The 72,089-nt window shown below is 42.4% G+C and overlaps 3 protein-coding genes and 1 long non-coding RNA gene across 10 annotated transcripts in view; 2 read left to right on the forward strand and 2 right to left on the reverse strand.

Annotated features, from left to right (window-relative positions):
- Positions 1-2,463: 2,463 nt before the first annotated feature.
- Positions 2,464-4,635, reverse strand: LOC147752950 (uncharacterized). Its single transcript, XR_015312683.1, has 2 exons — positions 4,179-4,635; positions 2,464-3,374 (listed from the first exon to the last, which is right to left on the reverse strand). It is a non-coding gene; the product is annotated as an uncharacterized LOC147752950 (long non-coding RNA).
- Positions 4,636-19,097: 14,462 nt separating this feature from the next.
- On the forward strand, positions 19,098-47,235 carry LOC111264419 (uncharacterized). 2 transcript variants are annotated; one of them, XM_022840308.2, is made up of 3 exons: positions 19,098-20,951; positions 40,308-41,530; positions 43,624-47,235. In XM_022840308.2, the coding sequence occupies exons 2-3, from the start codon at positions 40,351-40,353 to the stop codon at positions 43,809-43,811; spliced, it is 1,368 nt and encodes a 455-aa protein (XP_022696043.1). In that variant the 5' UTR covers positions 19,098-20,951; positions 40,308-40,350; the 3' UTR covers positions 43,812-47,235. The 2 variants fall into 2 exon arrangements, with proteins under 2 accessions (XP_022696043.1, XP_022696044.1); XM_022840309.2 differs by lacking the exon at positions 19,098-20,951 and adding an exon at positions 20,995-21,780.
- Positions 47,236-50,388: 3,153 nt separating this feature from the next.
- On the reverse strand, positions 50,389-69,619 carry LOC111264421 (ninjurin-2). Of its 5 annotated transcripts, none has more exons than XM_022840313.2 (5): positions 66,380-67,237; positions 55,141-55,275; positions 54,856-54,921; positions 52,150-52,294; positions 50,389-51,159 (listed from the first exon to the last, which is right to left on the reverse strand). In XM_022840313.2, the coding sequence occupies exons 1-5, from the start codon at positions 66,404-66,406 to the stop codon at positions 51,146-51,148; spliced, it is 387 nt and encodes a 128-aa protein (XP_022696048.1). In that variant the 5' UTR covers positions 66,407-67,237; the 3' UTR covers positions 50,389-51,145. The 5 variants fall into 5 exon arrangements, with proteins under 5 accessions (XP_022696048.1, XP_022696050.1, XP_022696049.2 ...); XM_022840314.2 differs by lacking the exons at positions 50,389-51,159; positions 52,150-52,294; positions 66,380-67,237 and adding exons at positions 53,391-53,616; positions 69,036-69,122; positions 69,488-69,619; XM_022840315.2 differs by lacking the exon at positions 54,856-54,921 and having other exon boundaries at positions 66,380-67,245.
- A 1,753-nt stretch (positions 69,620-71,372) lies between these two features.
- Cog4 (conserved oligomeric Golgi complex subunit 4) overlaps positions 71,373-72,089 on the forward strand; it is a 7,426-nt gene continuing 6,709 nt past the window's right edge. Inside the window, exon 1 of one of the 2 annotated variants that reach the window (XM_022840307.2) lies at positions 71,373-71,640. In XM_022840307.2, the coding sequence (XP_022696042.1) occupies positions 71,578-71,640 (63 nt within the window). In that variant the 5' untranslated portion in view covers positions 71,373-71,577. The other variant, XM_022840306.1, reaches the window with a different exon arrangement.

Raw genomic sequence — 72,089 nt, forward strand, 5'->3', positions numbered from 1 at the left:
TCGGCTGTTCACCGGCTTACCTTTATGCGCCGGGGTGCTTCGTCTGATAATGGCTGACACAAGCAGCTTGATTCAGCGAAGTGCCGCATCATTTACGATCGAAATCGAGTGAGTGAACTAATTCGAACGATAATGACGACTTCAACCGATGGGGCGGCAAAATAGAAAAATCAGCACCGATATCTGACGACCCTCGGCGTCTCACCTAACGACGTCTCAAGAACACAGTTACTTTGGCTTGCCTTGCTTTGTACGCTCTACGAGGCTTTGTAACAAATGCAAAAACAACTTAAAAGATAGAAACATACCATCACGATTATTTTGACATTTCAATCCCCTCATGAATATTGTTAAGGAATCATTGCATGCAGTAGTGGCAGCCCAAGTGTTCGACTGGACAGAAGCAAATATCTGAGATTGACTCGTAAAATTTGAGAACAAGCTCTCAGCTGAAAAAGGTTTGTCTGTTCATCTGACCATAGCATCGGCGTTAGACCTTAACAGAATGAAGAACCGTAACGTGCGGCCGCTAACATCTCATCATGGTGTAATGAAGTCACCTATTTCCTATGAATTCCACTGTTCTTCTGATTTAGTCCCGTAAAAACAATAACTGATGGAAATGTTGAAATCGCCGCAGCATCACGGGTGCACTTTTTCGGGCTGTTATTCTATAGATAGCTTCGTTCCAATTATTTGCTATATTCCTCTTTTTTTTTTGCTGCCATTCAAGCGACACCAAATCTGTGGCTTTCTCTGTATACGGGCCGAAGCTTTCGCCAGTTAATCTATCTGTTTTCACGTATCCCAGCGCTGCTGGAAGCGCTCGTCAAGGAAGTCAACACGAATAAGACTCTACTTGAAAAAAAAAACTATTATATTTAAACTAAAATATAGCGGTATAATGAGCAAAAATAGATTTTGAATAACTAACGAGTGTTAGTTATACGGTCAAGTCCATATATATAGCGTAAAAGTGGATGAAGATGGGTTATTCTGATAGCGTTATTTATGTTGAAGATGGTACTGAAAGGTGTTTCAGTGCTTATTAGACAAACTCTCCCAGTGTGGATAATAAGAGAATTAGTCACACGTAGACGCACAAAAAATGGCCGGATAATAGATAATTAAGATAATTTTAATCTAGCCTATTTAAGGAAAGATTAGCTTGGCCAGTGATTTCGTTGGCCCCTAACTACTTTCGATATGCCTATACTAGATAAATAATAACCGCTTTGACTTCTACAAATGTTTAAGCAGATTTTAGAGGCCTAAGTATATTACGACTGTTTCCTTTGTAGTTCTATTTTAGATCCGAGTCATTTTTTGCAAAACAGAACTTCTGTGTTGAACAAGTCGCGACGCAATTATATCATTAGAAAGAAGGGTATTATAATTGAATCCACTTCACGCCTGGATATTTTTTTTTTCTCTATTAAGTTAAGACTGATAAACAATGTCTTAGTGTTACCGAAAACGAAACATTTTTTTCTAGCGTTTCTTCATTTTCCGGAAAATCAATATATATAGATATACAAACATATTTCCTAAGCGACAATTCCCGTCAAAATGTGAAACGTATTAGCCTCTACAGCTTCTTCAAATGAGCAAGCAGTTTAACTGCCTACGAGAGGTGCCATATGCAGGTCGAAACTCTGTAAAACGATAGACATTAGCAGACTGCTTTAATGTTGAAATATTCAGGGGGTTAGTAGAAGCGTTGTAGCAAATACTTCCTAACTATTTTCAGACCCTAATAGAATAAGGGTCTTATTATACAATCACCTCGAAACCACACGAGTGCCCCAAACTCGGTGATTTTGTATATCTGTCATTACATATCTTCTCGGTTGTTGACATTGAAGGTGATGGTACAGTTATCAAAAATAATAAACGGAGACTAAATAAGTTACTCGAAAATAAATCAATCTTACCATATTATGAATAGTGGGTAGAAATAAGCTAGCTCATTTGTTAAATAAATTTTAGTTATAGGATGGTAATGTGAATATTGTTTATCTGGCTTACTCTAGGCATGGGATGCTTCACGGTTTTCTGGTTTTGGAGTCCTTTGGACTTCGTTACTACGGCTTGTTCTACTACCTCAGGGGTTGTTAGCGTTTGTTTTGGCGATAGCAAAGGGGCTAGCAAGACTGGTATCATAAACTACTTTGACATAAGTCAATGATTCAAATGTAGATATCGGTGCGAAAGTTTGTTTGGAAGGGGCTTTCATGGATGAATGGAGGTAAAGAGTTATAGGTTATTTAGAGAGCTTTAGTTCGCCGCCTATAAGCAAGGATAGCGTGTCGACTCCTTAGAAGACCGCCTGAATGAACTACGTTGTTATGGAGAGGTTAGCTCATAGTCATATCCGCTCGAACTTGTCCTGAGCTCAGTTGGCATCCTAAAGCTCTGATTGTAGCATTCTAGGATTCTGTCGTACGCCTAATACACGCACCATAAATGAAGCTATCAATCGCGTGCTTTTTATTCATTTTTTTCTGTTATCGCTAACTTAGTTAAAAAAACATCTTTAAAAGAACTGGCAGCCTTGTGCACAAATTTACAATATATAACTGGTAACGTCCCACCGGCTGCAGAAACGTTGATCACGCCTGAAGAGACCACCGGCATGAAATGACGAGCCATCTGTGACTATTATAACACTCTACAATTAACTCTTTTTTAACAGAGAGACCAAGTGTTCGGTGCGATAGGTAGTGTGCCATCGTCAGTGCGTTGTTCGTAATATAAAACGAATCAATTTCTCAGTAATGAAATCGTATAGAACCGTGTTTAGTTAAAAATCCAGGTCGTTGATTGAATTGTAAGTTCTGTACTGGTGATTGCGGACTAAATCTATCAGCAGCTGTAGCGTGCCTATAGACTTGATTTTCGATCTATATGGCTATCTTGTTGTGACGGACCTGTGCTCGCAAAGTGTGCATGCAGCTCCGCGAGTTTGACAAAAAGAAATTTGTCTAGAGGTCGCCATGATTCGATTTCGCCGTAATGCGAGGACATGGCACACAAATGACCCAACCACAGAAACCTTCTCTGTGTCGGTTCAATGTCCGTTAGAAATGCTGACCCACTGCTATCTTGGCAGATCTTCCATAACCGATAGTGATTCAATTGTCGTCTTATTGAAGAGCAAAGAAAAAGTCCAATTGAAAAAAGATTCAGTCGCTCCTTCTGCCAGTTCACACCATCATCGTAGACGACTTCAGCGTTCCCATAAAAATCCGCTGTCTCTGATATGCGCGAACGGTTGCCTTTGAGGATGGATTGCAAGACGTAAAGATATGCAGATTTGTAGAAGTATTCGATCCTGCCGACAAGACCTTGTCGTAACGACCTAATGAAACATACTGGGCAACAACACAATAGCTTTTTTTAAAGCATTATAGAACTTGTATATGTTACATAACGCTTAACATACGTACACTTCTTTGGTGATACTGGAAAAGTTTTGGGAAAACCGTTTGGGATTAAAATAAGAAGACAAGAACGATCTGTATGGGTTGTTTTGAAATTTCACTGTATAAGCTTCACGATATAGTTAATGACAAGCATTCACATAACTAGGACCTGAAATATATATATATATATATATATGTTATATATATATATATCTCTTTTGTTTGTTTTACAGTGAGATTTTGCAATGGGTAAAAAAAGTATGTTCGCGTCAACGGGTGCTCGCGTAATACTAACTGCGTATTATAATCAGAAGGAGCAGGTCATCCTTATGATGTCTAAAGCTAACTTGCTTCATAATTATGCGATGCAATAAATGAAAGTAATAGCCTTAAGGCTGTCGCTGATAAGCCGTAGTTCCTTAATCTATAGTCTATATACGCACCGTAGCCCTAAGAATAACGGCTCGAAAATGAGCTCGTCTATTATACGCTAGAGAAGGCGCATCCCTTTAAATTTCAGAGATGAAAAATGCAACGAGCAAAAAACAAAAGAAAAATCTACATTTAGAACACAAATATCCTAGTTGAATGTAATACACATCAGCGTCAATGAGATTCATCCAAGGGCAGTTTAAGCCATAACGGCTGTATCAGGTCGGCCTTGATCCGGCGCAACTGGTCCTGTGGGGCCAGGTGCACGTAGCCTGTGCATATTTATAACATGTCGTTTCAGTTTGTTCTTGTGTTGCGTACCTTGTGAATTTTGTCTCTCTGCTAGTAACAAGGTACGTCCAAGAAGATGGCAATGAACTTATCAAACTAACCGTTGTGGTTAAACATTGCACATAACTAAAGTTGCTAACTAAATTTGACGTAACGCACCACCTGAAGTGCCAAGTTCTCACTAATGGATATCTGAGATAGCGCCGTTGGAATCGTGTCTTTTCAGCCATCAATAAGCATTGATTCGCATCGGGAGGAAAACGTATGCTAATTGACCCGTATCGTCTGCATACGCATTATATGCAGATTATAGCTATTCCCTGTGACTTCGCTTCGTTAGCCCGCCGAAAACAAGTTACTTCTGCTTAAAACCGCGACCTGAACGCCACCTACATCAAGAGACAAACACAAAATGGCTGAATTGAGATTGGGAATACAACTGAATATAGATCTGAATGTTACGTTTTTCTGCCTAAACCAACTCATCTTAATGACTAGTTCAACGCTAGTTAGGCCATGTTTTTAACTAGGTATATTCTTTTTACAAATATTTATCTAGCACTTTACCTAATATTGAGCAGCCGCTGAGAACGTACAACCTTATTTACTTTCAGCGTCCCTATAAGCAAAGTGTATATATATCAGGTTATTCGTTATTTACGATTTAAAAACTACTTAACTGTAACAACAGTTCAAAAAATATGCCGTATCTGGCGACAACGTCCCCTACTCTAGCTCCTACCGACTAGCTGCTATATTCCACCAAGAGATTACGTCCCACAAACCTGAGCACCGCAAAATCAAATGTTCCAAGAAAGGTTGCCATAACTTCATTCTAAACTAGGGGGTCATATCGTATCAGCAGGCTACAAAGGGGCTATTGTCGACACATGCACAGTCGAATGTTCTAAAAGTAAAAGCAATCGAGCAGTCTAACTGGACTCAACTTCCCTCTCGTTCGGAGACCTACTAGCCCCCTATACTACATACATATATATCGTTTAGATTCAATTATATAGATTGGGTCGGTAAGCTATTGTCGACTACTATTTCTCTTTTTGAAGCTGGCTAGCAGAGTGTGAAAGTCAACATTGTACTCAAAGACGTGTGAATCGACAACGGAACAAGAGACTGTCTAACAGTGTTACGCTACTTTCTAAGCAAACGCATCAAACAGCATGAGCTATGCGGAAGGCATCCTCGTTGGAAGCCATATAGTTTAACTGTACACTCGTTTGCCACTACAGTTGATTAACGAGATAATCCACTCCCCAGTGAACTTGGTGAAGTTAAACTGCGATCGCGTCCAATCGTGAGATCACGCTTAGCCCATTGGCGGATTTCTTGCCAATGGAGACTGCCTATTTCAACCTGTCGACTAGAACTACCTTTCGTATAGATATTTCATTGTTCTTTTGAGAATAGTAAAGGCCAACATGCATACGGTGCGACCTGTCGGCGTGTGCCATAAAGTTGGTCAAAAAATGATCCCGCTAATTCTCGGCATCTTTGTTAAACATTTTTTAATCCGGTCAGCCTGAAATTTGCCGTGCTTTTTCTTTGGTATATTTCGCCTAAATGTATTTATAGTAGTTTCGTGTACAAAAAATGTGTTACTCAAAAAAACTGCTTTTGCATCACTGCTTCCTAGGCTGCTTCCTCACTGGTGGGAAATATGTAGGTGAGACAATGAGAATTGTGAAAGAGACCAAAGTCTAAAGTGCAGTATCTGACGGAGTTTGTTAGAACTAGTTTCAACATTTTAGAGCCGAGGATCTCGACAGAAGTCACGCTCCACACGGCCTCGAGGAACAAATTACACTGAACTACAAACTTTGGTAAAAATTCCGACAAGTCGCCATGAGCTATTTGTATTAGGGATCCCAGTCGGCGTCACTGCTACCACCTATTGCCTGCGTGCACTAGCGAACATATCAAAGGCTTCATATAAACTTGGTGATTCAGTGACCGACCGGATGACCATACGAGCATCATGGCTTGCGCGATAAAGAAGAAGCCAACAAAATTTGCACAAAATCGTTGCCGGCAGTAGAAGGCCTCTTGCAAAGAACAATGCGATTTCATTATATGACAGCATTTGACTTCATGAAGCTTTGCCAAGCCGGAAACAACTTTAACCGGTTGTTTGTAGTTCACAGCTCAGACATTACATTTACGACTATACGGATTTTGGCAGCACGACCTGAAACAAGGTCGGGATCCGTCTGTTGTCCAAACACCTAAATAAATACCTCAGCAGCCAAGATTAGCCGGTTCGAAAAATTAATACTGGTTCAGGTAAGTTTTAGAGGAAATCATTTTTTCATCACCCGCGTGACTTATCGTTATAACTGTAATCATTAACTAGTAGTCACCGAGGCCTTTAATTCATACTCCGCATAACGGCACCCGTGCTCCAATCTCAAGCCCATCCAATCCCTTAGAGTCGTAATTACACCATACGTATCTGTCATAGTTACATACGATATGTGTATTAGAACATAATTTGATGCAATAGAATTCATCGTTGATGGCTGTAGAATCGTTCTCCAGGCCGGCCGCGCGTCCACGCGTATATCCAAGGTTTCTTGCTCGATAGGTGAAGAGCACCTGGTAGGCAAACTGTCAACGACTGGTCAATCAGCGGACTGTCTATGTGTGAAGCCTCAGGTGACGGATCAACCTGGAATTGAAATTGTTGTTCATGCATACAACATACCGTCATGCGCTCCACCGTGACGTTGGCGTGTGCCAATTCCGATAGTCCGGACACGGATAGGTCGACGCGGCTTCATCTCGGGCGATTGTTCTAACTATGCTATCGCAGCGATAATTATAGTTATTGTTACTATGACTATTGCGATCACTCTAATCGGTAAAAAGGTGGCAGCGTTAGGTGAGTGGTCTTATAGCTAACAGTCTCGAGAATCGTGCCATGGATTCGACTGCACAGGATTCTCATTGTCTGCCTTTACAGGACACATTTACAGGAACGATTGCTATATACTCCATATGATATTCTTGAAAAAAGGCTCTTCGAAAGCATGTTCAGCTACTTTGTTCACGCAGTTTAAATATCAATGGCTCACGCTTTCGCACCTTAATCACCCTGTGAGACGGCAGTGGGTAAGGCAGGGACTTACCGTCACGCCTAATTAGACGTCTGCCACGAATGGTTTATACACGCAGTAGAACTCGTATTACTTTCTCCAGGTAGATCTGGAGTTTTATGGCGTAACTGCAATTCAGTCTACACACTAAATACACCAGGCCCACTGGTGCGTGTAAAACTTTTTGAGAAAATAAGATGTCTAATTATAAGATTTTTACCTAGGGCACAGTTGCATCTTTAGAACTTCATGGAAACTTATAAAACATTTTATACGAACGATCAACAGCTCCCGGTTGAAACGTTTCGGTGTCGAAGTGAACTTAGTTAATGTGTATCCTTAATATGTGCGAATTTTATTTATTTTTCCGTGTAAATGTATAAAAATGAAAATTGCAAAAAGTACAATTTTGATAGACAGTTAAATGGATTCATTATTATAGCCATAGACTCTACTAATAATGCTTACCATTAAATAACTTAGGAAGAATATTGCGATACTTCAAGAGCTTGCCCTGATAACGAACATACCAGGTGCGAAACGAATTCCTTTATGAGTTTTTATTCAGTTAAAAAAGAGGAAGTATCGCGCTGCTTTTTTGTTGAATCATCATGAAGGTGCCTCCTCATTACGTTTGATATTCAATTATAACATCTGATAGTTAGGTACAAGTTCATAAATTTCATTTCAAGAGGTTAGGTATTTCAAGGTTAGGCTTAACTTGAATCTTACTACATAGCTAACAAAGATACCAAATTTGTATAGATACTGAAAGCCATTCGGCGCACTGGATACTTTACGTCCGCTACTGCCGTGAAGCTTTGCCATTCCTCGACTTTGAATACCAAAAGCTGCTTCTCCTAATCCTCTTCCCAGTAGGCACGGAATAACGTTGTTGTAACAACATAAATGTGTTATTTATCAGAACAAACTGATCAGGATTCAGACAACACCGTCGGCATTAACGACCAGCAACGCAAACCGTCACGTATTGATTTTTTCTATCGACAGCACTTCATTTTTGAGTTTGCCGGGAATCGCCAGAACGTATTCACCCAGTTCACTCTCTCAAACAATGTTAGACAAGGATCGCTAGTAGTTTCGTTCAACCCGGGAACAACATCATTCATTATTTCTCAGAAATCTCTAATAACGCAGAATTGGAGTTGGAACAGAGAAAAAAGAAACATGTTAAGAACACTGTTTAGGACGTGGAAGTTTTCCGTGCAAAGTTTGTCCTGTCACGGTGCAGGGTGTGCGTTCTTCTACTGGCGCCTATTTAGAAACGTAGGTTCGTTGCTGATAGCCTGAACCTGCCTCAGAGAAGTCGCTGATTCGCTCATCAACTGAGCTTTTCAGAACCTTGGCGGGACGTCGCTTTTTTCCGTAGGTCGATTCCTTCTCCCCGTTAAGCTAGACATTAATGCCAATAAGGAACGCCTTAACGCACTTATTGGAAGCAGTGGTAACCTTTTTTAGCATAGTCTGCTGTTGTCATTTGTGGATTTTGTACGTTGTTAAATCTCTAGACCTAGTGTACCTCTATATTTTGCATTTTGCGTTCGGTATCGTTGTTAGGCAGGCATTGCATTAACGAAACGAACCGTGTGCCCTAGCTCGAACCAAAACGATAATGTGTCCCTGGAGTTACCTACTAAACTATCATAGAGACAAACCTATCGGATGAATAACAGTGATTAATGCAGAATTTAGTCTATTTAAATTAAAGCTCCAAACTAACGTTATTTCAATAAATCTTTTTCTTTACATTTTTATAATACGAACTGTATTGTGCAAATTATTTGCTAAGAGCTGAACTATCGATCCTGCCCCCTGGGCTACTGGGCCAGAGAGAAATACGGACCTCTTTTGATTTCGATGCCTCAGGCCCTCTATTGCAGGCCCCCTAAATTCTATATTGATAATTTACTTAAAAGCTCACAATAGTAAGTTTTCAGGCTGTGATGAGTGCCTGAGCGTTATTTATTCTTGAACCTTAACGCCATATCAAAAGACGACAATACGAAAATTTGCATTTAAATGTACTTTGAATTTCCTGTTGTGCTATGATCTTTACACACTTGAAATGTATATGTGGGCTGTGTTAAAATTCTAGCCAGAAAAATCTCTTATAAGAGATATGAAGCTTAATTTTGTAATGATTTGTGGGGGAATCCTTATTTCTGCGTAGAACGCAGGTAAACAAGTTATTCGAACGAGTTACCTGCTCTATTTACTATTCAGACCTTTAGATCGTCTGCGCAATCTCAGAATATTAGAAGATGCCAAGCAGACCGTAAGCCAAGATCATTTTTAGTCTTTCTCACAACTACATCGTGATGTGTGCATCTTAGTGCTTTTAGTATACTAAGTAATAATACGACAGGAACCAATAGACTTTTACTTTCTTTTCCTTTGGCTCAACTTTAAAATATTGGTCATAAATTCGCAGCCATAATCTAAATGTGTTGCTCGGGTTGGGGGTTGCTAGCCCAACAGGAACAAAAATGCAGAATTTGATTTTATGATTTATTGACGCAATGTGTCGCAGTAGACGTAACTAACGCGAACGATTGAAGCAAGTGCCCCTCTTCTCATTGGCACCCCGACAGTGAAAAAAACACGTACAATGACGTTTACATTAAATGTGATCAGTTGCTAGGTTAATGTCCAGGCACCGTTTTGCTTTTTTTTCCGAAGAAATTTACATAACTCATATTACCTCTATGGCGACCGTAATAATGCGATATTGAATCGCATGGCGTACGTTTTTACGGGTTACAATCCCTCTTACGTTATTTTATATGGCTTTCACGACACTTACCGCCAATCAACTGCGGTGATTAGAACGAGGCAGCAAAATTATCACACGCTCATAGTACTTTTATTGTCGTATGAGATATACATACGCTATGTTCTCTTCAACGCTTATCTCTGTGACCAGTCACCGTGCTAAACCCACGCATGAATTGAGAACAATAGCAATAAAGGCACGGCCAAAAAAAAAGGCAAATGGGGTCAAGTCCGAGTACTGTTTTCATTTCTCTACGAGATAAGGACCAGCCATCGATAACGGGCGAGTTTATGGTTACGCTAATGTCATTCAGCTCAGGCTTACGTCACTTTCATGGTTCAGGCTCTAAGCTAGCGTACTTGCACATATGCGGGAAAAGCCTGTATTGTACAGACACGGTGTCAAGCGTTCCATGTGGCTAATATACTTGTTAGCTGCTTCTAATGCTTCTTCCGCCGGCTTTTTCTCCAAACAAGCAAAAAGACCCCCCAGTGAAGACAATTCGAAGGAAGGGTTCTAACACCCTCCAACTGACTGTCGTTCTGGTAGATAGTGTTGTCTTTTCGACTGCTACAGGCACTATTCTACTCATCCGCTGTTATTTCTCTATCTATATCATTGTATAATAGAATCACAAGCAGATCGCTGGCCGCGATGTCGCTGTTGTGACGTTTTGGATGCTCCGATGCGCGTTGAAACAATTAAAATGTCGATACGCGCGACCCGAATGATTTAGACGGAGTGAGAGAAAGCAGAGGGTCAGGAAAGGAGGGTCAATAGGCCCACTCACCAATGGCAGGATCATGCCGGAAACTTGCTTTATCCAGGTACCATTACGATTCTGTTTGTTGTTATTATGGTTTTTATAGCCGCTGCTGTTGTTTTGTTGTTGCCTTTTAAACTTCCCCGTTTAGTACGCGACCGTACGTTTTGCTACAAATATTCTCTGTCGAATGCTTCAAGTGAGGTGATAACCAATTCTCCGCAACATTGTAAAATCCCGTTTAGCGGTCCTTGCTTGCCATTCTAGCGGTGTCAAGCCACCACATTACAGGTTTACGGAGAGAATCAACTAGTCATAAGCACACGGGTAATTTGTGCACTGGATGGCAGCCTTAAACATCCTTCAATTTCCTTCACGCCAATGCCTTTTATGTGCGCCTAAGTGGTAACACCTGGATGAACATGGATGTACGCGAGTATTAGCATTTTAACGAAACGAGATCCTGCTGTTTTTGTCTGACATCACTATATAGAGGATATCATGCCGCCAGGGTCATGCTTGTATAGTGTATGCTTTCTTCTCACGCAAAACTCGCCTATAAACCGCCTGAATAAAAGCGTTAAGATTGGCTTTCTTGGGCGAGTCGTCTTTCCCCGTTAGTCGTAGCAACTCTCAGGTAAACAGCCACACTTACCCTGATTTTGTAGTTTCCCGCTTCTTTCCCTGGCTCTTTCTGCCCCAAAGTTGGATATCTCATATTTTTTAGGGTGGCTTTTTTACAGTCAAGCCTAACGGGTATGTTCCACTTGTCAAAGTGTACATTCACACACATATGGACACAGATCTGATTCGACTTGAGGTTCCGTAGATGAGTCTGCATCCGCCTGTTCCAGCTGCCCAGAGGACCGTGCATGCCCAGTTCAGAAGAGAGCCGGCTGAGAAATTTCCAACCGTTTGGTGCGCTACTGCGCAAATAGGGCCAAAGGCGTCTATTTAAATGATCAAACGTTTATTGAAATAAGATCTAGTGACCATGGTGAGAATGGTCGATGAAAATGAATGGAAAAGCTTTCCGCTAAAAAAATATTGAAAGAAATTGGCAGATTCTTAGTTCATTTTGGCAATTTATTCCGCTCTAACGTCACAATAATTAAATTATGCTGTTTGTATACGGTGTGGTCAGTACTATCTGTGCTAGTAGAATCTGCGTGGAGGTTTTTTTAGCTTCAATTGAGTTCGGGGACACATTGTAGTCCGAGTTCGAATCCGGTCGTAAACACACTGTTTGTTTTATACGGGGATAAAGCGACTATCGAAAACAATGCTTGACGGCAGAACTAAGCAAAGACTCGAAATTTAGTTAAAAAGTAAATTATTCTTCAATATGGCCCACACTCGTTGTGAGCCTCTTTTGCATCATCATCATTTACATACGTGTATGTATTGAATAACGAAGCTTGTTTTCATTAGAAAATCAGAAGATCGATAGCGCATTAATATCGTAATGTATCGCTAGTGCCAACTGGGTATCATAGGGAAACTAATCTTAGTCTACCGCATCCGACGCCTTTGGAGAATGACGTTGTCCGAGGAGGTAATGCGTATTTCTAAGAGCGTTACGATAGCAACATCAACTACGCTGGCTATCGCTGGCTCGGATCTTGAAAGCGTTGGCAGATGATGACAGAGTATTTGTGAAAAGAAAACAACGGTGAAAAAAATTAATAGTTTCAGGAGCTGTTTGATCTGATTGCTACGCGTGGGTCACCTCAGATAAGTCCAGCAAGACTCCTCCCAGCAGACTGAAGGGCACTGACGAGGCAATGGCGAACACTTGTCGACATAAAGCGTATTGATAGTTAATGGTTTACTCAAGTTCGTATTTTATTTCGAGGTACATAAAGATATATGTAGGGTACAATGTTGCACGCTTTACTCTAAGAGGAACACGATTCACATCTGAGTTAAGCTTTAGGTTGTGACGTAAACAGCTTTTGCAATAAATCAATGCAAATTGACCACGACAAAAACGGAAAATCTAGGAAAACTCTAGGCGAATTTTCTGGCCGTCGTGTGAAATCTTCAAGGGTTTACTTGGACCGCTTGGCGCAGTGTCCTGTCAATGCCTGCTCTATAGATGTCTACGATACGTCTGTGTCGTACAAGCTTACGTTGGGCACCAGGTAGCAATTAGTGGTAAGTTACTCACATCTAAAAATTACCAATGATTACGTCTGTATAGTACATTACGAAAATATCTATTACTGCCAGTTGAGAAATGCAACGAATGAAGAACAACGAACTAGCGTTTCGTCAATGTTTTCCCGTGGGCATAAATGCCGTTGTAATGACGACGATTGTGCCGATTAGTTTATGTGCACGACACGGTGTCATGGCACCCCAATGCTACTGCAGTTACGGCAACATCTAACAACCACTTGAAACTAACGATACCAAGTTGCTGGTATAACCATAATGAATAGGTTACATTTGACACAGGATCAGGGTAACCTGCTTCTACAGACCCCTCATTCTACCCAACCATCATGCCCGAAGCAATGAATCTAGCCAAGAATCTGCCAAGCTGCCTCTATCTAAAATAGATTCTCACATCTATCTGTTATGTGTATCTCTGTTGATTTTTTTAGCGTTCCGTTTGTTACGCCGTCGGTTTGTTAGCATTAAGTAGGTTGCTAGTTATTTAACGCAGCGCTATTCATATCCAAAGCGAGCGACTGACAAACCCAAGTGCCAAAAATGGCTATATATATATATATATATATATATCCACTATTCAGTATGCGCAACAACAAAACAAACGGCCAGTTGAGAGACGTTGAAAATGAATGCGAGCGTGAACATAACGTGTTGGATAAAAATGGCGTTGTATACTCCCGAATCTCGTCTGTAACTGTAAATTTCGGCCTACCACCAACTTTTCCATGGCGTGAAAAGTCGACAGCATGTGACAATGATCGGTAACCACTTATGTAGCGGCAGGACGTCGCTGGCCTCGCGTTGCGGAGCGTCCCGTCAGGCTGACTTGACTGCCAAATCGCTCCCACTGACGGGCGCTGATTGACACACTGCTAATGAGCTTTTCACCGTTCGCAGGCTTTTTACAACAAGATGTCTCGGGTGACGATCTAATATATTCGTTCCCACGCGAACGAAGTTGAGAAGGCGCAAGATAACTACTAGCTGTGGAGGCTGCAAGATGCAACGCTTGCCCCAGCCGGGTGAACGAATAGACTTTGTGGGGTTATTAAGTTCTCCAACGGACTGAACGACACCTGGTGATCGAAGGCACTCGCGTGAAAGCGACGCGGAGGTCAGGGGAAAAGCTCGTTGTTGTGACAATCTCACCGCGAAACAACATAACGACACTTCTAAGAAGGCTGCTTGCAGGAACCATATCAAGCGCTATGAGCCGTCGGGCTATCTGACCCATCAGGGTATATGGTGATATAGTTTATTGTATCATATTGAAAGAGGTAATATTAGGTTTTGTTTTTCCTTCTTAGGGAATATGTTGTGTTTGATGCATTTGGTCTTAAATGTATCCTAAAATGCTGATAAATCTAAATAAATTCTTAAATACATATATATATATATATATATATATATATATATATATATATATATGTATGTAACGCATAAGTTAATATTCAAGCAACGTAAAGGAATCTTCTTCCAAACCAACTAAATATAATAAGTAAATGGTTATCAGGTAGCCATAAACAATAAAAAAATGTATCGTAAAAACCCATACTAAACGTGTTGAAACTGCTGGACAGGCCAATATGGACACCTTGTACGTTATTATTTAGATATTTATTTTTATACATTAAGTGAATAGGGAATTGTAAGCACAGATATCATTTTTTTTATGACTTGATGGACTTAAGTGTTAGTTGCGTTTGTATTCTTGAGAATTTAGATGGATTCGCAGGATAGGTAAGATTTTTGTGATTTTCGATGTTTTCCTCAGGGCGAACCAGGTTTAGTCCTGACGAAATATACATATGCAATGTAAGTAGGTTGGAGATAAGATGATTCAATCATTTTCTCGTTCTCCCTTTAAACGCAAACCATGCCCACACCTCTATTTAACACTGACGCTGTTATTAAACTGTTAATGAGTACGAGTCTCGGATATGTTCTTAATTAGCAAAGATGTCGCAATGCAAACGATGACAGATACGCTTCGCTGTTCAACAGGTCTAAATCGAATGATCCACGTACACGTTTCTATTAATTGTTGTCGGCGTTTGTAATACAAATGCCTATTTGTACAGTCGCCGTGACCTGTGCTAGGACAAAGGTCGAGCAAAAAGAAATTCGCAGCAATAGATACCAGACGTTGCCGCTCGTTGAAAAGATTTGCGCGATATTTTTTGTTGTTATCGACTTTGTTCGACCCCTCTTTACCAGCTCAGCACTTTTGCTTCGTTTGACAACAGCGGCCGCCGCCATTTTGCTGTTGTTGTTGCTTGTCACGTTTATTTTACTGGTCGACGCTCGTCGCTATTGTGTAATGACATGGATGATCGTCGTAAGCTTGTGGATATCTAGTATCCTGCTTTCTCATCCTGTGTTACGCTTACGTGGACGACAACAGCACGACCAAGCACTGTTTATTCACGCTGTTTACCAATAGGGTTTTTTCAAAAGAGCAATCGAACATAGACATACGTGCACAGACACACATCCACTACCGCATCCAAACTAACGAGAGACAAAAATGCCGACTATGGGAAAATCTTGATGAGAAATCAGTCGTGTTTCTGGTATTAATAGCAGCGTCAAACGCACCACTGAACGTAGACCCAGCGTCAACTTAAGCATGGCTGAACAAAGAGATGAAGCACATGTAGCTAGAAATGTCTCTACGACAAATACGTTGCCGAGTTAGATCCGTATTAGCGTTAATCAGACGGACTATGTCTTACATAACGGTACAAACGTAAATTTTTAATCTTTATGCAGGCGGCAGCTTTGTGTCGTTGTTTCCCTGAGGAACGACATTCTTTGATGGCCTTCGACAATACTCGTAAAGTAAAAAACGCTCATTGGAAGTACATATTGTACATGAGATCTATGTGGAAAAACGCAGCGGTAGAATCATCGATATATTTACCAATCAGAGCGTATATTTCCAAGGAAACGGAAACAAAGCTATAATTTAAAGCACCGATAAGTGCTCCTACACAACCCACAATAGATAAGTTAATTATCTACAGTTGAACAAGATATATCAAGATCAGAGCGATAAACAGCGGCCGTATAAGCTGATACCAGCGCTGTAAGTGGAGGCGAGAGTTCGGGTGCGGGCATGGAAACACTTTATGTTTGTAATGGTTCGATTCAGTCGTTTAAAAAAATGTCTAACAGTTAAGTAGAAGACGTAAAACATTTATTTTATTACAATCCATCTAAAAGTCGAGAGGGTAACACCAAAACAAGCTTTGATTTTGTTAGCTTTAATCTGCACTTTTGTTTCAAGCTAATTGCACCCTAAAGCTGGTTCATACATCCATGTTCCGCCCATGTTCACTCAAATCAGTATGAACAACAAAACGGAACTTGTCGCAAGGTCTATCCAGCCTGCTACTTTCGGCGTAACCTATTATCTACATAAAGTTGTAACTTATGCCTTACTTCATATTGTAATGTTCATTTCAAATTATTACTATCTCTTGAGCTAACTAAAAAGCAAAGACAAAGCTCAAATATAAGAGAGGACCCCGTCTATGGCATTCTTTTTAGGACAGAACAAACACTAGCTGTCGATCTAATTCATTTTCCTTGGCTTTGGTCATGACGATCACCTATGTTGGCCAATGATTACCAGCATGTCTCTTTAGGAGGCTACCTCCCTCGTGCAACCTAAGCCAAGTACTTGGCTGTTGTTGAACTTCAAACAGATTTTTAAGCAGAAAATAACTGGCTGCACCCCTAGTAATGTACAAGCTATGACCTAAGTAATGGATTCCAGTTCGCCTAGTGATAATCGCACAAAGACAGCAAACGTATCTTTAATGCCCGTTCATGGTCGCGAGCACCACCCCACGTTCGTGATGGCTTTGTTGTTTTTAGCTAATGCCACCTGCTACGCAATAAAAACGACTGACCGACTGCGCAGTCTAGTTTTAGGCTCATAATATTTCGTACTCATCTACTTATTGCTATTTGATCTTGTAGAACTCCTCTCGGTACCCGCTCCCGACCATGATTTGCGGGGCTTGTCGAGAATGTATTGCTCTGACTATCTCTCCTAGGATTTACATCGCTGTGGCACATGTCCTTATCGACTGAATTAAATCGTGCACCCACACACAGGCGGCTTTAGCCTATCGGCGTCTTCTGACATTTGGATGAAACGAATTACCGGTAGCAGGAGCAGCCAACACAAGGGCACTACCGCTCCATAGGACCGTGATCCGGTCAGCTGTGGTCACGAGCTATCCGGCAGTCTGATGTGACCTTCCTTTGACCTGGTGTACTTTCGATATTAAGTGGGATAGCCTACGATACAATGCACTATAAGACCTCATCCTGCGCATGACGTTCGTCCTGCATCGACGCATATATATATATATATATATATGCTTTACCTGCACATTTCGTACAAACCAGCTTCATATATGAAAAGAATATACTGCCATAGGTGCTTTCTATCTCGAGTCTGCTGCAGTCGACCCACGCCCAACCAACTCGTCCCAGTCTTAGTGGGTCTATCTAGTCTAGGTCGGCAAAGGTGGAGCGGCTATGTACTGGCAGCACTTCCCATCGTCTGATACGTCTCATCCGGATAGCTTGCCGTACATGGACGCTGATGGTACTCGTTTTGATTTACGATGGTGCTCCTGCTATTCAATCAAGCTTTCGTGTCGTGATGCTCATCATGGATAAGCGGCTAATTTTCGTGCCTATAGTTTTTTCATAATATAATTATAACCTTTGATCAATGCAATATTTACGTTCCTGTCAAGATGCGAATGATATCTCAGTGATGATTTTAAAACTGATGTCCTGAACTGACGTAGGACGTTCGAGTATGTTCTAACATGTTTCAGAATGTCGATCATAATCGTGTACTCTCAGCCTCGATAATCCTTGCCTACGGCTCTATACCGTTCTTTCCTCCGTTGGGGCATCTCAGAAATTTGATTTGCATTAGCGTAGGGTTGTCATTTATGCAGCGGTGGAGAAGTAACCCGTAGCCGTTCCACATGCAAAACTAATTCAACTATTTTTCGCTATTTGACACGGCTACGCCATAGCGGCAAATATATCATACATTCATAGCATTATATAACCTGTGCCGAGTGCGGTGCCTTCGTCGCAGACAACAGCATCGTCGTACTACTGGTTCAAATCCGAACGTGGTTCGTTTGCTTTCAATTGACTACCAGGCAGCGCAACGACCATCAGTAGAGGATAGAAGAAACGAGAGCTGCAGTGTTGACTGGTGGCTGGGGTCTGATAGCGGACCGGTAGGCTGGGTCGCTGCTGATCGCTATACTATGGCACCTTCCAATGACCCTACTCAACTAACTCCGACTCGGTACGGGTCGTGTAGCCATCGCAGTTCGGTACCGACACCAACTAGCGTCGCAGTTTGAGCAAACGACGCTAGCGCTGCGTTGTACAACTGAACCTGCAAGCAGAAGCGTCATCACCAGCAGCTAGTTTTCTCTATGAAAGAATAACGCGGCTCGGCTGTTAGGATAGTTGATCCTCGTTGGATTACCCTGCTTCACGATGGGTAGAGCCACTACGAGCCCGAAGCGGGCCGGCACCGGAGTCCTGCGAATGCCGCTACCGAAGTCTCGTCGTCGTCGTCGTCGTCGTCTTTGGAGCCCCCATTGAGCGACCAACAATTGTTCGTCGTTCGCCTCTCCGGACGTTGTTCACTGACTGACTGACTGACTGCCAGCCAGACAGCCAGCACTGCCTGGCTGTGCGCGTCTCTATCTGACGATCTGAGTTCCCTCTCTGTCCTTTCCTTTGAGCTGTGGCTACTTCTGTATCACCCTTAGTGGCATCGGTTCGGCAGTTGATGCCGCTCGATGTTTGAGTTTGGTCGCCGCCGCCGCGGCGGCGTAACGCCCAGAAGCGGGCTCAGCCACGGCGGCACCACTTGCTTGCTGTGTCGTGGTGCCAGCCGCGGCGATGCTGATGCCGACCGTCGAGTGAGTGGACTGCCGCCGCCTCCGCCGTAGCAGCTGCTGCTGGTGCTCCCGCTTAGAGTGGCGAGGGTCGTCGCGAAAAGCTGGCATGAGCAAGAAACAACCAACGAGCGGCCAAATAGGTTATTGCTGTATCCAACCACAGTCGACGGTGTGAGCCGTAGCGCTGCTGCCGGTTAAAGCTGCCAGTCGTGCAGAGCGTGGTGGCTCAGCGCGCCGCTCATTCGTGGCTCTGCCGCACGGTGGCGTTTGCTGGTAGCCGGAGTTCTGTCAAATTGTTTGCCTTCGCTATAGTTGTTCTACTATAGATCTGACTTGAAGAGAGGGCTTTGCATTGACTGACGGACCGATGTGGCCTAATGCCCGCTTTGTTTTATTCAACAACGTACCGTGATGATGAAAGCACGCGCATAATTAGTTATGCCTAACTGAACAGTGTCTTGATTTCGTTGCAACAGTTCGTCCCGCCTAATCTATCGTAATGGCCTTGCGGTCCTTCTGCACGGACAGCCGGAGCCTTTAGTAGGCCGTTGGTCGCCCCTACCACGTCGCTTCTTTGTGGGGTAATTTCACTAACTTCCCAGCGCTTCAACTAGCTGGCAGATAAGTCAGCAGCAATAAGACTCGCCGTAGGTCTGCTTCACTACGAGCATGAGTTAGCATTACCGCCATAGGACGAACAGAGAACAACAGTGGCCGGGGCGGCAGCCAATTTATCCAGGTACGACTCCACCGGTTCATCGACGACCGAGGCCTTCGGAAAGAGCTAGAAGCTCGAGAACGTAAGGTTTTGCTAACGGGTTTCGACCACCGTAAACATCCATATACTTATAAAGGCATCCGTCTATTTAGTCACCTAAACGATGCCTCCACCTTCGACCTTCAACAAGCAGTTGAAAATGGACAATGCGCCAAGGTTGCCCAAAAAAAGAAGTTGTCATGGAAATGCCAAGCGGATGAGAGACATGAAAGGCCTCAGACAGTCCTAAACACTTCTGGTGGTCAGGACAACAACAATAGCAACAACGTTCTGATGCTGTGACGACGCTTGACGACAAACAGAATACCGTTTCTGTTGTGTATGAGATGTTAGCTGTGTTTGTGTTCCTTGCGTGTCTCTGCGTATTCCAATGTGTTTGTCGCTTAGCCGGTTGCTTTTAAATCAATTTTCCTACTTGCCGTCTTACTTACGGACACGAAGATACCAAGTGCGTTGGGCAGGATACAAATCAATTAGAACGGGTTAAGAACGGGCGCCTAGTCCACGTGAAACCGGTGGAAAGACAGCGCTTTTTAATTTCAGTTGAAGAAAGCGTTCCAACGTGGTAGCTACTCGCGATGCAATATTGTAAAATAAGAAAGCAAAGAAGAAAAGTTCTTGTGATCTTTATACGATAGTCTCCGAAATAAAAAGCAAAAAGGATCGTTTAGGTTATGTACAACTCTGTTGATGTGGTGCTTCCTGCTTATTTTCAATTTTCACTGTGCCTGGTTCAGTGACCGCAGCAGCAAGAGATAATATTTTCGCGTGTCTAACGCGCTGATAGTGGTAAACAACAATAATTAGCGGCAGTTTAAAGTTCGACCTATCATCGCCTGCGTACCTCACACACTCGGAAGTAGTGTCCTGTGTTGAAGTGCTGTGTAATGTGCGTTATTGGCCAATGTATGTGGATTCCTCACGCTGGGATATCGCTGACGCATCGGCCTTAATTCAGCTGCTGATCCTCAGCTTTCAGCTGGTTTCTGGAGACCTTTCGTTGTTCGTCTGTGCCATAACCGCAGTCGTGGCCGAGCTGTTCGAGTTACCGTGCTGGAGTGCTCGAGTGCTTCTTCGTCGACCCGTTCTATCCTGCCATATTTAATCGCTTCTTCATTTTCGAGAGTCGCCAAGCCGTTCGGAGCGCCATGGAACAACACGGATCCCGAATCGTCGCCGCGGCTGCATCATCTGTAGAACGGCAGCGTCGCCGGTATCAGGTACGTAGGATGCGTGATCTGTGGCGGGTTCGCCAGAGTTTTGGGATCACAGTGGCCGCTGGCGCCGCCATCGTTGCTGCCCCTCCGATCGTCAGTCGCGGAATGAGTTGCTTATGGCAGCAATACTCAGGACAACTGATGTTGATAGACGAGCTTACGGAGAACAGGCCTGCCCAAAAAGAAGAACCGAGTCACTAGAAGGGCTGAGTCGATCGAACGGTTCCACCAGAGGTCTTCGCGGTCGTCCCAAGTACGGAATCGCCCGTCCGCGATCACCGTCATTCCCGTCGCCAATAGCGACATCTACGAACACCATTACACTTGTAACTATTGCCATTGCTGGTGGTGATGATTCTGATGCCGGTACCGCTGCAGCTGCCGGCGTTTCTACGTAGCCAGGCTGCCAATCGAATGACCCGATTCAGGGAGAGACAGCGCGCCGCTTGTCCTACAGTTATTGGTGTCGTGATATTGGTGGCCAAAGTTCTTTCATTTGGTGATGGGGATCAAGTTAGGAGCAACGACGGCGCCGAAGACGGCCAGGTCTATAAGCGAGATAAACTCACCCAGAAAAGTGCCAGTCGTCAGAAGGACATAGCACTAAAAGTCTCAGTGCCTCCCTACGCGTCTGTCTACTCGAATTTTGTCACCGCTTGTTTGACTTCGGAGCTAACCAGGAACTTTAGTCCCCTCACTTTATCTCAGCACAGACTTGTCGCATCGTTTCCGTTTTAGCTACTGGTAACGGGGAGGAGGTATACTGACAGAAATCGACGGAAGAACAAAAACTACTAAAGAATCATTCATTCAGAAAAAAAGACTTGTATAGGTAGGTTATGATTGGCCAGGTTCCTAAGTCTTCTCTGATTCCCTCCGCGCGACTGACGTTTCTGAATATTCGAGTCGCTAAAGTAATCTCAGGGACAACTTATAAGGATTGCTAAATACTGCGGAGATCTGGGCCTGCACAGAAGTACGCGTAGCTATTGATAAAAATTGGCACAAATACGCCGCGTGTCATTCATGGATGGCAGATCTTAACTGCGAACCTTCTATGACAAATTAGTGCCAAACGCTTCCTATATGACACTGTGTTGAGAGACACAAACTTAACGTGTCTATGCCTTGGGCTCTAGACAACCGTTGGGCTCTTGAAGCGACCAAGTCAGTTCTAGGTCTGCTAGAAATGCGTATTCAAGATAACAAGTTTTGTTGAATACGCATGAGGTGGCCGATAACCTAATTCACACCAGCCAACAGTGAACTGTGTAATTTCGAAAGTAATCAAAATAATACGATTGCACACACATCAGGTACAGTGATTCCTATGAAGTTTAATCTGCAACGATGTTCCTACTAAATAATGGTATAAATGGTAACGATACGTCAAGCCAGCCTTACCAGTGTCAAACAGTGATTTCCTGGCAAAAATGCGTTTTATGTTGAGGGACTCGCTACAAGTGAGACACACTTCATTAGTCCTTCAAATGGCGCTTGTATATGAAACAGCCATTGTTTCGAAAAACAAAAAAAAAACCTAAGGGTTGACTGGACGACATCATGCGGCAGCATAACACAATTTAATATGCGGCCGTCACTACGCAACAAGAATCTCTTAGAAAGCTCAACTGTCGCTCACATGTAAGACTATATGAGAAAGAAGCCAAGCACACCAGCGCGCTTTAGATGATTTTTGATCATCAGTTATCAGTAACGCGTTTCTACGTTGAATATTCACTATTGTTCATATACACTGGCAGGGCAAAGTTATATTACCCATTATACCTAACCCGATTATGCCCTGTTATCGGCTGACAATACGAGATTATCAATATGTCAGCCAAAATCGCCCATGTATTGTGTGCGTTGCGCCACCGCTTCTAACATTCTCTAGCAAACGAGTGGGCTTATCTACTACACAGGCAGGCACGCAGGCAGACAAGGTTCTCTTCCAGAAAGGAACTAAAATAGAAGAACTGAAGTTCATTTCTAGATACAGGCAACTAAATAACGTGCTCGTTCTCTAGGTAGCTTAACATTCTTTTCCATAGGTCGGGTTTTGATCTGCCACAGAACAGCATTGACTGGGCCCGTGACGCTGCAGAAGCCACAGCCTTGCCGAGACGGGTAGTAAGCAGATGTTGTAGCGAACCCCCCGATCAAATCGGCCAAGCGTGAGAGCGACGGACCGCGAACGACCACAGTATACCCGTGCTGGAGTGGTACTACGAACAACACAGTAACAATGATCGAGCCGAAGGACCTTAGTTACTATCTCGCCTATCCCACCATCATCATGAACAACATCATTAACGACACCAACGGCAGGCGCTTGTCAGCATGCACATACAGAAATATGTATGTGTAAATATACATTCAGTCTGAAAATTTGGTGGCATCCTTGGGGGTACAAACACAGATATGAATTATACTGAGCTGTGATACGATACGCTGGCGAAGCCGGTCGCAATGATTAACAACGGTCGAATGATGGGAGGCAAGCCTAAACAGAAGTTGGCCATTGTCTGCTTTGACTTGTCAAAACAGAACGGAAGCCCCGTCACGGCATTCACGATTTAGCCCCTCGTATGCACACACACGCACATATGTGCGTGGCGACTTGTTCATTGTTAATGTTTTTTTTTTTTTCGCTACTACAAATATGCAGCTTTATCTGCCTCTAATGTAACTATTACTATTTCTTGTGCAATTGTCTTTGGAAATGACGAGGCACAAATGCTCGGGTTGGCTGACCAGCAAAACAACAGAAAAGCACGCAATACACATATAAATGTTTACAGAAGTACGAAAAAGCACCCGAATCTTACAGTGGTTGCAACGGAAGACGATTATTATCGAATGCATACGTTCGTCAATTTTTAAACGTGCCTCGTCAAAGATATTCCTGGAAGCAAAAGCTGACGGACGCTCACTTTGCCAACTTATCACGTGCTCAGCAAATCGTATGATCGGAGCTCATCCATCCGGTCGTATCCGAATCTGCCGGACGTGCTGTTGAAACGAGAACCATCAAAGCTAAGTCCTGGAGCAACGATCCGAATATTCACTATATAATGAATTCTTGATATAATTATTATGATACACGTCACAATGTCAGGAAGACGCCGGCAGAAGTAGGAAGAATTTCTTACTTCTGCCGGCGTCTTCCTGATCCACTATAACAGTCTGGGCCTACTATAACAGTGTTTCTACGGAAAACGTCCAACTATTTAGTTTAACCGAATGTTGAAATTCGATTAGCGTGTTTCCTTTAAAGCAGAAATGAATGATCGTGGATTCTTACCCGTCCACTCACGGACGTCTTCTTCTTACAAAAAGGGTGTGCGCATTGGATATCCTACACTTTTTTCCCATCTTGACCATAGCATCGATTCAATTATAATGATCAGTTTCGCAAATGTTTTGCGGCAGAGTGCAAACTATTGCATAGCAGTAGCAGCGGCGGCGAGCCGCATTTTCTGTAGAAGGTAGCGACGGTCGTTACGTCTCCAGCGATAGAAAGACCCGTTTGGGTTTTTGCGCCACCTTACTCATAATGTGCTGATAACAAGTAACTAGCAAATGGCTGGTATATGGACGAACATTAATTTGCGTTTTTTTTTCTGTTTGTCTTAGCAGCTACATGTGCATGTGTTTACGTGGGTCTGTCGGTGAATGTCTGATAGCCCGTTTCTGCGGCTATGCACATTGGCGCCGCCATTATGACAAAAAGCGTGAAAAAATGTTATGAAATGTCATTTGTACAGTTATTATATATATATATATATATATACAACTGTCAATGTGCTAATGAACGTAGTAGGAAGAAAAAGGCTTTTGAGAACGTAGAAATCGCGGCGCTGGTTTTGGAGATATTCCAGCAGCCGCTAACGATTAACAGTATCTGTAGCAGTAAGGTTAACTTGAATAAGTAGGGAAGGAAGACTTTTACTCCTTTTCATAGCGGTGTCGGAAATAATGAATGGGTGGAACACTTAAGACTCGAAAGAAGACATAAAAGTCTTCTTTCGAGATTCAAGGAGACTCTAACATGCTCACAGGGTGACTGACAGCTAGTTGGCTCACTACGTCTTATTAAGCTTCATCGTTAATGTCATATTCATGGCTATAGAATTCATTAATACATATATTATTTCTAGCTATAATATGGCGCGGTGTTACGAAGAATTAAGTAGACAAGCTTTCTTTTTTTCCTTTTGCTAGAACCATCTTCCTTCAAAAAATTGAATCACCGACTAGAGAGGCCATTACGTCATAGTAATACTGACATAGACCATAGGGGACGATACAAGCATTAAATATTACTACAAAACAAAAGTATAATGGCTGAATGAATCTAGTTGAACTGGATTTCGTTAGCCAGTAGACACCATCGATCGTAAAGGAACTTTACGAATAAAGTCTCCGAAGTCTCTGAAGAAGCGACCAGGCAATAAACAGAAATCCACGGAATCAAACGCATACCATCGCGTCTATGAAGGATTGAGCTAGTCCGGTGACCATTTCATGATGAATGCTGTTGTAAGGCATCGGGCCGGTAACTTGTGCCACTACCCAGTCTGTAACGGAGAAAGGCTGCAGATCAGATAATTGCTAATTTAAGAAAAAATACAAATATTGCAGCGGTCATTGGATGAGTTTATCATATATACCGTCATCGTATATTATAGCATGTGTGCTTAAATGCTAATGACTATTATCATTACTTCGGTCACTGCAAAGTACTAGCTTCTCTCTCGGTCTTTTGGCCGTCCTCGGACCTTTATTCATTTCGTTTGATATAACTAAATTTGTATAATAGATGCAATAGCGATCGAGACGGCCATATTACCTTGTCGTCGCAGTTCGTGCTGGAGCACCAACGCTAAACGCTATTGGCCAAAAATGGCCAGTAGTCAAAATATTGTACCAGCTTTATCTGTATATATAAGTATGATACTACGAAGTTTTTCTTCGTTAAACTTTGATAACTGTAGCCCAGTAAGTTCTTCCATGTTTCGTTGTCTCGTTGCTTTTGTTGTCCACACATTACTCCCACGTTTACTGTTCTTACGAGTATATAGCCACACAGCTATAATTGATACTCTCGTTTCCCTACTCCCTCTCCCTCTCGCTTAATTACGTCATGACAACCCAACATTTTCGAATTAGTATCATACTACGTGCCATAGTGTATACCTATAAATGAGTGCACTACTTCGAAGGACTTTGCCGCCAGGTGGCATCGCAACTATAACTACTATCAGCTCAATCTAGGGAAAGGTACTTCCGGGGCTATACTGACCAAACACTGTGTAGCAAGCTGCCAGTCACGGGGCCATTGTGAGTCAGTGGTCTTGTCTGCCACCACAATACAATGCCGACGTTACCTTGGTCCTATTCCTATGCGCACATGAACCGCGCTCAACTGTAGACGCATTTTCAGCTACCAGGAAAACACTGCTAATAATAATATTCTACGATTATTCTATCCTCAATGAAAATTTCAACGTCGACAGATGACGATCAAATCATTTCCGGCAGAAGATAGGAGGGATAGTTAAGCACCTATAGGGGAGCTAATTATATAGTTTTCCTGCCGTTTGATAGAAGAGTCGGAGAAATTCCAGGTAAGATCTACAAGTTACCTTTGAAAGATATTCAACGCCAGAGACACACCCGCCGATAGTTTAATTTCAGTTCAATCACAATGAAATTGCATCGCACAGTTTCCCTGCGAGTTGTGCACTACAATGCGACCGCGTGTAGTCACCAGCCAATAAGTATATGATCATCATTGTTAGCGCCGATCGGTACGTGGTCGTAGTCTTCGTCGTCCGTCAATGCGTGGAGCTGTGCGAAAAGTGGGTCGCGCGGTGCTTTCTCGGCGTTACTGCCGTTCTGGATGCTCTGGCGTCGCTTTGAACTGCGTGATGCTGGCGCTCCCCGTAATCGCTGCAGCCTAGCCGTATATGCCGTTATATGTCGGACGTCTTCGTCAGCGCCGCCACCGTTGTCAGAGAAGGGAGGCGAGGGACCAAATGGACAGAGAGCAACAGAAGTAATGCTAGGCCTGCTTCAGTTGCGGGTATCGCTGCCTGTGCGCGAGGTCGTTGGTCGACAGCTTGTGACTAAACCAGCTAACCATGGTCGGTTCGGAGTGAATTTCTTCTCGAACGTCAAATAGAGCCTTCGTCAGTAACAAAACAGCGGCAGCGCCGATGTTGCGGCCACGCGGACAGTGTGAAAGAGGCCCAATGAAAAACGGCCGTGCTGTACATGCTGCCACGGCCCCCGTCGGTTCCACAGTTAGGACCAATGCTGCCTCGTCAGACTGTCTGTTGGTCTGCTACTTGATGCCAATGTCTGGCCTTAATGCCGGCTGCTAGTGTTCGATGCTAAGCCTTTGTTCAGCGCCGAGAGCTCCGCCGCGCGTCGGGTTCTTAAACAGTAGAAGCGACGGTACCCTTCACTCTACAGCTGCTGCAGCGACGGTGATGGCGGCGGCGGCGACGGCGTGTCGGTGGCACCATTACGGTGGCGACTGCCCTAATGACGAAGCCATTCTGTATTTGGGCATGGTAAACATCCAACTACAAATGGCAGTACACCACCGCGAAAAACCGCAACGAAAGCCGCTACTAGCTGCGGCGGTTCCGATTGGTCGATGAAGGCAAGTTAATGGGATGTTATTGCTAACGGCAGAGATAGAGCAGATCTGGAACAGAGCAGTTGTGCGCTAACTACTGGGCCCCTGTAGGCAAAGGGTATAAAATACCGTGTTCCAGCAATATACAAAAAGACCGTTCCTGGTCCTCTGTTGCGTTCGCGTACATTTCAACTTCTAATAGCTCAAATGCTACTATCTCTATGACGGGTACATTCTACGCAGTTGCCATGCTCCCAGGAAGAACTACTTGATTACGCGATGATGATAAACGGCAGATTATACGTCCTATACAACGTCGAGTTTTTGCCCTCTCTGCGTCAATCTTAAAAATGGCTTATGACATCTTCTGTTTTATGTATTTCATTTTACCAACAGATAGGGTACTCTTAAGCAGTGTCTTCATACGTATTGACCGGGCGTATATGAGGCGCGGAAGAACGTCTTTGTAGTTGGCCGCCGACAAGAAGGATCGTGGGACCGCACACTGTGGGTCGGCGTCGCCATACTGCACGTCGAAAAAAAGCTGAACGAATAGCTGAGTAGTGGCATCGCCGGTGAACGCGATAATGATTTCACATCTAGCCATCTCTGTAGTGCTCTCGCTTTTCTTGTGGTCGATAAAAGATGAGAAACCATCACAAAACGGCCAGGCCGGGTAACCATCCGCAAACAGTAAACAAAGATGAAATCGACCAGCATTTGATGATTTAACCAACTTACTCTAGTTTTACGAAAAATAAAGGCTTATACATCACCGTTGCGATTCGCTGGCTAGTTTCTAGATCAAAACAAAACAAAGAGCGAGTTAGACGTAAAAAAATCTAACGTTCTGGCAGCAGTCGCTGTCGCATTTCGAAGTCACCGTTCGTCCTTCACGACCACCATTCCTTCCTCCTACAGAATCTGTAGGAGGAAGGAAACATATCAACACCAGCAACGCATTACCACGCTCACGGAACACCAGCGCCGACAACTCACTCGTCGACGTTCGCGTCAATGAGGTTTTCTTAGCTCGACGACCTGTTTGAGCTCACTTCGTCACTGTTGTCGATGCTCATTGCTCAGTCATTCCGACGCGGGGCTGAAGTCAGTTCGGTCAGCGGTCAGTGACTATGTCGTTTGCTGTTTGCACATCATGCTCCGCTGTGTCGGTGATCTGAGCAGACCGAACGCATCGGAACAGATCCATGGATATAGCGTCGATCGAGGCAAGACCGCCAGCGGCTGTGGCAACAAGTGCGGCAAAGGAAATTCGAAATAATTCGTGACGTGTATTTTTCTTCCTTGTCTTCTTCGCAGAAGAGAACATTTTTGTTTGCCTCTTTCGGTATGGATACGTACCTGTGTAGGCATATATTTGTATACCGAATGTAGACAAAAAAAGCGACGTACTTTCGTTGACGTTGCGAATTCCGCGTACTTGCTGCTTGGTCGCTTGCTGGTGTTCACTGCGGCGTTCGTTGTTTATGACTGTTTAACTTGTTCCTCGTCTTTGGCTAGGCGGGTTGTGGGTCTGTCTTCACTTCGAGTGGCTTTTCCATTTTATATTGTTTAGAGCAGAAAATAGAACGACCCTGATTCTCGATGTGTGTACGTATGAATCCGGGTATCTCTACGTACGCTCGAGGACTCGCATTGGCCAAACAAACCAACGAACGATGATATTCTAGGAAACGTTTGTCGGAGTCGGACTGGGGGGGGGGGGGGGAGAAGAAGAGCCATTTCCCGGTCTTGCAGTGTAGGCTAGATGATAATAAAACATGGTAAAACCACCTTGGAAGCAAAAAGAGGTTCACTTAAAAAAAGAGAAAGATCAAACAAAGAAAATTAACCTAGCAGGGCTAAGGCGCTATGTGGCAGACGAATGAAGCAACAGATAGATACTGAGAGTGCTCCTGATTAATAATAATCAAGACCACCCCATATACATCTTGTCCCATATATATGTCAATAACAAAATTTTGTCTTAAGTTTTAGAGTGGGTACATAGAGTCACTGAAATAATTTGCGTGAAATGCGTTATATGGGTTTTGTTGAGTCTGTAATTTAACAGGTTATTTCCTAGATACCTTAAAGATGGTGCCAGGCAGGGTACAATGAGCGGCATGATACCTATCGTAATTTAGCCCGTATCTGGAACACTTCCACATCTTTCTAGTGTCGCGTATCCCATACGTTGCGATCGGAGATTGAACAAGCTAAGGGCAATTGTTAAGGAACAAGCGAGAAGGCGATTTAATCGCCTGTGCGACTGCCACTACCTTCCTGCGTCTTTCGTGACGTGCGCAACTTGCCAATGTACAGGGTTCCAACAGCCGCGTTCCTGCCTCGTATTCGTAATTTCATCGCATCATCTTCGCCGTTAATATGGTCGGGCCAATGCCTGCTGCGCTTGAAACTTGTCCAACCCATATAAAACTCTCCAATTTGGCACCTTTCTGGCTTTTCAGCTTGGTTCTTTTTATCGGTCGAGAATGAAGGTAAACTAAATCACTGACGTGATGCTTTGGCTTGTTTTTGGAACTCAGCTTTCCTTTTTCTGTGCTGCCATGGAAGTTCTCTATAATGCTGTATAGGTGCTCCATATAATATTCGATCTCAAAAGGTTCTAAAGAACCTAAACGGTTGAAGAGATCAGAACACGGAACGATTAAAATTCGAATAAACTGACAAAGCAAATATGACGTAAGCATATGTTATTATCCGAAATAAATTCCGTTCCTCCCTCGCTGTCATTCAATTCTCTGATCCGTTGTTAGTTTCTATTTGCGTACATAATTTCGTTTGTATTAGAGAAATCGTCGAGCTAATCTGGGTTGATTCCATTGCCTACGTTACGTATAAATAACGTTCTTCCCGAAGACCGCCTGCGTTTGAACGCAGTGTAGAGCTCAGGCCGCCAAAGTACTATATAGTCACTATGTATTGCATATACACAGGACAATGGGTTTGGACAGAGTCTGGTCTCTATATCTGCCTAAAACGAACCAAACCCTATGAGTGGTATACTGTTATGGCCAGAAGCTGCTATAAAAGCTCACTCATACTCCAAAAAGCGTTGTACATATTGACTACGTGACGCATTGACGTTAAGTGAAGTCTACGAGAATGCGAAGAATGATTCGACCGAAATGCTTACGACACCAGCTTCCCAATTTAGTGAAAATTTGCTGGCAAAAATTGGTCTAGAGAAAACCTTTTACGCCTCCGGCGAAAACGATGGCAATTAAGATAAAGGAGAGTCCCCGATGGCCTGCAGCCTTGTTAGCGCTTCACCACAGCGCCTTGTTAGCGCTCGTCTCAAAAACCCAACGACGCCATTTATATTTAGTCATCTAACCCAAAACCACGTATGTAACTTGAAGAATATGCCTTTCCTTTTTCTCTTGGAGAGGATTCTCGAACTTGCAAAAACGCTCGAGAGGTGGCAGGAAAGGATCACGATGGTCCAAACAGTTTTAAGGTGCGTCGATTACTTGATTAACTGGCTCAACGAAGAGAACTAGCACTTATCAAGAGACAGCACTTAATTCCCGATAATCACCTACCACGATTACGGTGCAGCTGACGTTCATGAAATTTCGAGTTCTCATTGGAACAATATAGTGTAGTTCGGCAATATATGCAGTAAGTGTATAAGCGATATGTGGATTTTATTTTAAAGTGCTAGGGCTAGTGGAAGCCGATTTATAAGATCAAGACACCGTAGTAAATTTGTTGAAGGCCAGTTTGAATTGAAGAAAGAGTGAAGAATTATAGCAGCAAGAACTGACGAAGAACTGATTACATGCAATCAATGAACAGGCTGACCGCAAAGAACTATTTGTATTTCAATGAAATGTCTCAAAATTACTGAAATATGAAGATACTTTCATTATCGCTCTTTATAGTGGGTCGTGAAAATACACAATAGAATAGGGGCATTTCGTCCCTGTCTGGATCGAGTGACTCCCATTTGACTTTTGAATCGTAGCAAAATAATTCTAGTCCACCTTCGAATCATTGGGTCAGGTCGATGCCCATTGCGCTTCGTTGATGCCATAAACGCCCCTACATCCGGCGCATTTTCCTTCTCTCATTTTTCTGCGATTACCTCTTCTGCTCTCGATATCAGCTCGTCGTATCTATAGGATATGGGAAAATGGTACGTCTGGTTTGTTCTAGCGTAAATAACGTATCTTAAATTTACCCTCAACAACGTCGACATGAAAGCTAGCTGCCCGGTAGCACACCCTAACCAAATGTCGTGCAAAAGTGAAACGCTTATAAAGCTCTTATTCGCTGGCGTTTACTGCTCGCGCAGATTACGGTCGCCCAATACGTTCACCATTGAAGCCCAGCGTTATAGCTGCCTGTTGGCCATCTTACAATGGCCATTTCGTATGCGTTGCGCCGACTGTGCGTTTGATTGAATACATACAGATACATTTCCCTACTCTGGAACTCTCAACGGTGCGGTGCCTAATCATTTCGACACTCCACCACCGCTATCATGTCACTGATCAACACAAAATATGGCAAGTTTGGTAAAGTATCAGAGATTTTTTGTTAGGAATCGATAATGAAGAGAGCTTATTGTGTACATCGGTCGAATCTAGGATGAGGCGTCGTCGTTACCTCTGTGTAACGTAAGAAAAAGCCGACTCTAAATAGCATCAAAGTAATTATCTGGTATGTCAATGTCAACAAGTATTTATGAAAAACATCAGAAATAGCTTTACTATACGCCTTACGGGACGAACCTCTCAGTCTAATGAAATCCTATTCTTAAACATCCGACGCGCTTGGGAGAATCTTTGACGATGTGAAAGAAACCATTCCTTCTACTATAGAGAGAGAAAGATTCGATAGCTACGGTGACCGCGCGACAAAAATCCGGCCGCGCAGACCGTCAAATCAGGAGACCCAAAGTACGTTAACTGTAGAATAGGACCTGGTCACAGAAACTCGGTGGCGATATTTGATATAAAGGACCTATAAACTAGTCGCCTATTCAACTTAGCCCGGCTTATTCTAGCGAAGCGCTCCGAAGGACCGAAGCAGTTGTGAGGTGTTTTAATCGCTTAAATAAATGGTCTAATAAGAAGCCAAACTCGTTACCGAAAGCATCACAAAGTAGGCGATCACCGTAACCGTTTCCTGTCCTAAAGGAGGCAACGTTTCAACGTTTCAGGAGACACGACAACCTTAGAGGAACTTGTCGAGTATAAATTCCAAATAAGTTCGAAGTTTTTCGTCAGCTCGAAACAATAGCTCCGACAGGCCATCTGTGCAAACGCATTGAGTATTTCATTAAAAGCGTTACAAAAGCCAAACTTAAACAGGTGGAAAATTACAAGACGTTAATGTTGTACGGTCTCACCATGCTAATCATGCTAGCATAGTCTGCCAAAATGTGTAGCTTGGATCCATGTGACTATCCACGACATATCGATCCCCCGCCAAAATCAAATAACCGCGAGGAAAGTAGTAATAATAATAAATGGTCCACAACAAAAACGGTCGAATTGAGCTCTATAGACATAGACGACACATTACCTATTTCGAATCGTCAAAGCCAGAAATCTTCATGCATTGTGACCAGAGGGTAGATGATGCCCTATCCCACATTTTAGTGATCCGACGGACGCTTGAAGCTAAAAAACGCAGCAAGAGGAAAAACAAAAGCATAAACGACTAACTCTTACAATTTGTTGACCTCATATGCCGCACGATGGGCGGCTATGGCACCGGCTGAGCTAAAGCAACAGAGCTATTGCGAAAAAAACTAATGCGTTCGTTGAACAGGTAAAGCGAGCCAGATCTGGCGTAAACAATACTACTGCAGATAGGATATGGAGCGTTAGAAAAGGTGTCGTTGCGTCCAGGAGGGTGATTCCAGATCGATTGAGCTCATTGATCCTGTTTCAAGTTCTACATACGAACAAAAACTCATATTAACGACATCGTTTACAGATATTCATAAGAGGTTTCGTCGATAATATATATAATATTTTTTTTTTTATTTTCATGACTGCTCATCGATGCTGTTCCTTGTTGTCCGTATACTAGTATGAAAACTAATGACAATTGAAATCTAACTAACAAGATTTAAAAAAAAAAACTGCTGCAAAATAATAAAGGACGCTTTGACTGGAAAGCGTCCCTACTTTTAATTTGCGTCCCATCACAGCCGTACAAAGTTCTCATTGATAAGTACACTGTCTAAATATATTCCATAGTGGTTTGCAATCCTCTGTGTTAGCTCCGGCGACATTAAACTGGTAACCGCGCGGCTAATTTCTTCCTACATTTTTGCGTTAAAGGGGAAGCGCAATTCTAGGAATAAAAACTATAAATAAACTACGATAGTACCTTCTACTCGCCGCCCTTTCCTGTAACATCCCCAGTAAACGGTTCTCGTTGATCGTGCCTAATCAATTGAAGCGACATCGATGCGTACCCCGACTTCAACACGAGTCAGCTTATATATTAGCGGGTTTTACATATTAAGCTGTAAAAATAGAACGGGCGCACTCTCCTTATAATAGGTGACAGAGAAAAGCAATACTTAGTTGTTATCCGTTGACTTCTCGTTCAAATAGGTTAAGACGCTAGGACTCAATCGCTACCCTTAGCACAACGGCCACGCTTACCAACAAAACTACCTGGCTCTGGCCTATTGCGCACGCAACCTCTCTCTGCAACAAAAGCACTATGGGTGTTGTGTACGCAGACGGAGGCAAAACCTTGGCACGCTAACTTCCTTAACTACCATATATGTTAGCTTCGCTACGAAAACTGCCAGACTGTGACATTCTTTCTCGACAAAAATGCAAAGAAAAATTGAACGGGCAAAAAAAACGTGGCAATCACAAACAGTGTTTCGATGAACCTCTATTCGCGTCGTTAGCAGGCGTGTGCGCACGTTTAACCCTACCAAGCAGAAGCAGTTAAGAAGCCTTTCAGGCAGTCCTCAACGCGACACTATAGGTGACTACGAAGACCAGCTAAACACGAGACTGGCTAACAGATCAATTAGAAAAACTTCACTCAGTTACCATCGACATGCTTCAGCGACTGTCTGCGCCTTCGTTTTGTAGTAGATAGTTGAACTGATTACTATACTCATCACCACTGCGAACATCAGCGTCGCCTCATTGTAACTACGGCAGAGCAGCTAGTTACGGCTAGGAACGTCAGCGCCAATGCTGCGTTTCGAAATAATACGTTACATTACGTTCAAATCTTCACCCGCTAAGCTTCGACCACGGCCACTGCGACCATTGTAACTTTAACTGGCAGCATTGTTATTACTTCTATTTTATATCTGCGATTGCCACTCGCTGCACCTGCTTCGTCTATAGAAGGGGCATGATCGAAATCAGCTAGTCACTTGAGGTGAAACGGCAGGAAGGCGTAGTAGGAATCTATGCAGCACCAGCACCTAACAGAAGAACAGAATGAGTGGGTAGAAGAGGTCTTTTTTGCTAAAGTAGACCCTACTGCGTATTTGACGTCAGTCAACTGTTATATGTCCAAGCTCTGGCCATGTGCATGGAGGGACCGACCGACAGACTTGTAGATCCTCAGGACAGACGCTAGCGTTCAACAAGTGACCGTCGGCGACAAGCGAATGACGATCGACCCGTCGCTTCTGTTCTGCTATCAAACAAGTTAGAGCACTATTTTTTCTCATGACGACCATCTTATGACAGCGTTGCAGATGGCAGTGTCAGTGCCATCTGTTGAGTTCCTCACAGGTGCCGATTTGATAAGGCTGGCCCGCGCGTACGAGGCGCGGCTGCATGTTACTGACGCCAGTCAGTAGTAATTTAAGCAGAGGCTTACCTTACATCGTCATAGGAAGTGGCAGAAGGTGGACTTGCATAAATTTGCCACAAAGCTGCTTTGCGTCCAGAAAAATGAGCGAACCACAGAGATGGTAACGATACTTTTGTTTTGATTTCAGACCCTCTCTATAATAATCAGCTGTAAATGGAACTGCGGATGAATGAATTCAAAATAGATACGGGATTCAGGAAATCTTGTCTTTGTGATTTTATGTGGGGCGGAAGTTTGTTGTATCCAAAAAATGCCTAAATATTGCAGCTTCGCTTGGCAAATTATAGTAACAAAAGGAGCAAACGTCCACGATTTATTAAATGGTCTGTTGATTTGGTTGATTTATTAACACGCTGTTGTATAATCAGAGGGTTTTCTGTCGCATACCGACAAGGAGATTGTAATAAATCGAACGCAGGCCATAAATACTCAGACGTAACCCCTCAGATCTAGCGGCCTTAATATCGCGCCAACTGTACGGCAATGTTAACTGCCAAAAGCAGAAACCGAATTAGTTATTAACGCAGGATGTGTACTTTATTTGTAAAAAGATGTCCCAGATAGTTTTAATGTAACGTTTCGAAGCCGGAAAAGGCTCTGAGGATACGTAAACGAACAAAACGTGACAGATGATGCGCGGCAGGCTACACGTAATAAAGACTAGTGAGAAATATATACCCAAGAGCTCTGGACAGAGGCTTTCAACGTAATAGTATATGGCAAGCAGGATGTGACCAATCTCGACCATAAATATTAAATAGTTTTCTAGCGCCATCTTCTTGTGATGTACACTATTAAGGCTCGCTTCGATGGGAAATGTGCGCTAAGGTTTGGGTATACCCGAAACATTTTGCCATTTAACTGACGACGCATTGCGTTAGGGTATCAGCTCTCCGATAATTGGTGATCGCTTGAGCTGGTACGGTTGGAATCTGACTCTCGTCTGACTTTTGTAGTTTTATTTTTTAATGAAAAATTTTGTTAGTTTTTTGGGTTTTTTTTTTTTGGTTTTTAAATGTCAGAGTCAACTTCTTAAAGTTGGAGATAACTCGGTTGCAAATTGGCACTTACGCTTGTGTACGAATGTACGTATGTATAACACGTGTGTTCTTCTTGGCCTGATTAATAAGAATCAGTGCTGTCCGTGTTCTACGTCTCATACCGACGTCGTGTAGTCCATTACACGGCTAACTTGCGGCATAGAATAAAATGTGTCTTCGCCCGGACTCGAACCCAGACTACCACATCTTTCCCAAGTTCAGCAGGCAAACACGCTCCCCATTATGCTACCATTTTCCCAATATTGTCTTCCTCCAGTCGATTATGCCATTGTTCCGGTAAAGACGTAGATGCAGCAGATATAGTGCGCGGGCCTGAAATTGATAGAAGTGCTATATGTGAGACGTTTCCGCGCGATCAAGTTAATTTTTCGTCAAATCTAGGTACAGATACACGTCCCAAATCCTTTGGATACTACGAAATACACATAGAATTGGTGTCATATGTATTTTCGAGAAGCTGGCTAAAATGAGAGCAAACGCACACACAGATGGAACCTTTAGAGCGAAAGCTATTCCCAATTAGCTCTAAAGTATTTTTTAAAGCGTCTTGATGCTTCCCACGACTGAGCGACATGTCGTGTTCTGAAAAATGTGCGTTATAAGCATTTGAAGCATTGGTTGGACAGGCAGAAAACGTAGGCGACATTATGGCTTGACATGCCAAATGGGCTAATTCAATGAGCTTGAGCTACAAAAACCAATGTGTATATAGTTTGAGTTATTTATTCAACCTATCAATGCCCTCCTTCCGATTGGCCCACAATATCAGCTGACAAATTCAATTATAACGAAAAGAAAAGCCAGCCAGATTACGTGTATGCAGCGATCGCGTTATTACGCGCACCTTAGTACCTCAAGCTTGTAGCAAAAGGCCACCTACAAATAAGAGATTTCAGGCTCAGATATGTTTTTCAGTTCCCCGAGCCGGCAGACAACATGAAAAGTACTAGCTAATCATAATAATAACAACAATAATGCTTAAAAAGGCGAAAAGACCTCTTATCGAATCCTACTTCCACCACTTTTGTTAGACGTAGAAGCGGTAGCAGCTAACAAAATATCCTCGATAACGACGGCATCAGAGTCGTTACGTAAACGACGTAACCGTTCGAGCGCGATGTGTATCGTTAAATGAAAAAGACTATTTCGACATTCCAATATTCCATTCGCGTCTGCTGCTGCTGTGGCCGTCGCCGCCGCCGCCGCCGCCGCCACCGCCACCGTAAATAGGCATCGCGCTGCCAGTTCTGCCGACAACGTTGCGCGGCTGCCAGGGATTAACTACCCCGAAAATGGCGGATGGTTTATCATGACTACGGACATTGTCCTAGCTTACGCTTGCGCCGTAACGCTGGGTCGACCCAGACGGCAAGTCGGAGACGGCAAGCAACCGCAAGAGAATTTAATCTTTGATAGGACCGGTCTTTTTCTGGCCAGTCGTATAATTTCCCCTTCCTGGAGCGTCCCTCCCTGCATTGACAGTGTTATTCTGTCGACTGCCGACGCCATCAAAGGCAGACGCGGCGGGAGCAGCGCCCGATAATCATTACTTCGTTACGATGAAACGCGCGATGCGCCAAGCTCGCGGATCGTTATTGTTTTGGAGACACGGTATTAGTTAATCGACAGGTTTCATAACCTAACTACCGTCAAGGCAGAGACTACAGCTGCGGCAGATCTGAGCGTAGCTGCCATATGGAGCAAGGCAGAAACCGATAAGGATACATAGGGAATGAAAAGCAAGGCTTTACATAGCTGTATATAGGTATAGCTGTCGTATCTGTGCTGATAACTGTTTCAATTTTGACCTTTTCATTCATAACGGTTTATGCAATTTGCCTTATTTTGTTTGACTTCGGTTACGTACAACGTAGAAACAGAAATCAACTGGTCAGCGAAGGAACCAAGCAACCTATATAGATATGAAGAATCGGAAGAGAACATGATATACTGTTTAATAATATGGAAATTGTAATACATGTTTATACAAAGCAAAGACTGTAGTCCACGTACTCGCACAAACATCATACGCAGTCTGGAAATAGCGCTCAAGAGTATTTCTGTTTTGCCCGCGAATCTTAGGTATAGGTCAATACTGATTCCTTTCGACATTAGGTTGACAGTCTGGCGAAGCATCCATGATGCAACCGGTCGTTGAAAGGCTAAATCTTTGTTCGACAAGAATGGAATCGGCTCAATTTTAGCAGACTCAACACAGCTTTGAAGAAATTAAGTTTCCTGAAGGACAGTCTAGGGAGAAACAGCGCATTTCAGGATAGCCGGATATTGGACCTTTGTCTACTGCTGAATCCTCTGGGATCTATCCAGTGTACAATAAATATCTTCGTTAATTTGCCCAGCTATATCTCAGAAAAGCATTGCTAATTCTGACTCACGAAATTAGGAGACAAATATAGTTTACTTCATCCTCCAAGAGCGTCCAATCGAACATCCCGATGGGTGTTCGATTGGACGCTCTTCAAGGTACCTATATTGACGGATCAAGCTTTTAGGATTTCAGCTATGATTGAACCGAATGAATATCTATGATTAAAATGACTTGTTTATGATTAAACAATGTTTATCACTTGAGGCTTGGACGTTTATACAGCATCGTTCTTCAATGTTTTCATTAGCAATTGGTACATAGAATAGCTACTGAAATGGCTCAGATCCTTCTAGCTTTCATTCATCCCTGTTCTATTTTCTGCGTTCCCTCTATTGCCATTAAGCCGGCTTATTTATTTCGATCCACGCTCGTGTCGGAGCATCTTCATACGTTCCACTATCGTCCGTTTAGCCTTGCGTTACATTCGCCTTTGATCGTTTTCGAGTCTAGACAATGATGACGTGTTTGGCTCGAATGCTCCGTCCCAACTTGCATGTCTTCCACTTTCATTTGAGATAACTGTTATAGGCCCGTTATCACCCACGCGGTGTAGTACGTAGCGGTGAGCGCTCTTTTATTGATCTCCTTTTTTTGCGTTTCATTACGCGTCGTCGAGAGGTAACGGAATCGCTGGTTGATAACGGCAATCGAAACCCCAGCCAAATATGAGCGAGCCGAATCTTTATAAATGTAAACGATGGGCCACTATGAATAAACAGGCTGAAGAGACGATCTACATGCCTCTGAAGGGTGCGCCGTCTAAACAGATTGAGCTGCGGACTGATACCCGACAAACTGAATAGATTTACTCTCTGTTTGTATATGTTTGTAAGGATCGACGTAAGTAACGTGAGCAATAATATTGATGTTATCCGTGCGCTCGTCTGCGTGATCATTTGTTACGAGGTCAATGTGACGCCTTTGAAAGCGAAGAGACGCATAAAAAACGGCATCGAACGCGAGCAGCAAGTCGTGAGGTACTGTGTAATGATTTTGAAGCTGACGATAAAATTGTATCTGATATATAGACGATCGTGTGCTATCGTTATCTTATGGTGATGATCGTGTCATGATTATTTTCACTGGACTTTCAAACTGACCCATAAAACGATTTAATGCAAATGATCGTCTTACGCAATTGTCGATTACATCATCAATCGATATCGGGCCGATCCAGCCAACTCATTGTTGTAACCGTTTTGTCTCATCTGAATACGGCAAAGCAAGAACTTTTTTTTTAAAAGAAATTAGTAGCTTTCGCTAGCGGCACAACACGAACGCTATTGCTTTGAATGCACATCATCATTAGTTATTCCGACAAACACATGGGTACAGTAGACTTGTGCCAAAGCTATATCATGAGTGACAAACTAAGTGCCTTTCCTTTTTCCCATTTCCGCAACTATCTGCAGGTGCTCGCTTTCTGACGCTGTGGCACCCTTCAACCGATCGGGGATGCCCCACGGCTTCGAACCCGAAGGACTGAACCATGTGGCCCCCCTGAACGAGTCGCTTGCTCCATCATCTCATTTCGTTAAGCAGCCGTCTCACCATCAATTACTATTTCACAGCCCTAGCAACAAGCCGAGCGGCAGTTCCCCACTTGTTCCCCAACAGCCCCTTATCTTCGTGACAGGCCAGCAGCAGCTACGATCACAACTGCAGGATCACCTTTCGTACTCAACAATTTCCCCGCCAGCTCCTGCCGTTTCTGCAGTATTAGCAGAATCGGCTACCGCTGGTGCAATTGTTGGCTCACAATATCGTTCACCATCGAGACTATTCCTATCTCACTCTCAATTAGCGCCCGTTCTCCAGTCAGCAAGCGGGGCTATGTCGTTATCCACAAGTTCGTTGGGGGGCGGCCTCCCACCGAATCACCCCGGCTACAAATCGCATTCGCTTCTGCCGAACGGTCATCACCCCTCGCAGATGGGTGCCGTTGGCACAGTTACGACAATGTCGTCAATCGGCGGCCTATCCGGGGGCGGTCTCCAAGGAGTTGGACCCAGCGGACTAGGTATGGGGGGTATCGGTAGCGGAGGCGTGGTCCACCAGCATCCGTCACTACCACCCCATTCCGTGTCGCGTTTATCACACAGCTTCATGACGACGTTTCCCGCCACCCATCACCAAAATCACACCCGCCAATCTAGTCTGCTATTGAATACCGACCAGAACACAACGACGCAGAAGGACCTCTCGACGACGGCTCCAACCTCTGCGACGGGTCTGACCGGGGCCCACTCAGGTTCGCCAGGCGCGTCCGGTCATACAGGTGTCGGAGGCGCCTCACCTGGTGCTATCGCCATCAATTCATCATTGCTAACGTCTACGTATCACCACGCCTTGTCCCTGTTATGCATGCTATCTGTACTCATGTGCGTCTTGTCAGCCTCCGTGTTACGGCCATTGGAGTCAACGGACGTCACGACGGAGCGCGCACTTCGCGACGTACTCAGCGTCTGTTTGCTAGTGTTATCCATGTGCCTCGACCTTCACTGCCTATTCGTGTGCAGCCTGCAGCTGATGCTGGCGCTGAGGGAAGGTAGCAGCGCGTATTTGAAGCGTGCCTCGTGTAGTCGGAACCTCGCCGTGTGCTCATTTCTGCTGAGTGTCCCATTTTTCCTCACAGGTAAGCTGATTACGGCCACACCAGGACCAACGGGTCCGTCTGATCCTGAATTATCTCACTGACCATTGCTCCCGGATTAGTTTTTGTGTATACTAGTTGATAAACACTTAGATGTTTAAAATCACTTCAATTTTCATGCTTTCTTCTTGCACGCAAAAAGAACTTTTCATGTGACAAACATGTCTACGTACACTTGTAGGTATCGGTAACTATAACATACATAGTAATATTAGAATGTGATCAGATTCAAAGCACACAGATATACACATTTATCCAAAGACTATGCTTGAAGACAACGTCTCCTCTTCTTTGACGCAATTTCACGCTGTCCTAATATCTATCATTGTTGAAGGCCAATAGCCTGTTACTGCCAGCATATCATGCATCATTCTAAACCAAACCTTTCCTGTCAAAGATAATTGTTTTTTTGGTGCTTTATTCATTCATTCGCACGCCTGCCAGCCCGATCTTCCGTTTAGTTCTCTCTTGCTATCTCTATTGTAAACAATTTCATTGTTTGCTGCCATTGCCAACAAACACTCGTCGCCGTTGTCATTGCGAAGTACTGCCAGCCAGCGTTAACGTTCTACTATGTAGGAGGCTGACACGCGCACCCTAGCCATGCCAGCAGGGGGACAGATAGACAAGCTTGGCGAAGCGGCAGGAAACCTTCGACACCCCAGTGACCATTTCAAACCACGGAATCGCCACTGGTACCAGTGTCACTAAGTAGCGAGTATTTATCAAGATCTGGTGCCATCAGGGTCGTGGCAATAGGCAGATGTTCGCGTGACATCGTTCGCTGTCACTACTCTGGCAATGGTTATGGTAGTCGTAGGAGTAAAGTGCGCATTAATAGTCCTTTATGAGTTAGCCGAAAAGACGGAAGGAAAGTTATAAGTAAGATATGAGCAGATCAGTGGGTGAGGCGCGGACTGGCGCCGAGCTGGAAGACAAGTGATTCGTGCTGGGGGTGATGACCCTACTCTTTCCGACGTCCAAAGTCAGCCAGCATTACCACAGCAGTCACAGCGACTTTTACTGCTGCCGCTGGCGATTTTATCCCTACTTCGTCTACAATTATCACAACTAATTCTTCACCGTTGCTTGGTATAAAGATAGATAGCAGAAGATCAATAAAAGATGCGATGTAAGTCCCTGCTGCTCATTTTAGTGGCTAGTTAGTTTGTGGTGACAAGGTCCAAGCACTACGGCCAATTCAGCCAGTGGCACATGTTGTCAGGACTCTTGCCAGTCACTTAGCTATAACCTGCTATTCGCGACAAATAGCGTGTAGCATCGACTGAATTCGACAAACGCGGCTTTGTCGTCATCGTCGTTGCCACTGTCGCTGGGCAGGCGGTTGTTGTCAGCTCGGAAAGCCCAACAAGCACAAAACGGGCGGATAAGATGTATCTTCGCATCCACGACGTAGAGCCCTTCACGTCCGTCTGCTTATAGCCTTCGACCATGTTGTGCTGAGAACTTAATAGTAGCCTTATTACGCAATTACTGTTATTCGGTTTATATTTACCTCTCTTTGTAGTTAGTTTTTTTTTGCGGTGCCTTGCGATGGGAGCGCGGGCAATGGAAGAACTTAGAGAACAAATATTGTTGAGTTTATCTGAGAAAAATGCTTTTTGTTTACAACTACAAATTACCGTACTCGTTTTGTTTGGCCATTTGTTCGTTTTGAATGAAAAGATTATGAATAAAAAGAACAATGTTGGAGCGTCGTTGTCAATCCACGACGATAATGAGATTTAAGGCATTTTCAACGAGGGCAGGATGGAGGGGAAATACCATATTCGAATAGAGAACTGAAGCTGAACCCATTACGCATTTATAAAGGTGCATCCTATTTTTTTTTCAAAGCTGTTTACTTATCTCCGCCTTGTCCTAAAAAAAAAACTTACCATTGGTCCGTTAAACAATTTCCTGCTCGTTTTCGCATAATGTGTCATTCCATTCCCTCTCAATTTTCCACCTTGCCAGCGTTATGTTTAATTGCTTCAACAGTGATTAATCACTAATCCGTCATGTTTTCGCTTGTTTTTGTTCCTTCTTTTGTAACTTTTGCTTCTCATTTACAGGTGTCATTCTACTTTTAGACATACCGTTGCCAGCATCACTGGCCATCATCGGTGTCGTCTTTCTTGTCTGCATTGCCTCATCCCTTCATAATGTTTACGTCTGGCACCTGGTAGTCCAAAGCGGTGAGGCCAGCAATAATGCGAAGGCCCTTAACGGCCATATCGTACAGCTGTCCACGCTGGTCTGATGAGAACCTACAGGCTACAAACAACGTACGCATTCGTCGCTCCAAAGGCAGCCTGAGCCAGCCGAACGGGCTCTATCCAAGCGTACTTCTTCGCCGTCATCATTCTGACATCGAAGTCGACAGCGGCGTGACTGTCTTCCAATGAGTGCTGCCATTTTTATCATATCACCGCACACGTACACATATACGCCAACAGATGCACACACATTCAAATTTTCAGAGCGCTCCGATGTCGAGACACATATAGATCTTACCATTTGGTTCCGTTGTGACACGCACTTCCCCGAGGCAGTTAGCGCGAAAATGCCAGTCGCTGCTGTGAAAGCTATGAAAGCAAATCACACCCAAAAAAGCGGGTCTTTCCAAACATCGGCTGCGCAGTCACGACTAGTTAGGGCAGTCGGGGGGGGATTGTGGTAGCGTACCTGTGACGACATGGCCTGCTCGTAGCCATCTGCTCTCTGTATAGCGAACATTTTGACTACAAAAAGTGTAGTAATAATAAGGGACCAAACAGATTTTCTCACCAACTACTCATTTAATGTCTATCAGGGCGACTACAGTGGCGGCTACGTAAAGACGTAGAGCGGTGGCAGCTCATTCGACTGAAGCGCAGACTATCTAAATTTGATAAGCATATACAACGGTATCATATCGCGGAGGATCAGACTGGAAATAGAGTTAGTGCTTATCGTTCTATATCAATCTACCTAAGATACGTAAGGTTTGCCTGAAGATCAATGATCTCATCGTCCGGTAGCAAAGCAACTTTCTTTAGACCTGTCAAGCCATTTCGAACAAAGTTATGAAACGACGGAATTGCACCAACCTAAATCGCACAATATGGTTATCGAACCTGCAGTACCTGGAAGGGTAATTTGAGAAACGATCGTGATCTTTTTCAGCAGATAAAACGACGACTCGAGTATTTCGGCGTCATTTTTCCAGTGCGACATCGTCAGCAGACGTCTTGTCAACGGAATCCCTGCCAGTCTGATAACTTCCAGTCGCCGATTTTCGAGCTTCTTCCGTGTAGCAATGAATATGGGATGGGCACCAAAGGTCGCTGTTACTCTCGCTAGTCCGGAAGGGTTTGTCAAATCAGCGTTATAAAATTTGTAATCCACGTCACTTAGAAACACGCGATTGCATCTGCTGTGTTTTGTACGTATGACGTATGCAACATGTTAAACAGTTGCCCCTCTCTACCGAATCGTCAAGCCGGTCTGCGCAGACAACTCGGTGGCCAGTTCCAATAGATCGATAAGTGTAAAGAACAAAACAACAGGGGAAAACAACTCTACGCCACCGACAAAAGGCGACACGATGCACGTAGCCCAGCAAAACGAAGCGGGATTAATGCTGTTTCTGTTCAAACTGAGAGAAAAAAACTGAGGTATACGGGTTTCGTTTTTCGAGAAGAACCCTATCCTCTCTGGTGGTACTTAGTGCTAAAAACAGGTAGAATAATAGAAGAAGCATAAGTGGGAACTCAATAGAAAGAAGCGGGATACTGATTGCTACCTAACCAGTTCGTCGAGTTTCGAAATTTCTCTATACTCTTGCTGTTTCAAATAGGAGGCAATGCAAGAACTTTTCAGTCCGTTCTTCACCCGTTAAACGCACTGCTCCCATCCCGGACGCTCTGTCTCTTACTCCTATTGGCCATCACCCACTTCCAGAAAACACTCGAACGGAAATCGGACGGTTTCCTCGAATCGACCATACCGCGAGGGTGCAGGGGACGAGGTCATTGACTCTACGAATACCTCGCTTGTGTGCGTACGCGAAGCAGCGGTCGAATCCAGAACCAACACGCGGTGGATATGGCCATCGAAATGGCATGTAGCATTAATCACATGCGGAACGCGGACGATATATATATATATCGGAACGAGAAATCCGAGGTGAAATGTGGACAGAGTATACATCTTTGTGTGTCAGCGTGATACAACGACAACAACTTGAGGCTGACCAGGTCACCACCGCCGTACACGTGGCATTTGTATGTTAAATAACCATATATTGATATCGATTATATATATCGATCTCAATATATAATTATTTTTTCGTCTGCTTAATCAGTCTATTCAATTTCACAAGCCGAAATTGTACATAATGCTATTTAAATAGTAACCCCGGGCAACTAAAGAGAAGACGTCTGCGTCCGTCGTGGCATACGGCAGGCAACCGTTGTAACTACTAGTTAACTAGTTAATGTTACTACATAAACAGATGCGGGATGGAAACGAATCTATCGAAGATGTTGTACGATAGTGCGCGAGCCTGAGAAAAGGATTCTATTGGTGTTAGTATTATTGCCCGTCGGTACTATATATAGGCGATTGCCAACGTGACCTACTAGGCATCTACTAATATGCTTGATAACCCACTAACTACCTACCCCACAAAGGTACACAGAGGTGACCACACGAACATATGCACCCGTATCAAAGCGAAAAGGCAAGAGAACAAGCAAACCTTGTATGCTATGACCAATTACAGATCTGCCAGCTTTCGAGTTGAGTTGTTGACAAATACGCACACATCTTTCAATCGCAAGCACATCTGCATACCACACAACTGTGCGTGAACCGGAAGGATAGGGAACCCACGTTATTAGTAGTATTGTTACTATGAGCATGAAATATTAATATAAAAAAACATTCGGTTTTTTATTTAGCTGTGTTTAACCTCTTGTGCGACAATTGACAGGCCACGAGTCGACGCTAACAAGGCTTGCCGCCGACTTACGTCACTTTTATCCTTTGAATATTTTCTAATTTTTCGTCACCAAATCTCCAAGCATGCCATAGCATAGACAAGCGTGAGTGAGTGGACAAGCTGCGAATCCCTGTAAAAACTGCGTGTGTGTCGTTGCTGAGTAAATATGGACGGATACATGAATTGGATCTGAACGCGATTCAAGATGATCGGGACCGCGAGAAAAAATGACGATCTGAATAAAATACACATATAACAATGTATGTATATGCTGAAAAATAGGAACTGCTGTTGTATCGGAAGAAATCATTGTCACGTGCTTTTAGCGAGATTACATGGACGTATCAGTGAAGGCACTCTAGAACCGATCTCGTCCCAGATTGTAAATTAACCCCATAATATTACTTCACGGGAACTATAAAGACAGTAGAACGGGTGACCAAGCGTGTGGCCACGAGTAAATATCGACCGCTTATCAGCCAATAGTTTTTAGACCGGGTTAACATGGGCTTGTTTTGTTCCAATGAAACCTATAACTAATGTATCACTTAGCATCGTCAGAAGGTCTGGCATGGGTCTATGACAATTGAAACAATATTATTTAATTGTAAAAAAAAAAGATATTCTTTAATTACGTGGGTCTTCTATGAGCTCTGAATTGAATATTAGTCTGGAATAAAATAGTGTTGAAAAAGTGAAATATGGTTCACTTATTCCATATGTATATATATATATATATATATATATATATACGTTAAACTTTAGATCTCGAGCAGCCTTCAAATGTAGTCTATTCAAATGCTGGTCAGGTAAAGGTCCGCGGAAGCGAACTCAAAGTTCATATTAATCAAGGAAGCTACCGAAATGAACAACTTAGAAAAAAAATGTTTGTATTTTTTTAATTCCATGTCAAAGGCTTCTTTATGTGTTCTCACACTTGTTCTAGTTGCCACTGTTGTTGTCAACAGGGTCAGCCCATAATACCATGCTCATGTGTATGTTTCCATCTTAATTTCGTACATTTATACAGATAGGTCGGACATTCAAGTTCTCTGCAACCCCCCTATCTCGTCTCCTTCCTCAATGCCGTTTCCATCGGCATGCACGGGCAAATGCACCGTGTAAAAAAAAAAGTTAAAAAAAAAAGATACTGATTCGGCTGCTGCCACGAGCGCCGACATTTTTTCAGCCCGGACAGAGTGCCATAATCGAAGAACGGGTTTATACGGCAACGCACAGGTGGTAGCGGCAACATTGCCATAGAGAAATATGATAATTCTTGCGCAGACTAGTGGATGGGTAGGAGAACAACAGCAATACAAAGAACACAAACCATGCTGATAATCAGTCCGCTACACGTATTTTTGCCGGTGATGGTGCTGCTAATGCTTGTCCGTTCAGCAGTGAACTTCATTTTGGATTTCAGATGCCTTTGGGCGTGATTTTCTACGAAAATGTTCTATAAATATCCATAGAGAAGCTGTAGGGACTGGGTTGGAACCTGTTTCGACGAAACTGTCTTCTCCCGACAAAATGACAATCTAAAATTTGCGCGATATCCAATGCAAGGGGTCCAATTGTAAGAAAACACAATGTCTATAGAGCATAACAAACACGTCGGCCGAAGTCAGAGGCCCAGACCGACACGGAAAGTTAATATAAAAAATCATCATGTCACATTGTGATGATGTATTAAGATAATATCAGTGAAATTCTAAACTCATGTAGATTCAGATCGACGAAGTAGGTCAGATCGGGTGGATAATTTCCATGTATCCTGGTAACGTTCGCTCATCTGCATGTCTGGCAGTGAGATCCGCTCTTGATCCAAGTACGTCTGTTTAGCGACTACTAGACGTCATCCGACGGCAGGAAATGAAACCAATGTAATAGTTATTGTAATAAAACGACACGTATCTATGACGTCGGCAGATGGTCAAATATTCTTCTTGGCCCGAATGCTGAAAATTGACATTATGCTTATAAATTTAATTTTATATAGATATATATGGTACCTAACAAAATACTAGGCGCCCATATACAGTAGGAAAAAATACACCTTAGAAGTAAGAAGGTTGCTCTAAGGAACTTAGCTGATTTCTAGATTGTGTGTGACGGCAACTGCAGCTTCCTTAGAAATCCAACAGGGTCCACACGGTGTTATTTTAATGAAAAGAGGCCTTGTTTAAAATCCGTTTCCTCCAAAGATTGAACTAGTAAACAATCATTTATACAGACCTGCCAATATTGGCCAATCGTTAGTGACAGCAAGCTCTAGCACAAACAATCTTCTAGGCGAAGCAAACAATTTAACCTATTACTTTCGCTTTACGGAGCCCCATAGCAACTATGGCTTGTTTACTTATGTCGTCTGGGCGCTGCCCTATACATGCAGATCTATTGATCAGTGAGCGAAAAACACATAATGAAAGAATACAAACCGGATCTATTTGTGATTATAGCTAATGCCGAGTGGAAGTCGCTGGAAGAAAGGTCATTGTATCCGCGGGGAGCAGAAATACTGGAAAGGTCTGCATTACTGCCAGCTATACTTCGTATCTGAGACACGGGATTCGCAGGATGAGTTGATCTGTGATCGAAGAAATGAATCGTAAACAATAAGAGTAGGGCCAGAATGAGTGTGGACTGCGATCGCGCACTTGCTGTTGCCAAAGGTGTTGATAAGGAGGTCAGAAAGCGAATAGAGACATGTAAGCACGCTTGCGTTGAAGCAAGCTGATTTAGCAGAAATAACCCCGCTGCGTCTTTATACGTCCTGACCGCTGATCGGAGACCTACTTTCGTAGCCGCATGTTATTACTGCAGACGAAGCTTGTTCCGGCTAATCATCGTCGATGTAACGGCCGTAGCTGTATGGCTCTGCCTAACAATATTGTAGTTTATTTTTGACATTCAGAGCACTTTTTTTAAGAGTAATCCATTTCAAGTTATTGTCATGCCAAACTGCCTGAGCATAAGTAAATCACTCATCACGGATATGGGGAAAAATGCAGAGAAACCAGCCTGTCGTGTGAGCAATCACGATGAACAATGGAATCGATTTTTACATGTTCTGATGCAACCTTTACTTCATAGCTATGCGCACCGTTCCATATCCCCCAGTAATTTAAAATTCGATAGATCGTGTTATCAAGCCGGAACTTCACTCATTAAATTTTTTGACAAGACATATATTTTATTTGTAGTTATTTACTACAAATGTCTACAACGTCGCCCTTATATCGACTTTGTGGCTCGTGCAGTATAAAAAAGCCGCAGTTTTATCAATAGTTGCTATTATCCACCTGTTTTTCTCTCTATATGTACCTTCATAGAGGTCAATTCGTATAAGGTTGTACCTATCGATGTGCTTGCTCACAGATTCAGCAATGGCCTAATTTGGACTCCATCCTGCTCTGATATCTCAGTGTTGGCCAAGCATCTGGGATTTTATTTCATTGTATAAAACTCACAACGCTCGATATGCTTCCTGCGGTCCATTGAAGTCTTGCGGTAAGGTATACAGTTTACATTCAGATAACTTTGTCAATGGAAAGTATATGCACACTAAAGTCGTTAAATCTAGTAAGTGTCAGTGAAGGTGGTCTACGTAATGTATGCACGTACATATTAGGGTATTTCCGAGATAGTCCAATCAATAGCTGTTTGCCTTATGCTTACGTTTTAAGTACATATATTTGCGAAATATATTCTAAATTTCGGCTTCTTTAAATAGGCCATCTACAAGCCTACCCACGAGGAGCACACAACAACATGATATAGTCACAATTCGCTATTTTAGCCAATGTATATATTTTTCTATAATAAGTACCTAATAAAAATTATGCAAGCATTTTGAGCACTTACTCCTTTATTACATTTACCCTATTCAGTAGTATTATTACTAAAAAGACGACTTTAATCACTCTGTACATAAGATTTACTCGATATTTTGACGTTTTTCTTGTTCCATAAGTATATTATCTAAGACAATGTTTTCTCAGCAAGAATCATTGCTTTATAAGTAGGTTTTTTTCTACTAGTTCGCGCAGGGCTTATATATATATATATATATATATATACATATATATATATATATACAATAGTAGTGAGTCTAGTCCTGCTATCTCGCTTTCTACTATCTGCTGCTCGGCCTTCGTTTACGTCTGAGTGTTCCGATAAACCTGATTATCGCTATCATCGAGATTTTTTGAGCACGGCACTTAATTTAGCAACTGAAGGCGTCCGTTTTGCTCAGTTTGCCTGCTAAGAAGCTAGGAGGACGGAGACTAATTATAGCTTGATTATTACTCGACTACACTTTTCTCTATCAAAATCCTAAAGCTGCCTTTCAGGTTCTGCTCCTCCACAGGTGTCCTTTCGCCCCGGCGCCCCCTTCTCAGTCATTTTACAGTGGTGCACCTCGTTAACGTTATCGACCAGGTACAAATATAACTTGTTCATATGCTAAATGATTTATTATTTTCGCGTTTGAAGTTCCTTTTTGGTTTTTTTCGTCACTCATTCAGTATTAGGCTCATCGTTTTCAATGACAGATGCTGATAATATGATTTCCCTGTCACGTCTGGGTTGATTAACCGTTGAACTCGTCATTCACCCAAACCTTCAATTAAGCAAAAAGATAAACTATTGTCGTTATTATACACTAAGATTGATAAGTAACTACATCTATTACTTTTCACTTATTCAGATGACTACTTATCCTCAGAATTTACGTGACATTCTGTTTAATCCTATTGAGTTGTTGTTGTAGAAAATGTTTGAATTTACCTAAAATGGTATGCTAGGATCTAGTCAAGCAGCTAGGAACAGATCTATATAGCAAGTCATCGGCCTCGTAGCTAATTATATAATTTCTTGTTTTAATACATCGTGCTCTGAAATATTATAACTTTAGAAAGGAACTAGTGCTAAGAGGCCACTAAAGTGTGCTTAACTACTTACGTAAGTATCGGCAACTTCTTATGCATTATTTTTATAATATAGAAGGAAACGCGAGAGCGCTATGTATAAAAAAGTGTGAACATTTTAGGATGAATGTTAATTAGCGTAAGGAGTTAAGGACGGCATGAAAATGATTAGGGGAGAAGCAAAGCATTATTGATACCCCATTCTTCTCTTTGAAGAGGAGCCCCTAATAACAGCTCCATGAGTTAAAAGCGGTATAAAATTGTGATTTTGTAAACTGAAAGAAAAATTAAAAACGGCGAGATAACATTTACACTGCACGTTTGTTGCTGACAATTTTACACCTTCGGAATGACAAAGGAAAAAGCCAGGTAAAGTCGTCTAAACGCATCGGGCCACAATTTGTATACTGCCTCTTACCACAGCTCTTTTCGTGCTTCCCTCTTTCAGCCTATAGATGTAATTTTAAAATGAATATTTTTTTAAGACAGGCTAAATCAATGACACCGATGATTGAGGGGCGCGTCGGTCATTAGTAGAAGGCAGTCAATTGAAAAGGAAGAACATAACGTAGAGAAAGAAGATCGATCCGTGCACTTTTCGTAGTGACTCAATCGTAAAGGACGCGTTGTCAGCGAATGAAACTAGGCTGCTGTAATGAAGACAGCGTCGGACCCCTTCATACCGAAGGCCGAAATGATGATATTGATGACGGTTATCATAAAGATGAAGATGGTGACCATATTATTGAGCACATTTGCCCGAAAGTGATTCTTCTCCTTGTTTAAGTTGACAGTTCCCACCAATACGATGAACGCGCCTACCAAAATCTGTAATGAAAGAGAGGCAGCGCTGTAATTCGACGTGATGTTTTTCTAAAAAAATCATACACATATATAACAACGGTAAGCTATTCTTGTATGTTTTGAATGATGATATTTATGAGAATCATATACACCGAAGCTATTATTTATTATTAAGTAGCAAGTTAAAGGCTGATGCCAGTCTTGCGGTAGTTGTGACAGGAAGCTTCGGTGCCTCGACAGCCGAAGAATGCTTTTACTTTAGATACCAATTGTGATATAGTCAACACAAAATTTGGTTTCACAAAAAGGTTTCAAAAAAACTTAACGAATTTTTTTCATAACTGAGGAAACAATATAAGTAATTGAAAATACACATAACTTTGGAAAATGTATAGGCAATTATCGACGATAAATTACAGAATCTAACGAAATTATATAGGACTGAACACCTCCCCCGCCTCAGATTTAAGCACCCCGTTTGATGAAAGCTGAGTACAAAGCTCTACCCGGCTTATACGTTGTTTTTTCAGTGCCTCTGTTTATTTATGGGGTGGTATTTTTGGGCAGAACCTCTGGCCCCACATATTTGTCAGCTTAACCTTATGTAAAATTATGAATTGGCTAAAGCGAACTTTGTCGTTTACTAACGGGCGGTGTCATCCGTTTGCGTCGGTCTGGACCATGGCGTAATGCCTAGAGTACCAACAAATCCAAATTTTTGCTTATCTTGCAGGCGTAAATTATTTACTTGCGCTGGTTAACTTGGTAGAAACACATCAATGTCAGGAAGTGTAAATGGTTCCCTTTAAGTTATGGAGCACAACGAGATCGAACTCTACGACTCGAAACGCCATTCATGTGTTTCGTGGGTTTAAGTAAAATTAATTTTTCTGCCCTCTGCTAGTCGGAAAATACGTCGTCTTGAACGCACTTATTTACGTAGATAAAATCAGTAGCCTATGGAGCGTACTATAGAGAGGGTATGCATAGTGACTTGACGGAACGATATACTTTGTAAGGTAGTTTCTCTCGCAGCTGGGGCATGTTGGTATTGTTTACATGAGCATTATGCATTCTGGCGGAATAACGTTCCGCTACGTAGCACTCATACATGCGATTGTCGAACTCTCTATTTAAGCGTTTTCCGTCGGCTGCAACGTTTTTGCAGCGCCGGTCTCCTTTTTGAGTGCGGGTTCGATGCCAAATGCCGAAATGAAAACGTTGCAGATCGTTGCGGCGAAAATCATCCAGACAAGCACATTATTGAGGAAATCTGCCCACCACTGCTGATGCTCCTTGTTGATGTTGAAACGATATTTCACTACGAGAACGAAGCCGATCAAGATCTAAATGTGGTATCGCCGTGGCCGCGGTGGCAGGATCGTGTCGCAAGGAGAGTGACACCAGACAGACAACGAATATTGAGGTGGCGTGTGGAAGACATCCGTTGAGAATACAGGACACGGACATAGAAAATCCAATTAGAAAAGCCAATTAACAAAGAAAAGCGATATATAGCACAAGCGTTATCCTAGATAAGGGTTAGGGTCTTCCCGAAATTGTACAAGGCCTATGACTAACTGAAAAGATATCTGTACTTGTGAAAACAACCGGAAACGCTACTGTTTGCACTTTGTGCGATGTCACTCTCCCTAGCGAGGCGTTGCCCATGTAGTACTTGGCCGCTACCTAATCAGGACCAGTCAATCAAACTGCTCTTTAAATAGTTGTGAGTGGTCAGGATTTACCAAAGGCAGCTATTGAAGCGAAGTTTTATACTGACGTCTCTGGCTAAATGAGATGGGTGACTCTTTATTTACATACTGTCAATATATGTACATTGCTTTCATGCACCTAACTAAGGTCCCTCAAGTGCGTTGCAGAAATGACATCATCTTGGAGGTACTAGCAATTAAGATAACTTCGTAGTTATGGCGATTAATAAATATACGATAACAAGACTCGTTTATTCAAGGGATTTACAAAGTGATTACAATATGATAGACGAAGGCAAGTTTTTTGTGGACCAATCTGTACATCTCTCCACCCGCCATAAAAATAAACAGTCAACGTTTTCGAGAGTAACAACTTCGGAAGCATTCACTAGTGAACGCATTACTATCCATATTGACCCTTTTAATCTGTAAGAAGCTGTTAGGAGGACCATCGTCATGTTGTTTGTAGGAAATTTGCAAGCCATTTTTATTATGGAGAGACGCAGCGCTGTGCACTTCGGCACACTCATAGAGAAAACACCACATTTGATGGTACGTGTCTTACAAAAACGGGTCCTGAACTCTTTGCGAAGTACTTTCGACATCTTTATGATGAGACGAAGACTACAAGTTGTGAGCAATACAACCATTTATAGACAACTAGGACGTTAGAAATGTTTGGGCTTCGTAAGGTAATTGTTTTTAGTATATAATAATATTACATTGTCGCGATGAAAATTCAACAATAAAAGTTTTGAACTTGAGATCGAAAGAGTCCAACACCTAAGAGTCTGTATGTTACACCTTATGATTGTCTGAATCTCTAACCGAAATGGGCGTTTCTAAAACTTGATCTTAGAAAAGTTCTACCTGAAGAATAATGGAGGTGGAGATAAGCGAAACCATAATCGTGTAGAACTCGTGCGTGTGCCCCACCTGAAAATGGCCATCACCAGAAACAAGAGCAACAAGGAAGGAGCGTTGATTGTCAGACTCGCACAATCGGTTGTAGAACAACTCAACAGGCGAACGATAAATAAAAGAACAAATATCAACCGGAAGCCAAGTTAAAAATGGGTTGATGAGATTAATTTTTTTTTGCTTTTTATTTTTTGATAACTGGATCTATTTGTGCTGTACTCAAAGAGGTCGAACCTGCAGAAGGTATTTGAGTTGTGACGCGTTGGCGGTGAGCAGGGCGACATCAAGCATGCCCTGTGCAATCGATTTTTTCGTCGCGTATACGTTGGCGTCCAGGAAACCATGAATACTCCTGTTGTTGTTGCCATTCTAAAATCGATCATCAAAATGGTAATAGCTTGTTAAAAAGTATTTCAGCAGAGGGCTAGTATAGGCTTAGTTAAAAGATGCCAGCATACCCAAAGGACGGCTCTGACACATGGGGGTAAGATAAATTACTACATATAGCAGAAAAGGTCTACTGAATATATTCATAACTTAGAACTACTAAAAATGTTCCTATTGAGTGATTCGGAAGAGCAAGTAACGAAGTTGGCCCCCAAAAGAATTCTGTAAGTTGTAACATTTCAAAGTGAATACGTAAACACTATGTAAAAGAGCACATGCTTGATTTAATAGAACTTCACGATTAAGTTCGTCACTATATGAACAGTTATTTTTATTAGCTCATGTAATACGTTTTCATAATTTATGCTATCATTAGCACTCTTTGGCGTGTCGGAACGACCGATGTCCGTCTGCAAGCGATATCTTATATTACGGTTACTATTTTGAGAAGGTGTTTAACCAAGTTCTGAAACTAGCTCTTGGCGCAACGAATGATCACTTCACAACAGTTAACATATGGGTTCTTGTTTTCAGCTTGGAGCCGCGTTCTGGGTTAGGAAGCGAAGCTACACGAGAAAAATTAAGAGAGCGCCGTTCACTCAATACTCGAAAATTATCATTGCTAAAAAAAAACTAGGTTGCTTTAAGAGACCAGCTTGCCTGCTATTTCAACACAAAGAATGCGAGAACGAAGATTTTAACTGATTATGAGAACAAACCGTGACGTTTTTAGTTACGTGATGAAGTATGTCGTTCCGCATCTTCACTTCAACTATGCCATTGATCATTGTGGTCTCACTACGTTAACAAGGCGATATGACGTTTACGTCTGTTCCGTATAAAATAACGAAATCGTTAAGTAAAACGACTATTTTGATCATATCGTTTCACCGTAAATCAGTTGCTTCAAGGATAATTCACTAGAGAAAAGCATACGAGAATCTTGCGCATACAAACCAAAAAAACTTTTGTCATCCTATGATAGTGTGTATGCATTATAATAGTAGTATATTACAGTTGGTGCCTGGAGACATCAGCGCAAAGAAGAAAGGCACACCCAACGCGACGATACCAGTTGTCTGCATGGTCGGACAGAACTGTCCTTCAGACCTTCAAACGATCATCGACAGTGAACTAACGGCCACGACAAGTAGAGACGAGAACACGAGCAGTTATCGGCGCCAGCCGGCAGAATTTAATTGCTCAGGCAGGAAACGTTTGCTAGCTGACGAACAGATAACGAGATGGTCAGATTAACGATAGGCAACGAACATCTTACTACCACTTTTGCTGCTGTATAAAAAAAATCTCCAAACGAATCGTTAGCTATCGTAGCTACGACAAAGTTGATCCCTTCAAATGCAAGCACAGTCGATCCTCCCTGCTTCCTTTTTCTAGGACCAGCACCGACGACGACGACAACAAAGCGTATCCCGTTAAAAAACAACCGTGTATTCATTTTCCAAATGTTTTGAACGAAAACACATGAATATAAGCCACTTATTTACAGTCTGATCAACTATACTGAAGATAGTTGAATTGCTCAACGCACTGCGATCCCGTCGTTGTACATCAGTAAATCTGAAGTAGTTGTGTATTCGAATATCAGTGACTACTTGGTCGTCACATTAGACTGGGATTCTATTCCAGTATTGTGACAGTTCCTCAGATACGGGCTTCGAACGAAAAGCATCACTATGAAAATGAATCAATATGCAAAACATTTGGAAACGGAAACGAGGTTTACTTGAACTGCGATCAAAACAGGGGAACTTTGCAGGTTGTATATAGCGAGCATTGCGTTTACAGGTGCGTTACAAAAACTAATATTCTAGAAAAGTTCACTCTCGTTTTTAACCTAAGGCCTTGCAAGGCCCTATTTGGCAAATCCTAAAATGAGATCTATAGTATCGTATACATTAAAGTATTTTTGTTAAAGATATCTGAAGTAACACTTTGTGCAATAGGTCAGGCCTACCCGAAATAGACCATTATTTTGCCAGATGGTTCAAGCCCAGGATCACAGTAAGGCGTTCCCTACTTATGTTTTACTTATATTTTTATTTCTCATGTTTGTTCCAATGTACTCAGTTTATAAGGAAAAAAAGGTATCCTTTAGGTAGTTGTCGGCAGTAAATATATTACTTTCGAGAGGAATGGTTATTGCAAACCTGGAATACAGGGCTGAAATTTAGGATTTTTTTTTCAAAACTGACCAGTTTAACTACCTTTCTCCCTAAATCACTTAGCTGGAGTTTATTGGCGTACATTCTCCTACAAGTAAAGGACCTGTGTCAGACAAACCCTAGCTTTAACATCTGCTTTACACATAAAATTAGTATTCTACCTTAAATCTTAACTTTTATCAAACCCAACTGACAGGTCGCTCTGGACGTCGCTCCGCTGCTTTGCAGTCTTACTCCAACACTTGTTACCATTCATTAACCTCGTTCACTAAAACAAGTAGATTGATTTGGTTCTATTTATATTCTTTGTTATCATTAATATCATAGTCTACTGAATGCAAACCCCAGCCAGTCTATACTAAATGATCGCTGACTGCCTTCTGCTCAGATAGCCTGATCTCCGGCCCCGTTGATGTCCATCTAGCTGTAGAAGCCAGCGTTAGTCATGAGACGCGTCGTTAGCAGCCAAAGGCCCTGTGAAACATGTCAGATCCCATTCCGCGTCCATCTGTCTAATACTAGTAACAGATACCCTATATTAATCTACTGTTGGTACGTTTTGTTCCAATTGGTACACCGTTAATTATATGCTGTCTCTAGGATTCTTTAATTATTTAAAATGACGCGGGTAAGTCTAGCGCAAAACTGATTAGTCGTACCTTTCATTGCTTGAAAATCATCAACAAGTCAGTACGCACCATTCAATATAGTACGACCTATTCTGCACGTTTACGCAAAAATGTATTATGTGCCGGTGAAGTCAAAATTGACATCAGTTCAACTTCTCATAAATGTTTACCCTTTACTCGTCTCGCTGCTTGGAGAATATGCGGTTAAACATTATTCTATGATTCCCGCTATTTTTAAATAGCCTATGATAATCAATAGGTTTCAAGGTTCGTACGACGGTAGTAGAGCCTACAAAGAAGAATTGCGACCCAAATACGTTCTGTAAGAAACGTCATCCAAATGCAGAAATAGTACATGGTCTATATTAAATATACTTCAGTTTAAACTCATGTATCAATTCAAACTGCGACCCCACCTCAACGACTACTATTATCATTACCATACATAGATTTTGCAACAAATAAAGTCTATTGAAATACTTACTTTAGCAGTCCAGGCTTCTCTACAAGCCATGCCAACCGTTATATAGACACAACAGAGTACGATCTTGATATAATTAAGCAGTCCTCGGCCCACCCTGCACGTACTCTGTTTCAATTCTACATGTAAGCTACTTTTTACATCGCTCATTCGACGCTAAGGGGCTTTTAAGCTCAGCGGCATTGTTCAACAAAATGTTGGTCAGTACGACGATGCACGAATAGCCAATATTTCCACCTACCATAAAACGTCAACTGATCGTGCGCGCGTTCGCCTAAGCCCCTCGGTTCCCCCTACAACGGCAAGATCTCTACCCATCTGGCCGTCCACCATCATCTAGATCCTTGCTATTGACCAGACATACACCTACGTAGACTCGGTCTGCGCAACTGAGACAGAGACTTCGACCCGAGTGCACGCTATCAGAACTTCGAAAAGCAACGACCTCTTTTATTCTGACATGATTGGAAGGATGATGACAGCGTTAGTGGGACATGCCCTGCAAAAATATCACGTTTTCGTAACGTACTTTACGTTTTTTGGAACCTGTGAAAACCGTCCACAACGACTGCGTGGGCCGACAGCAAAGGTATGGAAATAATCCGGGAGTCATGTTATCAGATAGGCTGCACGGGAGCCCATGTTCCAAGTTATAACATCAGTCTAAAGCTCTAAGTCCCACTACTACGCTTCATACAGTACGACCACCGGGAAAAAACAGGAGAAGTTTTCATGCACCGCGCACACTATGAAGTTACTGCAAAGTTGTTGTTCGGTAACATGCTGCCGTTCGCCCACAGCTTGTGTCCCTTGGCCTCACAGATATAGAGCTAGCCGTAGTCCATACGCAGCTCGGTGGAGGATCCATTAATCGATTCGTGTCCCGAACGCTTCAAAAGTCCAACCAGACGAATATATACGCCTCATGTTTCACACATTTTTACATACTACCCATTTGCCCACACTCGAATTGCCACCCGAAGAAGCTATAGACGCCTATTAGGATGTCGCAAAAATTACGATTTTGGTTACTTTCGTCGTTCTATTTCATGAACAGCTTCGAAAGAACCGAGTGGCTCCGTCTCGTCCGTTTAGCCGAGCAAATTGCTTATTATCATACCCGTAAACGTAAATGCAAGTGTGTATGTCCAGTAGACGCAGCGTGATATAGTGCGGATATTTCGCACGTAGTTGTTATTTCCGCTAACTATCTCAAAGCCGTTGATGTGTGATTGATTTCCATTTTGTTCCTGCTCACTGACCTCTAGCCAATAGCTGTTTGTCTTAACTAGCCGGTAGACGAATCTAACAAGCCGATACCATGCCACGGCATATATGTTTGTATGTATGCAGATTTACCTGCTGAGGTAATTTCGTGGTCCATTTTGGATCGTGTATAAGTAGTGAATAAGTTGATGAGCGTTCGACAATGGTGCCCTGTAGCAATTACATGGCATTGTTTATCGTGCATTTGTGTTTGTATACGATATTGGGATAAAGCGATTTGACCGCCAAAACTGGCTATGTTGTATGTATGGTCGACGGTGATATGATAACTAGATATAATGTTATAGGCCCGAAAACTTTGGCAAATCTATGCATCCGTCGTACATGCTCATAGAGTCACCCGCCGCGCACCACACACTAAGTTGCTTATTGTAAGTTACTTAACTACATATTATTTAAAAGACATACGTCTTTATATCCGCAAGTCTGTAGACATACTACCCATATACCCATACATAAAATAGAGCCCTACGTATCGAATCCGTTCAAATACTTTAAGTTTGCGGTTTAAGGATGCCAATAACATCATAGGGACGCCGTCCTTATTCCGGTGTCAACTCAGACGATAGCAAGACTGGTACGTAAGCAAGTTTTGCACAAATCCTGTATTAGAAAGATTTTTCTTTCTTCAAAAGGTACTTCAACAGTGATCAAAAAATGAGACAAAGCCCGAGAGTTCCAGCTTCCGTAATGGTGCCCAAAAACACTCCGGAGTCAAAAGTACTTAAAGAAAAAAGGTTCGGCCCACGAAAAGCTTGTACGTTTTAGCATATGTACGTCTCACTCTAGACCGTCCGACCTTATTTTACCACAGACTGTATAGAGTTTATCGTTACGGCATGCCAGTATAGACATCATAGGAAGAACAGATGAGAATTGCAATTGGACCCCGTTCAACGTGGAGCTAAATTTTCTTTGTGACGATTTCGGGCCCGGGTTCGCATTACTTGCCAGCTCGCTGAATTAATAATGCTTCATTGAATCCACCACACCATGGCTCTGCTGGCACCATATGAATGTTCGTCAATTTAAAAAACCAATTCTTGTTAAACTGCAACTTGTAGCTACCCGAGAAGCGGTTGCCATGTCTTTGCCTCAACTACCTTAACAGCTACCAGTAGTAGCTATCAGTCGGCGCAGGGGCGTAGTTCCTGTTTTGGTCACCTACGCTCCCACGAATCAACAACAGCTACCCTATTCTATAGAAAACCGCACGCCCGCTCTGGTTGCGCAGCCATTTCGAACCAAACAAAGCCCGGATTTTCCGGGAACGCCAGGTAACTGTCGATTCCGGAAAATCAAGTCTATGGAGAAATAGGCAACCATCCGGCTAGTGAGATGGATCTAGGCCACTGGATGAACACCAGTTGTCACATGGAGTGAAAAGGGGCAAAGATACAGATTGATTTAAATTAACAAGGATGGGCTTCCAGGAGCCAGGATGGGGCTAAAGGGTCCTTTTGTTCACGTCTTCCGTGAGTAGACTTCCGATAGTTTGTTTGCTTTTCGCTTATAAGGGAAACATTAATGATATATATATATATATATATATATATATATATATATATATGTGTATATCAGAGGCGGCGGTAACTACAACGCATACCCCCTACATGTAGCAAACCGGTTGAATTGTATTAGTATTCATTTGCATGCTTGATTGAAGCATGGTATTCGTGTTCGCACGCACGTCGACTGACTCTGATCGATGGTTCTGTGGTTTATGCATATATGTGGAAGGCTTTGTTTGCGTCTACTGCATCAGCTCGCTCAGTGACCCCGGATTACTTATCGTAATGCTATTCGGTAGCTATATAGTATCCGATCAGCATTGCAGATTCAGATCTGTCCTATTTGCTGGAACGTAAATTTAATAGCCGTCTAAAGGGGCCAATAAAGTCTGCTCCAATCAACAGAGCAAGTTATTTTTCAATCTTACACAATTACATACTGACAGCTTTTTACGGTGCACTACTCTAATCGAGCCTTCTGTAGCGGATTAACTGTATGAATAATGTTGGAAGTTGTATACATGGGATAGATATACGCTAGACTAGCAACAACCTATAAAATACTTGGTAAAAGCCTATATTCGATTACCTTCAGCCACTCATATACTGAATACAGATAGTATCGCATAGTCTTCTATTAGTGTTTTGATATAAGCGTTATTCAACTATCACTTGGTCGCACGATTGTGAAAGGGTAAGGATTCGGACCCGTACACAAAACGCAGACAGGATAAATATATTCGGTTCTGGTGTGTATAGACTTTCCATCGATCGTAACGAAAGCGTAAGGGACAATGGGCAGCGATTCGCTACGCACTGTCCCTTTATAATCAATAGGTGCTACTGATAAGTAGGTGAGTAGGTATAAGTTGGACATTTCGTTGAAAATTTAGAGTTTCTTCTAGCGAAGTTTGAAGACCATGTGACGAAGTAGTTAAAACGCATGCAGTAGAACGTTTCCTACAGAGAGCTTATATTAAATCTCGTTACTATTAGTCAACAGAAGCGTTAATTTCGCACTGACATCCTCGTAGCCCCATACTATTGAGCTTAGAGGCAAATGTTGCAGGGCAAAGCTTAAGTGAAGGAAAAATAATTTTGAATGTGATCCCATATATTGACTATTCGTAAACAATATACGATATATACTTTATCGAAAAAGTTTAACGAAAGAAAGTTTATGTGTGCAATTCATTCTCGGAGTAGACAGGGTAGCATCTAGAAAAAATTATCATTGTCGTACCGCACGTTATTGCCATGGATTTGTCAGAAAATTCCTTATCTAATGATTAGAAAGCGCAAGAATTATGGCTGCATGTGCTCCAATCTAGTTATCTCTCTGAAACACTTTCGCTGCCACCAGCAGCTGTGTATTTATCCGTCCGTTACCTTCTAAAATACGCAAAGATAGCTCGCTCAATTATTTCCGCTATCATTGAGGGAAGCGCCTTCACACGCTGCTTCAAATAAGTGGCTGTTGACCTTCAATGGTAGCTGACCAGGCGAAACAGTAAATTGGAGGAGCTTCCAAGGAGAAATTTCCAACGAAAACACGTATATCAAATACAACTTGAAAGATTTGTTTTAAGCAGTAACTGTTGATTACTTTTTTTTTATCGTTATCATTAGAGGCGGGTTGTTTTTTATTCCTGATTACAAGAACAGTTGGTAAATACTTGCCTGTCTTATCTATCATTTCTTCTTTAATTTCTAGTGTAATTAACGTATCTAGTATGTAGCACATTAGTTAGTTCAACTTTAAGGTTTCCGATAGGTCGCTGACACGACAAACAAGAGCTACTGGTCGAAAAAAAAAGAACATTTTTCGCACGGATTGAGAGTCACGAAGCGTTTTGTGCTGTACAGAGATGTAAAAATATAGATTGAACATGACTAGTTCCGCAGCTGAGATGTAAGGATAGCAAAAGAAAATTCAGGTCAAGGGAACTGCGGGCGGTCGATAGGACAAAGCACTTGAACAGGGGGTAAGGGACGTGATGTACGAAGGTGCCTTCGAGATGCGGCAATCGCGTCGGCGTACCGCTGCTTCCGTGATTATGACTGGATACGATCGATTTCGGCCATTCTCTTATTTTTATTTATTCATGACGACAATGGCGTACAGTGAGCGATGAACTGGTGTTCAGCTATTATATGTTAAAATTATCCGGATTTTGATTGTTAATATTTCCACCACTTATTTGTTTACATCTAATTAACGGAAGTTACGAAGTATTTGAATCGGATTAGTTGGTATAACAGATATTTTAAAGTAATAAATAACAAGAACTTGAATAAGGTCATCCATTTTTAAAATAAATATATTCATCGTAAGCGTAAACCAGTACTAAAAGATAAACGATACGTCAAAGACAAAATGGTACCTTAAAAGCTATGCAATAAAGAAGAAGAAGGAACGTTTACAAGTAAACTGTCCAAAAATCATAGAACTACTTAATGCTTTGGTGGTAGATCGAGGCGTTCGTTACAAGTTCACAGTTAGTGTTGAAGATTCGCTTCAAGCTCTCAGGACAAAACCGAAGAAGACAAGCCGCTACTATTGTAACGCTTCCACTTAGACGTAACGTATTACTTTGTCCGGTATTAATTATTCTCAGTCGCATCACAGGCCGACAGATTCCCGAGGGTGCAAACGACAGTCAAGCAACACCTTGACATGAAATAGCTATCCACATTACACGTGTATGTTTCCTCCGCTAGTTCAGCCACTATACCACTGATAGCAGCGAGGACAGCATACGAGCCCGCAATAGTAGGCTTCAGAGAAAGCGAACTACCAGTTTGTGGAATAGGTCTGAAGGATCCGGCAAAAACATTCAACGAACAGAATTTTTTTTGCAGTGCAAATAGAAATCGCTACGGTGTTTTGCTTAGCATCAACACAACAATAGCAGGACGATGGCAGCAAAGGGGTGTTGGAACCGTGGCCCGAATTCCATCGACGCCAGTTGATATTGTTGACTGCTGTCTTAGCGACTAGTGGTGAGCAAGGTATTGTACTTATTAAAGGAACAGCAAGTTGGAAGCACTGAAAGACTGAAAAACCGACACGGTCGTACCGTCATCGTGCGGTGTGTTAGATTTACAATATACCGTTGATGAGTATTAGACACTTCTCGACAAATCGCGTCCACTGTTTCCTTTCAGCAATGACACAATGTCGATCGAGGCAGACATTCGGCAGTAAACAACTGTGTACCAGCATCCTCTGTGTTAACCCTGTATCTCGTTGCATATATATATATTAGGGCAAGGAAAAATTCCAATTCTCTACTCAGTAATTTTCTTCGGTTTTGAGCCTCTTAAGCTTAATCTGTAACGCATTGCAGATGGTGCCCGTCTGGCGCTACTGCTCGTCATGATGTCAGCCTTATGCTAACACACGTATTGCACGTACATTTACGTAAAACGAATCTAAGCTATAATATAAAAGCTTTTTAACTCTAAGCGTAAAAGCTGATCATGTACAGTAGCACAAAACAATTTGCTTTTAGTAAAATATGGAGAAGGAACTATCTAAGATAAATTCTTATATATAACTAAATTATTAGAGCGAGTACGCTATTATGTGTTGATAAATTAGCTGTTGCTAGTACATTGATTTACACGTTTCATAATCTCTCAGTTCCTATAATAATAAATAAAAATTCCTTCAGGACTACTTAATAACGAAGTATCAAAAGTCGTACAATTTTTTGATTAAATGAATTGATAGATCTGATACCAACCAGCTGTCAAACGGGCTTAACCTAACAGCATTCAACAACGACTCTTCAAAATTGCCGCATCAACAAAACGTTCGGAGGCGATCCTCAAGCAACAGAGGGCTTCATCATGTGGCTCCTCGTCGAAACACTTACCCATCGCTAAACAAATTAACTAATGGACATTTCTTTCTAGGACTCGTTTACAATTTTCTACTTTAACTAACTAAAATGATATATTCTTGTTCACTTCCGACTGTATCCTCTGTCTTTATTGCACATTGATAACTATCACTGTCATTCGGGTCATCGCTCTTTTTTAAAACTCTTCACGTCATATCCAATTCTAGCGCTGAGATTTCTTTAAATAGAGGGGCTCGCGAAACAAGACGGTATCGGAGAATGAGCGGAAACGTGAAATAAGTACGATGAATCTAATTAAGACTAATTAGCAGGAGCAGCCCTGCTGCGCTGGAGAAACTACCTCGTCATCGAGCTGACCGCGAGCAGAGACAACATTGAATGTCGAGTAGACTGGCAGAGAAAGTGTCATCGTCTACCCAAGTAATGACTCTGAACAATCTCTCTGTCACAAGAAAAACTTTGACAATTTGAAACGCAACCCGCCAAAAAAATCATGAACATAATAGTCGTACGCGTTAAAAGACACTGCTCAACGCAAGCGAGCCAACTAGTCATCTAGGAACCACAACAAATGTCTGAACTGTTGTTGATTTTGTTGTATAACAAGCTCGAACCGTAGTTAATGCTCTTATGTTTAAACGATAGTCGGATAGACACAAAAAGTTCCGCTTTCCCAGCGTTTCGTTGGCTTTATAGCTTCTAGCAGGAAGTTTACTTCTGCCTATTCCGTTGGAAAAGTGCAAAATTATTTTCTACTTCAACTTGTTCCAGTGCCCATAAGGCTTCAAAATAAGAAAAGAAAAAAAGCTATGATAGATTTGAATAATAAAAATGTGTTTTAGCTATAACAGTTAGCTGCAGTTTATATTGACTTTTCATAGTTGAGCAGTAGCATTCGTTACATATTGCAGAATGTTAGCTAGCTCCAAGGCCGCAAACGTATCGCGTAAATCGTAATGTAGATCGGTAAAGTTTCTTCCACCACCGTAATTGATAAGGCCAGCTTCTGAACTACAGCATGGAAGCATCTAAGCGCAGGAAGCCTATGCAGCCGTCGAAATCATCAGATGCCGTTTTCAATCGGCCATCAGCAATCATGGGTATGAGTAGAAAAAAAACTTACTTCTACGGGGCTTACGGTCGCCATCATGCAGTGCTTCCTTCGAAGGCCTACTTCACTGTTCCTCTTCGACTATACAATGTTGTATTGCTTCTCAGTTCTTAAATTGCTCCCTTTTTTGGGAGCACATTCACAGAAAAGTTGATGCCAACTTGCATTATCAGCAACTTAGTATCACCACTCACCACGACTGGCGAGTAACTCACGGGCACATACTAATTCTGTTGTTCGCCGAGTTACTCCGTTTACACACGGCAAACGATATAGCGTAACGTGGTAAAAACAGGCCAACCTCATGCGCATTTGCCTGCCTATATGTTACGGACTAGTCGCCCGCGAATCGCCCTTGGCTGACTGAGCGACACTTGTCTTCACAGAAGAAAGATAAATTACACTATCAAGAGAGCGTCTTGATTGCCACCGACGGGATCCCACCAGCGTTGGTGCCGACTTTATCGACTGTAACTCGGTATCGGGGCGTACAGAGCTGTTGTGCTGCTGCACGCTGTGACAAAAACAGCAGTTGGTCGTATAAACGTCGTCTGCGTAGAAGCAGTTTCAACGGAACGGTACAGATGAGAACGCATGCCGCCGACGTATGCTGATTGAAGAAGTGCTTACAAGCAATTAAACGTTCTCAGCACACCTGTCCCGCCTTTAGGTGCGCCGGCGTGCACAAGCCAATTTTCGTTGTCTATCCTGTCGAATTATTCTATCCAAATCTTGATTTTCCTGTGCTGTACGCTGATCTGTCTGCGTACGGCGTTGCCTAGCAGTGTTATAAAATCCTGTGAATATGAATCGGTTGCTTTGCCCGAACGCAGCTTCAGGGTCGGCGCGCTAGCAAGCAATGATGCCAGACCGAACTGTGGCTAGATGCTGGCGTGCATTAGGAGAGGATCAATCTGTCTGCCCTCGCTGGGGTCCCGCCAGCAGCCGTAGCTATTCGGTCCCCGAACGGTCGCTATCCTGACGAGTCACGACAGTCGAAGCAGCAACAGCAGCGACATTAGGAAACTACAGTAGTGTCTAAACAAAACCTCATATATTGAAATAACACGTTCAGGGATGCCGGAGAGCGCACTTTCGCTAGAAGTGTTTCTCGCATGGGCTGAGCAACGTTTAGGAGAGGAAAAATTTCGGACTGTATTGTCACGGCTTTCCACTTTCGTTCGCAGAACCACAGCTGTCTTGAATTGTAGAATAATTTGATAAGATAAATAGAAATCGCCGGCAGATATATTTTGTGGGCATATTATGAATAGAACAAGCATTATGTTTTAGACTCATACAGGTACGATGAAGTACGCCAGTGCATCGAGTTTAGTCGTGTTCAACAGATCAACGCTGTCCATACAAAACAAACAGAAGATTAGTTTGACGCCGAACGGATCATCATTAAGAGGTTCTACGTTAATCTTTTACAAAAAATAAAAGTTACTATTATTATTAATTATTTACAATAGTAAGTCAATCTTATTATGATTTTACGCAGTCTAACCGTAGCTCCACTTTTCCCAAGCGTCCTTGGGTAGAAGTGAATAAACCTCGAGAACTCTCTCTCAGCAGTTTAACTCAGAGGCCAACGCTTTCGAAGTTAGAAATGCACAGACGAACAAACGTACAGGATGGGCGACCATTGTAATCTTAGCAGCGTAACTTCAAATTCGCTCGATAGAGAAAAAGCCATAAATATTCACCGATCTGGCTCAAAGCATTGCTATAGTTTATTGTGCCGCTTTGCCCTTTCATAGTTTTAAAGAACACTTTTGACAGAACCCCAAACGGTTGGCAGGGGCCAGTAAATCTGACGTCGTATCATGTAACGCAAACATCCCTAGAACCCCGCCTACTGTATCATAGGGGTAATGAGTATGAGTCTCTCAAATAGGTGCCACATCAGACCAAACCAAGAGCTGGCATTGTGTATTCCACTGATATGGTTTATAATTTTAGGTAGTATAATAAACGAATTGAATGAGACGCGTCACGCAAAAGCTATGCAGCCCCACCTGTATAATATGGCTAGCTAATACAATTCAACGTAGGCAAACTTCACTAGTATCATAAATATGAAGGACTTTTTGTCTTTGACACAGGTTTACAATTTAGCATCATATTATCAACAGCATCGAACTCTTCCGGGTGGTGACACATATATCGTTTTAGACACCTTAATCAAACTGAGAGTATGACAACGCAATTTGCAAACCCGCTATTTGACATCAGTCAACGCGGATACACTGATGATGAGTCACCCACAACGTAATGGTGTGGCATCATAGCGAAAGGGGTACGGAGTCGCTGGCAGGGTCGTGTTACGAACACTTCGCCATGGAGACTGTATTGTAGTACAATCGTTATGCGAATGGACTTCATTTCACATTACAGAGTGGGGAAAAATGCAGACACCCATTGTGCATACCCCGGAGTCCTGTAGAATTGAAGGACTTGGTTGAGCGGGCGCGTGGAACACCGCTTTTCCTAAGGCGTTGTTACTAGAGGGTAATCTATAGAAAGTGCGAGGAACGAGATCATAGACCCAGAAATAGGCCTAAAGATAGGCTATATTCAAATCTATACTGGAGTAGAACCTTGTGAGAGGGCCACACATAGTTGTCGTGCTATAAAAATCTCTACATTAATGGATAATACGAACCGATATCACAAAGGCGACCTCCAGCAAAGCGCATAACACTTAATCGGGCAATGCAGCGAGTGTACACAAATAATTTGGCTGCAGTTCCTGTAAATATAAACGTACGCTAATCGCTTATGGCTGAATAGACCTGAGAAGAATGGATTGAGCATCGACATGTCAAAAATGTGAGACTATGCTTGTACATAATAGTCAACAAGTAAAACATTAAATTATTAAGCAAATTTCCTTAAATAAGTAACTTTCTCTATTTACAAAGTTTGAAAAGCAAATCTTTACGAGTTTCTGCGCTGATTATTAGGAGAACATGTAGAATTGAAATAACAGCCAAATTAATTATGTAAATCACATTGAATAACTTTATCACAAGAGAAAGTGATATCAATATTGGGTAAATATTGCTTCGTACCCAATGGGTGTGGGTAGTACTTTTGCGATAACTCAAAACTTACCTCAAACCGAGCTGCAGAGGTTCGGCCGAGTCAGTTGCGTGTACGGGGCTGTGGGAGATTGGATGATGTGGGTGGGGGACTGATGACTCACATCATAAGGGTGAAACATGATAAAGCTAGTAAAAAATCGTGCTGTGGACCGAAGAAGTCCCAATAAAAAATTAATTGATACAGTCAGTTTTGAGTGATTTTTATTGACTGTTGGCATTTAGTATTAATCGTTTGCCACCTATGTCAGTTGCCCCGCCACTGCACTGTTAACTAAACCGTTCTGCAGAACAGTTTTTTCAAATTATGTTATAAATAAACGAAATTTTGGGTCTAATTGAGCTGCATACTTATAACCCTGACGATACATGCACTATCGTTTCTTCACCACATCAACATTAAGTTTTTATATAAGATGCATAATTTACTTTTATATTACAAGTATTTTACAAATCCAATCACGTTATTACGAACCTCTCTCACTATGTTTTACAGGCACTTTATAAGGGGCTGTGTAATAGCCAGACTCATTTAATTTAGGGAATTTAATATGATTGGTTAAGAGAAGCCATAAATTTGTTATGTTGGTTTACGCTTATATATGAATTCGCTGATAAGAGAAATGACAAGCTTTAGAAAGAAAATGAGAATTCTAAACAATGATAACCGTTTTAATGTTCTTTAATGGGTTCTTTTGGCTCATTTTATTAGTTAGCTACATATAGGTTGGAAATAAGTCTATGTAAATAATAGTCGCGTCCTCGTGGGTTATCCATTTACGAATCCACTGATTTTTTATGAAACGACAACTCATGTGCATATTAAATACAACCAGATACGTTTTGCGGATGCATAGAACACGACTTTTTAATGTCCTATTCGACTTCATGCTAGAGATTCTCCTTGCCAGCACTTCCAGAGAGCATATTTTAGCAGTATCCAAGTCGTTAGACAAGTGTTAGGCTACAGGTTCTTGTCTATAATAGTATACAAAGATAATCATAATAATTATTATTATGGTTTAACTTCATTGACAAGATTACAGAACCTTTTATGCAAACGTGATATTGCAGAATATGTGTTTATACCATCTCAATGCTCATGAAGAACCACCCATATTTGGCGCTCGTAGACGATACCGAAATACACGTCATTCACACATGAGACTAAGGTACATTTATCGTTTTCAAAGACACCGTAAATAATAATTAATTTAAATTAAAGCTGCGTTAAGGGCAATAGGACATTAGCTTACGCGTTGGTGGAGAGAAATTTCAACTCTGCACAAAAATCAAACTAGCCCGCCAAATATAATTTTCACCAGTTTTTGCCGGCTTCTAAAGTAGCTCCTGTTAGCTTTTTGTCTTGCCAAAGCATACGTTACGACTTGAATATGTGTAGAATAAGGAGGAAAAAGATGTCAAACTGTGCCACCTGCCAAACCCTACGTATATTCCCAGTATAATAATTCCGAACATAAAATGGGTACCTATCGACGAAAACTAAGCCAGGATGCAATAGATGGTACTAAACCAGGCAACACATACAACGTACTAGCAACGATAAACATTTTGCACAGGTGAATTTCTCCATGCCACTAATATGGTTAATTAATAAGGTTTTAAGCCGTTGTTAGCAAATTTACGGTTGTCTTTGAATTCACTCATAATAATCGTTAAATTGCTTACTGATTCGCTGTTTCCTGTGTGGCTGTTTTGGCGATCTGAAATAAAAAATTCCCTCTCAACTAAGCAGACGAATTCTCTGTCATATTTGTTTGGTGGTAACATGTGCATGCACGGTGAGTGCGGTTCCTCGCAGACGAATTGGGCGAGGGCCGTTAGACACAGCTGCGGCTCTATAGCACTGCAGCGACATTAGATGATCGAACACGTCAGTCGCAATTCAGTTGATACAGGCATCATCATCACGAAGGGGTGACCCCAATACAGGGGTGTTGCAGGGAATGAAAATAGAATCATAATTCGAAGACAAACAGACGTCAATACTTTTCAAGTGAATTTTCAGGCGGTAATTGTACTACAGGTGATTTGGTGCAGTGCAAAATAGGTGAACAATAACTAGTTGAGCTAAGAGGCGGTATGGAGGCATGCGAGGAGCTGGAAGAGGCCGAGCGCCTTTTAAGAGAATTGGCCGTGAGAGAAGTGAGTGAATGATTTCTCGACAGCTGGATGGCAAGATGCGCCAGCCATCAGTATCTGTATAGCAGTGTTTTGATCGAACTCACAATAGGCAATTATGTGGTACGCGCACCTCATATAATGTCATGTAAGATTTTGAATAAATGAACGCAATGATATATATTAGCATAAAAGATAGACTGACAAATCGAGTTATGTTGTGTTAACTTAATCTATAGCTAAAATACGGTGCATGTTCAGAGAGGATTCAAACTAGGGTCCTCGCGGTAATTGAGTTTCACATTTTCTGCAAGGAAATGATGATACGATTTCGAATAGATTATTTTTTTTAAATGTTTATTAACCATCTTTATACCAATTTGTAATCAAAGTAATAAGCGAGCTAAATATTTCCCTTCTTCGGTAGATGGATGCTCTTTTCAGATATCGTTATACATTTCTTATACATAGAT

The sequence above is a fragment of the Varroa jacobsoni genome, unplaced genomic scaffold, assembly GCF_002532875.2.
Source record: "Varroa jacobsoni isolate VJ856 unplaced genomic scaffold, vjacob_1.0 scaffold_858, whole genome shotgun sequence".
NCBI lineage: Eukaryota > Metazoa > Arthropoda > Arachnida > Mesostigmata > Varroidae > Varroa > Varroa jacobsoni.

Coding starts and splice junctions, on each gene's coding strand:
- LOC111264419 (XM_022840308.2), top strand. CDS start 40,351: ATGCCCCACGGCTTCGAACCCGAAGGACTGAACCATGTGGCCCCCCTG. Junction 41,531..43,623: donor TGTCCCATTTTTCCTCACAG/GTAAGCTGATTA, acceptor TCTCATTTACAG/GTGTCATTCTACTTTTAGAC.
- LOC111264421 (XM_022840312.2), bottom strand. CDS start 66,406: ATGATGGCGACCGTAAGCCCCGTAGAA. Junction 55,276..66,379: donor CGACCGTAAGCCCCGTAGAA/GTAAGTTTTTTT, acceptor GATCGATTTTAG/AATGGCAACAACAACAGGAG. Junction 54,922..55,140: donor AACTCAAATACCTTCTGCAG/GTTCGACCTCTT, acceptor GGCCATTTTCAG/GTGGGGCACACGCACGAGTT.